This window comes from Mauremys reevesii, linkage group 4 (genome assembly GCF_016161935.1).
Source record: "Mauremys reevesii isolate NIE-2019 linkage group 4, ASM1616193v1, whole genome shotgun sequence".
NCBI classification, from domain to species: domain Eukaryota; kingdom Metazoa; phylum Chordata; order Testudines; family Geoemydidae; genus Mauremys; species Mauremys reevesii.
In genome coordinates this window covers 138,333,824-138,405,018 of record NC_052626.1, presented here as the reverse complement: position 1 = coordinate 138,405,018, position 71,195 = coordinate 138,333,824, and the positions used below count along the sequence as shown (strand labels likewise).

The 71,195-nt window shown below is 50.5% G+C and overlaps 1 protein-coding gene across 1 annotated transcript; it reads left to right on the top strand.

Annotated features, from left to right (window-relative positions):
• The first annotated feature begins 11,804 nt into the window (after window positions 1–11,804).
• Window positions 11,805–21,648, top strand: LOC120404700 (maestro heat-like repeat-containing protein family member 7). Its single transcript, XM_039537618.1, has 8 exons — window positions 11,805–11,886; window positions 13,161–13,301; window positions 15,091–15,312; window positions 17,628–17,783; window positions 18,621–18,722; window positions 18,992–19,094; window positions 19,538–19,597; window positions 20,605–21,648. The coding sequence occupies exons 1-8, from the start codon at window positions 11,824–11,826 to the stop codon at window positions 20,787–20,789; spliced, it is 1,032 nt and encodes a 343-aa protein (XP_039393552.1). The 5' UTR covers window positions 11,805–11,823; the 3' UTR covers window positions 20,790–21,648.
• Window positions 21,649–71,195: the final 49,547 nt, after the last annotated feature.

The following is a 71,195-nucleotide window of genomic DNA, read 5'->3' as shown; positions in this document are numbered from 1 at the left end:
TCTCCCACTCACCTAGCCAGCGCCTCTCGGGGAGGTGGATTAAGAGCTTGTTTGCATAGGAGCATCTTCACTTAAACGCTACAGCGCCAGTGCAGCTACGGCGATACAGTGTTTGAAGTGTACCCTTGTCCCCCATCTTTTTTATCTCTCCTCATATGGAAGCTGTTCCATTCCCCTAATCATTTTTGTTGCCCTTCTCTGCACCTTTTACAATTCTGGTATATCTGTTTTGAGATGGGGCGACCAGAACTGCAGGCAGTATTCAAGGTTTCGGCGCATCATAGATTTATATAGAACCAGTGATGAGCTGCCAAAATCTTAACAACTGGTTCCCTATAAAAAGTTCTGATTTAAGGGAGGGAAGCAGAGGAGAGTCTGGGGGCCCCTGAAGGGCCTGGGGCAAATTGCCCCACTTGCCCTCCCCCCCGCAGCCCTGGAGCTCGTAGTCTCCCCCGTACCTTACCTTGCCGGCATCTCAAAGCAGCAGGACGACTCAGGAGCTCAGCTGAGCTGCCCAGCTGCTGGCCACGCTGAAGCTCTGCAGGGGGAGGAGCCCGGAGGAGACATCCTCATGGGGCCAGGGGGCCGTGGCAAATTGCCCCACTTGCCGCCCCGGAGCTCGCAGCCCCCCGCCCCTTACCTTGCTGGCAGCCCAGAGCTCAGCTGAGCTGCACAGCTGCTGGCCATGCTGCGGCTCTGCAGGGTGGGGGAAGCGGGGGAGAGCCCGGGGGAGACATCCTCGTGGGGCCGGGGGCCCCTGCAGGGCCTGGGCCAATTGCCCCACTTGCCCCTTCCCCTTCCCTCTCCCACCCCACTTGCCGGGCTACTCAAAAAGCGGCAGCAGGACGACTCCCGAGCTCAGCTGAGCTGCCCAGCTGGTGCCGGCGGCTGGCCACGCTGCAGCTGGGGGGAAGTGGGGGAGGGTCCAGGGGAACCTCAGCCTCCCCAGCTGGGAATCCTGGGAGCAACAGGATGGTCCGGCCCACGGACCGGAGTTCTTTGCCCACCTCCTGGCCCTTTAACAACCGGTTCTCCACGGAGGTCTAATTTTAGCAACCGGTTCTTGGGAACCTGTGGGAAACGGCTCCAGCTCACCACTGTATAGAAGCATTATGATATTTTTCTGTTTTATTATCTATCCTTTTCCTAATGGTTCCCAACATTCTGTTTGCTTTTTTAACTGCCACTGCACATTGACTGGATGTTTTCAGAGAACTATTTACGATAACTCCAAAATCTCTTTCTTGGGTGGTCATTTCAACCCCATAATTTTGTATGTATAGTTGGGATTATGATTTCCAATGTGCATTACTTTGCATTTATCAATATTGAATTTCATCTGCCATTTTCTTGCCCAGTCCCTCATTTTTTTTAGATCCCTTTGTAGCTCTTCGCAGGCTGCTTTGGATTTAACTATCTTGAGTCATTTTGTATCATCTGCAAATTTTGCCACCTCACTGGTTACCCCTTTTTCTGGATCATTTATGACTATGTTGAACTACACTGGTCTCAACACAGATCCTTGGGGGACCACGTTATTTACCTCTCTCCACTGTGAAAACTAGCCATTTATTCCTGTCCTTTGCTTCCTATCTTTTAACCACTGACTCATGAGAGAACCTCCCCTCTTATCCCATGACAGCTTCCTTAGGTTAAGAGCCTTTGGTGAGGGACCCTGTCAAAGGCTTTCTGAAAGTCCAAGTACACTATATCCATTGGATCACCCTTCTCCACATCCTTGTTGACCCCTTCAAAGAATTCTAGTAGACTGGTGAGGCATGATTTCCCTTTATAAAAGGCATGTTGGCTCTGCCTCAACAAATTGTGTTCACCGACGCATCTGATAATTCTGTTCTTTCCTATAGTTTCAACAATTTGCCTGGTACTGAAGTCAGGCTTACCAGGGATCACATCTGGAGACTTTTTTAAAATTCACTCACATTAGCTATCTCATACAGAGGCCGATTTAAACGCTAGGTTACATACCACAGCACTGCACATAAGTCTGTCTGGATGTCTCGTGATAGCTGCAACCTTTGCACCAGGCAGGCAATTTACCATGCGGTTCTCCCAGTCATCACAAACCCAACTGTTTATATGTCTATTGATTGAATCCCCCATTACTATTTCCTGGCTTCTCTTTGTAAGTGGGATTCCCACCTCAGGAGGGGTAGCCTCAGTGTGAGAGGACATCATGACTTCATCTGGAAGGTGGGTCCCAACTATGGGATCGTCTCCCTCTGCCCCAGCTCGATGTTCTCCTTCCCCGAAACTTTCACCCTCCTCAGCAGCACAGAGGCTGTCAGACTGGGAGTGGGACTACTCTACTGCATCCCTAAAAGTCTCCTCTATGTACCTCACTGTCTCCCTTGGCTCCACCAGTTCAGCCCCTCTGGTCTCCTGGTCTCCGAGGGCCAGTAGCTACTGGGCCAAATGCCCACATATGCTACCTGCCCACAGGGCTGGTAATCGTACATGCTGCATTCAGTGCAATCAACTGGAGAGCCCCACGCTGCTGCTGCCCTTCTGCCTGGTTTATTTTTACTCTTCCAGGGAGGTTAGTTTGTTTAGTTTGGGGAGGGATGGGGAACAGGTTATTGGCCTGAGTTTACAGTATGTTTGTTAGATGTACTTGTCTCTCACACACCCTCTCTAAACTTCCTTGCAAAACTCCCGCTTGCTAACCAAGGTCTGATTTATATTGCCTGTTGTCTGTTTTCTCCTGGGTCAGCCAAAATGCTGGTGAAGCACGGCACAGAGTATCGGCAGATCCTCAAGGACAGTCAAACTGAGAGAGCCTTCTGGGTCACCAACATCAGCAATATCACATCGGTAACTACAGTCAGTGCTTCCTGGGATTGTTGTGCCCAGAGTTATCAGGAGTCAGAAATTAACACCCTAGGAGTCAGGGGGAAGGGACAGACCCAGGATGTGACTAACCCCATCCAGCTGGGACAGAGACCTGCCTATGGCCCACTCCACCTCAAAGAATAATAGACCTCAGGAAATTATCTAGTCCAACCCCTTACTCAAAGCAGGACCAACCCAACTAAATCATCCCAGCCAGGGCTTTGTCAAGCCTGACCTTAAAAACTTCTAAGGATGGAGATTCCACCACCTTCCTAAGTAACCCATTCCAGTGCTTCACCACACTCCAAGTAAAATAGTTTTTTCCTAATATCCAACCTAGACCTCTGCCACTGCAACTTGAGACTGTTGCTCCTTGTTCTGACATCAGCCACCACTGAGAACAGCCAAGCTCCATCCTCTTTGGAACCCCCCTGCAGGTAGTGAAGGCTGCTATCAAGTCATGTGCCCCAGCCCCCGCATCATTTTCCTTGCCCTCTGCTGGACTCTCTCTGATTTGTCCACATCCTTTCTCTTGTATGGGGCCCAAAACTGGACGCAATACTCCAGATGTGACCTCACCAGTGCCCAATAGAGGGGAATAATCACTTCCCTCCATCTGCAGGCAGTGTTTCTACTAATGCAGCCCAATATACCTGCCTACATGACACACCGCAAGATGCACTGGGGCTCATCCAAACCTGATCCCAGCTCCTTGTCAGGTTTGCTGGGAGCTTCCTCAGAGATTAATGCAATAAAAGGCATCATTGCATCTGCGTACGAGCACCAGCCCCTGCTGAGCACTAGAGAGTGTATCCGTGCTGCGCAGTATTGTGCCCCCGTGCACTGCCACGCTGGCCTCTGCCATGCATGACAGCTTCCAATTGCTGGCTGGGTACTGTGCTGCCCAGGTGCAGTAACCCAGGCCTGTCCCGGTAGAGTGAGGTTTGCCTGCACTCCTGGCCGGGCCAGTCCTGGCTGCTTGGCCGCTGACCAGATCCGCGCTGGGCAGCAAAAGGGGTTTCACTAGCAGTTTGTTTCAGCTGTTTGGGAAGTACTTCAACCCATCCGAGAGCATGGACTTCCTCCTTGTTGCTATCGACGGCGTGAGAGACTCCAGCGTCCATGACGCAGTGACGGCCAGGAACATGCTGCATATGATCCTGGAGGTTCCCGGCCTAGGCTTGGTGAGGGTAAGAGCTGCAGTGAGAACACCGTGCTGGGGGAGCCCATCCGTGGGAGACTCTGTCTCTGGGTGCTAGGCATTATTGGGGGGCAGTTCTCTGGCCTGTGAAATGCAGGGGGTCAGTCTAGGTCAGGGGTCAGCAACCTTTCAGAAGTGGTGTGCCGAGTCTTCCTTTATTCACCTAATTTAAGGTTTCACGTGTCAGTCATACATTTTAATGTTTGTAGAAAATCTCTTTCTATAAGTCTATAATAAATAACTAAATATTGTTGTATATAAAGTAAATAAGTTTTTTTAAATTTTTAAGAAGCTTCATTTAAAATGAAATTAAAATGCAGATCTCCCTGGACCGGTGGCCAGGCCCCGGCAGTGTGAGTGCCACTGAAAATCAGCTCACGTGCCACCTTCAGCACACATGCCATAGGTTGCCTACCCCTGGTCTAGGTGATCACCATGGCCGCTTGTGGCCTTGCAGTCTATGAATCGATAGGCTGGGAACTGGTGCTGTGTTCTAGGCCTGGGGCTGGTGAAGAGGTTCTGGGAGGGCAGATGGCTCTCAGGTGCAGCAGGTCCTTGGCTCCCCAGATCAATAGCCATGCGAGGAAGCCAAGGCCCCCACCTCCCCATTTTCCTTCCAGGTGTCAGAGGCTGTGAGGAGCATTCATGACCACCTGGACTCCATCAGCGAGCCACTTGCCCAGCAGGAGCTGCTCAGGGCCCTTCTCCTGCTGGGTTCCCAGTTCAGCGAGGAGGTGGTCGGAACCCTGCTGGGCTGCTCACTGTCATGTGACAGGTACGGGGCTGCGGCTACCACCACTTGCACTCTGGGTCCCCGGACTGGTCCCGCTGCCAGAGACAGGGAGTGCAGAACCCTCCAGAGATCTCCTGCTCCCTGCAGAGCTGCTGCTTCTCCTGGAGGGTTTTGCAGGCTGGCTTGCCCTGGACACAGGCCAATCTGCAAAACCCTGTACGGCATCCCTCGGCCTCTCCTGTGGCTGACACTCAGACCTGGCTCCATGTAGCCTGCACCAGCCAACGGGGTCCTTGCAGGAGCAGGAGGGCAACAAAGGGCCGGCCGGTGAGGGGAGACCCAGCAGGTGTGCCAGTGCTGAGGGGTGCAGGAGGCTGGCAGGGCTCTGATCGGGTGCCACTGGCTCTCTCCCTTTGCAGTGTTGCTGCGGAGATGTGGAAGATGCTGACATCCCAGCCCAAGAGCACAGAAAAGATCCTTAGGAGCTGGTCAGCAGGCTGCAGGGGCAGGCTCCGCGACGGCATCAGCTCTCTCAGAGACCGGCCGGCGTCGCCTCCTTGGCCGTAAGTAGCAGCCCCTGCAGCAAGGGAAGGAGTGCCGTGTGTCCCCATCATGGCCTGAGGGGGTCTCTCAGTCTCCCACGGGGTATAGTCATTGGGCCAAAGAGAGAGAGAGTGTGACTTTACCCAGTGCTATATTTGAGCCGGAACACGCGAACGCTCTCCTGGTGCTATTCAGCAGCACTCATAGAATCACAGTGTGAGAAGGGATCGCAAAGTCAGCTCATCCAGCACCGTGCAACAATGCAGGACTTCTTGTTTCTAACCCACCCTGTACAGATGGCTCCAGCCTCCTTCTGAAAACCTCCAGCGAAAGAGTTTCCACAAGCTCCCTAGGCATCTTTCCCATCGTCCTACTCTTCTTACAGTTAGGAAGTTTTTCCTGAGGCTTAATCTACATCTGCTGTGCTGTAGTTTGACCCCATCACCTCTTGTCCTGCCCTCCGTAGCAAGAGAGAACAACTTTTCTCTATCTTTTTTTATGGCAGCCTTCCAAGTATCTGAAGACCATTATCTAGTCCCCCCTTAATCTTCTCCTTTCCAAACAAAACATAGCCAGTTCCTTCAGCTTTTTTTCTTATGGCTTGTGTTCCATCCCTCTAATCACCTTTGTCACTCGCCTCTGGATCCTTTCCAGTTTCTCCACATCCTTTCTAGACATTGGTGACCAAAACTGACACCGTACTCCAGCTGAGGCCTAACCAGCACTGAGTAGAGTGGTACTATCGCCTCCCATGACTTGCATGCTATACCCAGGGGCAGCTCTAGTAATTTCGCTGCCCCAAGCAGGGCGGCACGCCGCGGGGGGCGCTCTGGCGGTCGCTGGTCCGCGGCTCCAGTGGACCTGCTGCAGACGTGCCTGCGGAGGGTCCGCTGGTCCCGCTGCCCAGTGGAGCATCCGCAGCCATGCCTGCGGAGGTCCACTGGAGCCGCGGGACCAGCGGACCCTCCGCAGGCACTCCTGTGGGAGGTCCACCGGAGCTGCCTGCTGCCCTCCCGGCGACAGGCAGAGCGCCCCCGCCCCGCGGCTCTCATTGCCGCCTCTGCGCGCGCTTGGCACGCTGGTGTCTGGAGCCGGCCCTGGCTATACCTCTGTTAATGCAACCTAAAATTGCATTTGCTTTTTTTGCAACAGCATCGCATTGCTGACTCATGCTGAGGTTGTGATCTACCACAGCTCCCAGATCCTTCTCAGCTGGTTATCCTCCATTCTGTATCTGTGCATTTGCTTTTTCTTCTCTAAATGTAGCACCTCACATTTGTCTTTGGTGAATTTCATTTTGTTATCTATAGCCCTGTGACGCTGTAGGGAGAGGGATGGATTGATCTGGAAATGGTGTTTAGTTTTACTGGGACTGTCTGCATGGGGGATGGGAGAGCAGGGGATGACTTTAGGTGAGGGTCAGTACCTGAGGCTGTAACCTGAGCCAGAAAAGGGGGTGGGATGAGTCGATACTGCGTACTAAGGTTATTCCCTGTTTACACTGGTGCCCCAGCTCAGCAGCAGCAGCAGCGCAATCCTCTTTATTTCTCTCGAGGAGGTGGAGTACAAGCAGTGCTGTAGCCAGGGAGATACAGCGCTGTATGTGCCTTGCCAGTGTGGACGGGGAGTGAGTTACAGCGCTGTTGGTGGCTTTATTGTGCTGTAACTCTCAAGTGTTGTAGCCAAGGCCTAAATCCACGTTCACACTCAGCCATGCTGCATGAAATCACACGCGTGGAGCTGAGCAGAGGTTTCAGCTCAGCTGGCACTTCTGACCAGTATAATCAAGAAAGTCATGCTAGGCATTGACAATTTCTGTCAGTGACAGACCAGATTGGTTACACAGCTGCCCTACCTCCTTTTCACTTTATCTAAGGCCTTGGCTACACTTGAGAGTTACAGCACAATAAAGCCACCAACAGTGCTGTAACTCACTCCCCGTCCACACTGGCAAGGCACATACAGCGCTGTACCTCCCTGGCTACAGCGCTGCTTGTACTCCACCTCCCCGAGAGGAATAAAGAGTATTGTTCTTCTTCTGCTGCTGCTGCTGCTGCTGCTGTGTTGGGGCACCAGTGTAAATAGGGAATAACCTTAGTACGCAGTGACTGATCTCCGGAAGCTTCCCATAATCCTTTTAAGTGAAGGTTCCGCTCTTTGTTTTGTTGCAAACTCTGGGCTCCGGGAGCTGCTTATTAAAAACAAACACAGCTCCTGTTTGCTGTAAATGAGCAGAGGCAGAGGGCTCCCTTTGGAAGGCCCACAGCTAGTGTTTGCTTGAATAGAGGGGGAGGGAGGAGGGTCCGTTTCGGCGAGCGGCTGCTTATCTGGTCTGTGACAAAGAGGTGCAGTTCACTTTCAGTGAGTCAGAGAGGGCTAGGAGGGGTTGGAACTTGCAAGGCAGCTGCTGACACAGTGTTGGCTCCAAAATCCACTCTCTCTCCCCACGCTCCCTGTCACACTCCACCCCCTTTGAAAAGCACGTTGCAGCCACTTGGAACGCTGGGATAGCTGACCATAATGCACTGCTCCCAATGCCGCTGCAGATGCTGCAAATGTGGCCACGACAGCGCTGGCAACTGTCAGTGTGGACAGACTGCAGTGCTTTCCTACTCAGCTGTACGAAGACAGCTTTAACTCCCAGTGCTGTACAGCTGCAAGTGTAGCCATTGCCGCAGCCACATTACGATGATTTTTAATTGAAATGTAGCAAGGGGCTTAGTCCGCATACGTAGTCACTCAAGTTTAGCAAGCTACATGGACCTTCATTTTACATGTGGCATCCTCTCAGCTGTGCCAGAACTTGGCTCAGACATCCTTGTTCTCCCTCTGATTCACAGACACAGAAAATACAATATGGAGAAAGACGCTTTGTGGAAATACTTGTAAAAATTAGATCAATGCATTACAGCAGGCCTTTGCTACTCCAGCCCGTTATGCCTTGATGTATTTTGTGTTACCTGTGTAGCCTACTAGCTACATTTAAAATAAACTTTTATTATTTCAGCCTGATACAGTAATGTCTGTAGTGCAGCAGCATGATTTATTTTCTATTTTCATTAGCCTATAGGCTAAAGTAAAGAAAACGTGCTACGATTCATTGGGTTTTTACCACCGTACTGTACACTACTGTCTAGAGTTATATCTTTTACATATTCTATTGTAGACACAGTAATGGCATTTCTATTGTATTCTATTGCATACACAGTAATGGCATTTCAGCACAATGATTTCAACATTTAAAAGAAATTGAATAGCTACTATGCGGGGGGGTGTACAATTAAAAAAAAATCCAATACCTTGTTATTTTGGACAGCTGGCCTGTCTCCAGCCATGCCTGGTTTAGCCCAGGATTACTGTACCAGAAATTCAGTAGACAAATAAAATGTGAATTTCTATAATTCATATTGAAGAAAATCAGTATTTTAGTGGCATTCCAGGACCTTCATATTTTCGACTACACCACTGTCTCTAGCCCAGTGGTTAGGGTACCCAACTGGGAGACCTGGGGTCAAAACTCTGCTCCAATGACTATTTAAGTGTTCCCAAGTAGAGATAGATACCAAATTCCCTTTAGGGGTGGGACTTAGGCCACATCCCTCTCCGCCGCATTTCCTATTGGTTGGTTTAGGCAGCTCCTCACTCTTAGCTTCATAGAGTTCAAGGCCAGAAGGGACCTCTGCGATCATCTAGTCAGATCCCCTGCCTGACACAAGCCAGAGAACTGCCCCCAGATCATTCCTAGAGCAGGTCTTTGAAGAAAAACATCCCATCGTGGTTCAAAAACAGTCAGTGATGGAGAATCTATCACCACCCTGGGTAAATTCTTCCAATGATTAATTACTCTCACTGTGACGTTTATGCCTTATTTCCAGTCTGAATGTCCACCTTCAACTTCCAGCCACTGGATCATGTTAGACCTTTCTCTGCAAGACTGAAAAGCCAATTACTAAATATTTGTTTCCCAGGGAGATACCTATAGACTGTAATCAAGTCACCCCTCAACCCTCTCTTTGTTAAGATGAATAGATCGAGCTTCTTGAGTCTCTCACTATATCTCTCACCAGAGGTCCTGATTTTTATAGGGACAGTCCTGATTTTAGGGTCTTTTCCTTATATAGGCTCCTATTACCCCCAACCCCTGTCCTGTCTGGTCACCCTATCACTAGAAGACATGGTTTCTAGTCCTTTAATCATTCTCATGGCTCTTCTCTGAACCTCTGCAATTCATCAACATTCTTTTTGCATTGGGGCACCGGAACTGGACCCAGGATCCCAGCAGTTGTCACACCAGTGCCAAATACTCCCACTCTAGATTCTTCTGTTTATTTATCCCAGGATCACATGAGCTGATTATCCACCAGGACTCCCAAGTCCTTTACAGAGTCTCTGCTTCCCAGGATAGAGTCCCTCGTCCTGTTCCTAGATGTATTCATTTACAATGAGCCATATTAAAACACATACTGTTTGATTGCTCCCCAGTTTACCAAGTGATTCAGATCGCTCTGTATCAGTGACTTATCCTCTTCATTATTTACCACTCACCCAATTCTTGTGTCATCTGCAAACTTTATCAGTGACGATTTGATGTTTTCTTCCAGGTCATTGATGAAAATGTTAAATCGCTTAGGGCCAAGACCCGATCCCTGCAAGGACCATCCTGGAAACACACCTGTGCAATGCTGATTCCCAGTTTACAATTACATTTTGAGACCTATCAGCCACTTTATAATCCAATTCAAGTGTGCCACGTTACTTTTGTATCTTCTAGGTTTCTGATCAAACTGGAGTGCAGCGCCAACTCAAGCGCCTTATAGAAATCTACATACATTATGTCAATACCATTTCCTTTATCTACCAAACTTGTAATCTCATCAAAAAATTGTTGATTTGCATTAAATAAATTATCCTCTTTAATTCTTTATTAAATGAATCTTATACCAGCTGCTCCATTATCTTGCCTGGGATCGATGTCAGGCTGACAGGCCTGAAATTACCCAGGCCATCCCTTTCACCCGCTTTAACAATTGGCCCAACTGACTCTCTCTCTGGAGCATATACGGAGCCTGGGCACTTAACCCAGGGCTGTGAGTCCACTGGGCAGCAGGGCACATGAAGCTGGGCATGGCCACGCTGGGCCGAAGTCCCTTGTGTGGTTCTAGCCAAGGTCTCACAGGCTAGGAATTGAACCCAGCATCCCAGGCCTTAGCCCCAGCCCAGCCCACCCTCTAGGTGCCCTGGGGAGCGTGGGAAGGATGAAATCCCTGCAGCAATGTCTGTCTCCTGTTCTTATCTGCAGGCCACAAGAGCCCTATATGTGATCCTGCAGGAGCAGGCCTGCAGGCAGGAAGTGAAGGAGCTCTTCCTCAGCTCTACGTCGCGCTGCTCTTCCACGTCACCCACACAGTGCAGCACACTGCTTCGCAGGAGAGGGAGCATAACCAGGAGGACACGGCCGCACCCTCAGCCCTGTCAGGTACCGCCAGCCCGACACCCAGCCTGGGTTCTGCAGCGCCCCGCAGGCACGCGGCAGGGCCTGGCCTGGGCTCACTCAGTAACAAGAGGCTCGCCTGCACACAGGTTCGCGGTGAAGGCCATGGAAGCTTTGCTTCTGCGCTGGCTACAAGGAGCAGGCCACCTTCATGATGAAGCATGGCCGCTGGGACCTGCTCATGAGCTCCGACACGCACCACAAAGGTGTCTGCCTGCTTGCCCGGTGAGTGCTGCCCAGAACCGATCACAGCAGCAGCTCCTCCTGGCCCAGGACACGGCCACATTGCCTTCCCTGCTGGGTGAGACGCGGCTCCCAATCGCCTGCATGGAACAGGCCGCAGCCTCTGTGCTGTTGGCCAAGGGGTCAGTCGGCTACTTCTCCACCCTGCGCTGCCTGGCGAAACCGCTTCCTGCATGGCTCTGGCAGGCATGGCTGGGCAAAGACAGCCTCCGCCATGTCTTTCCGCAGCGTTGGTGTAGCCCTGTCAGGCCCAGCACATGAGAGAGACAAGGTGGGGGAGGGAATGTCTTTGGTTGGCCCAGTGACTGTGGGTGAGAGAGAAGCTAACACAGAAAGCTCCAGCGCTTGTCTTGGGTGAATCTAAGATATTCTCTCACCCACCCTTCTGTCTCTCATCACCCAATATCTGGGCACATGAGGAAGACCACCGACCCCACCAACACCCTTCTTTGTCTGCAGTTCTCTTGAAGCCCCAGCACTACGTGCTCAGAGCTGGCCTCATGGAAGGGCTCCCTGTCGAGTGATTAAGGGTTTGGGTCTCTAGCACATAAGCCGCTGGGCATTTTAAGCCAGCAGGAACTAGTCTGTGCCAGCTGCGCGTGACTAGTCGCCCGGGATCCCCTGTCCTGTGGCACTGGTCTGGTTAGATTCATAAATGGAGGACCAGTCCTTGCCCACCTTGATGATGTGGTGTTTGTGTTTCCTATGCCAGGCCATGGTTTCGCCAATGTCGAGGAGCGAAACTGGATTTTCTACCATCTGATGGCCATCCTCAACGATCGGGACGATAGGCGGTACGTCCCGGCCGTGGCGCTCTTCATTCAGGTGAGCCTCACCAGCGGGTGAGGGTCGTGAGAAGCGCCCCGGCCCAGCGGTGACTGGGGCATGGGGCTGATCTATGGCCAGGGACGGCAGATTTGTAGAAATTTTGGTGGTGCTCAGCAGAACCTGCCCCTCCAAACTCTGCCCCCCTAAACTCTGCCCCCCACCTGCCTAAGTCTCTGGGAGGGAGTTTGGGTGGGGGAGGGGGCCTGGGGTGCAGGATCTGGGATGGGTCAGAGGGTGGTAGTGCAGGACAGGGTGGGGATGCAGGCTCTGGGCGGGAGTTTGGGGACAGGAGGGGGTGTGGAGGAGGGGGTGCAGGCTCTGGGAAGGAGTTTGGGGCCAGAGTGGGGTGCGGGAAAGGGGTGGGGGCAGGCTCTGGGAGGAGTTGGGAGGGTGCAGCGCTATCTGGGGCTCCTAGGCAGGGCGGGCCGGGGCCCTCCATGTGCTGCTCCCGAGGCACTGCCCCACAGCTTCCTACTGGCTGCAGGGGCATGCCCACCCCACCCAGGGGCCACAGGAGGGGCTGGCAGCCATGGGAGCAAGCAGACAGGAGGCCGCTCTGCCGCGCTGCCAGTGGTGGTGGGGCCCCAGGCTGTTTTAAATGGCCTGGGAGACGTGGGGGGAAAGGTGGGGCTGAGGCCCATGGTGCCCAGGCACCATGGGCCAATGGAACTTGCCGCTCATGCCTCTGGTCAGGAGAGGGGTGGCCCTGAAGGCCCTGGGGGTGGGTGGGTGAGCAGGGGCAGGGAAAGCTCCTACAACCCTAGGGGTGGAGTCACTCAGTCTGGGCATTGTTACCTGTCCCAGCTGGTGTCACGGGGCTGGAGCAAGGCCCAGGGTCAGGTGTCTCTTGTTCCCCAAGGCTCAGTTCCATAGAATGGTCCCTTGTGTGACCTCGGCCCTCGAGCCCCCTCTGACATCCGTGTGCCATGTGCAGGCCGGGCAGCCACCTGCCCATTCATGGCCAGTTCACCTGCCCCCCGCAGACCGGGCGACCCTTTGGAGCACAAGGCTGCAGACCCCCCACACACACACCACTGCTCCGTGTGCAGCTGAGCCTTAGTGAGGGAGCAGGGCAGGCCTTGATCTCAGCTGGAGCCTCGAGGGGCCGTCGCGCTAGCAGCGTTTCAGTGGGGCCCACACGGTGACCAATCGCGATGCCCTGCATGCAGCCCATGCCGGGCCTTGGCCAGTGGAGCTAAGGGCCCCGTGGCAGAGATGAGTCGCGAGAGGCCAGCCCTGTTCTCTAGCTTGATTTGCTGTTGGTGTGTTAGCTCCTCAAGTGCCCTGACCTTGGCAGCGAGCTGGAAGACGCCATCGTGGAGGAGATGAGCGGGCTGCTGAGCGACCCCAAGACCGTGGTGCGCTGGTTGGGGCTCAAAGGCCTCCTCAATCTGGCCCTTCACCCAGAGAAGGTGAGAGGGGAGGAGGGCTGGGGGATAAACCCAGAACCGCAGGGAGCTGCTGCAGGGCTGGGGTCATTGAAACCTTCCCAGGGGGTATGGCCCTGGCCTGGAGTCAGGAGCCCTGGCTTCTATTCCTGGCTCTGCCACTGACCTGCAGGGTGCCCTTGGGCAAGCCCCTGCCTGGCCTTTGTCTGTTGTTCTGCAGGGCAGGGCCTGGCTCCTGCAGGGTGCGTCTCTAGGTGTGTGGAGCATCTGGCACAGCTGGGCCTGATTGTGTCTGGGGTCTCTGTGATCCAAAGAACCCTAGCACTAGAGTAGCAGCAGAGCTGCAGACTCTAGACCCCCAGGGAATGCTGGCGACCCCAGTGATCAGGGACGCTTGGATAGAGCCATTTCACTACAATTAGGAACCATTTTTTCCTACAAATCCCCTTTTAAAGCCTCATAGGTTTTAACTGTTGACGTCACGGCTCTGTCCTGCAGCACTCGCTCCTCTGAAGAGCTCTGGAAGGGCCTTTTGCTGCTAAGATCTCATAACAAGTTTGATACCCACAATATAGTGAAGGCAGAGAAAGCCCTTGGGACTTAAATACACAGATCTGACAGCCTGGTAAAGAGGAGACAATCTGAAGGCAACTCTCGTTAATGATAATTTACTTCGCCTGAGAATAGGGGGTCAGTCCGGTTTATTAAACCCGGACTATGACTAGATCAGACATGGAGAGGGCGTGACTGTAATTCTCTTTGTTATACACCATTCCCATCGGTCCATGCACTTCAGCCTGGTTTTCACTTGCTTGTGGTTCATTTTCCTTTCCGGAACCGGTTAGCCTGTATATGACCTATTTTTTCCCTGATGCCGGTTGAGATTTTGTGGGGCTGTCTTTGAAAGGTTGAAAAACCAAACACAGAAATTACAGAATCTGGCTTTTAGTAACAGCCTAACCCTAGAACTAGTGTGCAAAATCGACTCCCTCCCCTAGGCTGGGCTGTAAGGACCAGGATTCAGGAGAATCCAGGTTCGGTTCCTGGCTCTGCCAGACTCCCTAAGTGACTGTGGGCGAGTCACGTAACCTCTCTGTGCCCGAGTTCAATGTCTGTACAATGGGGATAGAAATCCTGCCTTCGTGTGTCTAGCCTGTAAGCTCCAGGGCAGGGACCGTCTCTTACTGTGCCTGGAAAGCCCCCAGCACAAGCCCTCATTGCAGACAGGCCCTCGAGGTGCTATTCGAACAATAATACACTTGATTTATTTGGGGTCAACGTGTTGTGTAGAGAACTTTCCACGGATGATATCTGCTAATAAAAACCATCCCTTGAGATCTGGAGTACAAGGAAGCAGCTGCTTATGTTGCAGGTTGCCGGACCCACTGCCCGTGATTTTAGCTGGCTGTGCAAAGGCTTTGAGGCTGTAATATGTCTCTGGAGGCAGGGGCGCTGGAAGACTTTTTATAGTGGAGGTGCTGCACACACACCCCTTACTCCCTGTCCACACACCCCTCCACCACTAGAGCTTTGGTCAGGAGCAGGGCCATGGCTCCAGGAGGCGGGGGCGGGGGGTGGATGGGGCAAGGGGACCAAGGCTGGGGCCATAGCTGGGGGTTGGCACAGGGCCGGCAGCTGGGACCCTGTGTGTGGGGCCAGGAGCAGAGCCCTGCGTAAAACCTGGGAGTGCTGCAGCACCCCCAGCACCCCTAGCTCCCGTGCCTCTGTCTGCAGGGGAGGCAGACATTGTTTTGGAAATGGCTTGTTGGGTCACTGGAGGGTGTTTCGTAAAGCAGCTCCTTGTTTCACACAGGTGGGGAAACTCCAGCATCTGCTGCCAGATGTCCTGGAGCGACTTCAGGAGGTAGACAGAGACCTCATCTGCAAGGCCATCGCCGTGCTGAAACACCTCCTCACCGGCATGGACAGGCAGAGCGCCAGCCGCGTGGCTGTGCAAGTGGCTGCACAACTCCTGCCGTTGTTTCATGATGTAAGGCCTGGCAGCTCACAGGAGATCCCATCAAACTGCGGACATGTGAGTGGGGGCTAGGGAGTGGGCTAGCAGGGCCTGTGCTATGGTCCTAGCCAGAAAACGGATTGTCATAAATCATGAGCCCATTCCCGCCTTCCTCTCACTCTCCATGAGAGCACATGGCAGAAAGGATGGGAACCCTGGTGTCCCGCAGGCCTACTGACAAGGATGAGGGCAGCCTGGGGACGAGGCTTCCCTTAGGGAAGGACGTGCATTCCTGAGCCTGCATGCAGCGAGGGGGCCTCTGCAGCACAGGGTGCTGCAATGCTCTTGCTGGCTTCCAGGGTGACAAGTGATGGTACCTTGGTGAAAATCTGCCCCTCCTTTCCCTGGCCAGGAATCCTACAGCTGGCCTGTCAGCTCCATAAGGAAATGGCTCTGTCTGTAGGTTCTGCAGCTACCGCCCTTTCCTCTCCCCTTCGGTCTCATGGCAGGGCAGCGTCAAAGGAGGGAAAGTTCTCCTCAGATCTTTTGTACCCACAACTAGCCTCCGGCGCATTCACCAGACTGATGTTCAGTCCCACACTGGGTGGCGAGATCCAGCAAGCGGGCAGGAGAAAGGGGCCCATCCATTACTGCCTTCCAGGGTAATGCCCCAGTGGGGGCTCCTGGAGGGACTCCCAGCCTCATAACGGTAAATCCTACTCTCAGCCCTCCCGAATTCTGCTGGGACCCTGCCGCTCTTTATTTAGTAGTGGCACAGGCCTGGCTAAAGCTGTTCCCAGGGTCTCCTGGATCCCCAGCTGGCCAAAGGGACAGGGCAGCCTGGACCAAGGATGCAGGATCTCGCCCTGGGGTGAGCCCTTTAAACCAAACCCCTCTCAGGCCCGGGGGGAACAGAACAGGTTCTTTATGGGGCAGGGGTTATATCCAAATAGTGTTAATGAACACAACGCCCATTGTTGTCAGAAGTGTGTTGTCAGAGTGCTACCGGTGTGGTGCTCTGCTTTCTCCTTGTTGATATCACTCGGCTGCGTGCGTGTGTTCCCTCTGTGTGCTACCCCAGCTCTGCAGATAGCTGACACAGCAGACCCGATGAGAACCCCCAATAACCAAAGAGTCCAGTAAGATGCAAAGCCACGTCGGCTAGGTTTATTGCGACCTCGGACACAATGGCAGTTCCCTGTAGGTTTCTTAGCCTAATTCAGGGCATACTAAGAGAAAGTGCCTCTTGGCAATGGACCTTTCTACGTATTTAGGTGCCGCCTTCTACCTTGTACATGTTGGTTCGATCAAAACAACTCTATCCATCATTTTACCCTTTTGCCCCTGTCATTGGGATGGGCCAGCCTGTTCTCTGTTATCTGTGTGGAATGTGCAAGTATGTGAATGTTCAGTACCTTTTAGGTACGTATCAGCCCTTTCCTTGCCAGCTTCTGTGAGCAGGGCCTGCCTCTGGCTCACAGCTTAACTTTGCTTTATGTTAGCAAAGTCTTGTTCACTACTTTAGTTCAGGTCTCAGGCCTCATACTGGGCCTTTATCATGGCCTGCACTTACTACACCCATCACCAGGGAAAGGCAAACAGGCCTCAACAACTGGAGGGAAGACCAGAGAGGTGCCAGTTCAACATCTGCCTGTGCCCACTGCAGTGCAGCCCTGATGCCCCCATACCCCTCCCACATGTTTTGTACAGAGCCTGCCCAGCTGTTTTGAGCTGGCCCCTCACCCCACCCCAAACCCCTGGAGGCTGGGTGGCTTCCAGTCATGGCTTCCAAGGCCCCCTATCTGGGAGCTCCTGCACATTTACCACCCCTTGGCCCTGGTTAAATTCACCCCAGTCCCTGAGCATGGCCCAAACAAACACCAATGTAGGAATTTGCCCCCTATGCCTGGCCCCCTTGGCCCGGCTAGAGGGCCGCTGTGGGTCAACACCAGTGTGAGCTGGGCCTGCAAAGCGGGTGGACAAACTACACCCCCCCTTTGCTCTTTGAATCTTTCCTCATCGCTCCCTCTCTGCCGCCCCTGTCCTGGCACTGCTCCACCCTGAATGTTTCCCCTTGGCTGACACAGGCAGGAGCTGATGTCAGTGCACCCAGAGCTGGCTGTGAGAGCCCAGGGGCAGTCTCACCCCAGCTTACTGCTCTCCCTGGCCAAGAAGTTACCAGGCCAGCCCCTCAGCGGGTGGAAATCTGCATCTCTATTGCCTTCAATGGCGCTATGCCCATGAGACTCTGGCCCCAGCTGTGGCTGTATGGCTGGGGGTGAGTTACCAATACCCCCTGCAGGGCAGACATCTCTGGCACAGTGTGCGCTTGCCCCGCTGGATGAGAATGACTGTCACAGTGTCTCCTCCCCTCCCTATATCATCTCTTGCAGGTGACCAGCAAGCTCCGGGTGCTCTCCATCACCCTTTTTAAAGACCTGCTGGAGCTTGTAAGGGGGCCCAACCGGAGCGAGATGAAGGAGTATGTGCTCCAGAGCCTGGTCCCACTGCTCCTCCTTGTGCATGATGAGCGTCCCAACGTGTCCCAGGTGAGGCCACAAATTGGAGTCTGCAGCTGAGATAGTTACAGAGCGACCATTTGTTTTGGGGGGGGCAACATGTGACACCCCCCTTTAAAGGGTCTGGCCGGTAGAGGGCAGGTGCTCAGAGCTGTGACAATCAGGCACTCAAAATCACTTGAATGTTGAGTCCAGTAGTGCCATGACCATGGCACCCCACCCAACTGCTGAGTCTTCTCTGCATCCTCTGAGCTCAACACCCACTGCAGCCAGGCTGAGAGATTGGGTGGGGCGAGTGGTCGCCTCACCACTCCTACAGCCACTGGCCTCCGCACACTCCCCTGGCTGTGCTGGTGGGAAGAGCACAACCCTGGCCATATCCCTACCAGGAGCAGGGCTACTCAGCCTCCAGATGGTACACAGGACCCAATGTGCCCTTAGCCAAGCGGCCCGGACAGCCCGTACTAGCCATGACATGCCCAAGCCCCTCCCCCCCGATGCCTCTGCACATGCTAGTGCTCATGGCCCCCATCACTTGGGACACAAATGCCACCAGCACTAATGAATTCACCCCATGAGGTGGGGAACTGAGGCGCAGCCTCAAAAATATTGAACCCCTATGGGCATTAGGCACCTAAATCCCTTTGCAGCCCTGGGCCTAAGCAACTTGCCTGAGTTCCTGCAGGGAGAGCTGGGAATTGAGTCAGGTCTCCAGCCATTGCCTTAGCCACACCGCCACCCTTCCGTGAGCAGCCAGGGCAGGGAAGCGTTCAGCATGCACGGCCTCCCTGGCCTCCGGTAACTAGGCTAGTGGCTTCCAGCTCCCGTAACTGTGTCCGGCTCGCCCCGGCCCCTCTTGTTTTGCAGGTGTGTTGGGACACCCTCAGCAGTGCCGCCCAATTCCTGAGGTGGCACCAGCTCAGTGGCCTCATCCAGCACAAGGAAACCTGGCGAAGCTGTGACTGCCTGGTGAGGAAGCCCTCTGGCCATTCACTGCACAGCCCTCGCTGGCAGAAGTGGAGGAATCAGTGGATAGGGCACCCCCAATTGCCTGGCTCTGTGCCCACACTGAGCCCCAGCCCCGGGACCACACCTGGCCCTGGGTGTGGTCCCTCTGTGTGATCCTCCCAGCACAGGAAGGGGGGCAAAAACAGGACGTGCGCTCCACACACCTGGAAGCTAGCCTGTGGGACGGAAAGGCCTTTAATAATCTTGTGCTCCCTTGTTCTGGCTCCTAGGTGATCCACTACAAGGAGAGAGCTGATGACTTCCTGGGCCAGACCATGGCCTTCCTGCAGAACCCACAGACGCCAGTTAGGGAAGCAGCCATCAGGTTCCTAGGTAACCACAGAGCAGAGGGGTCCCTTTAGCAGAGGGGTTGGATCTGGTCCCAGGCTCTCCTCAGTCCCTGCCAGCAGCAAGAAGTGATCCCTGGGCTCCTGATTCCCTAATGAAGGCGAAGGGGTGTCAGAAACCCACAGGAGCAAGCTCACCCCAAACTGCCCTGATCGGCTGATGGGACCCCTCTAAGCCCACTGCTCCTCATGCAGTCCCCATTCTCCGCCCCCACCCCACCATGGGCTCTTGGTAGTGGACCTTCAAGGCGCTGTGCTCTCCTTTGGCAACCAGCCCTGTAGCCATCTCTGGGGACTCGCCTTTCCCTGGGGATTCAGGAGCGTGTCCTGGCCAGTGAGGGGCGGGAAAGCCGCGTGCTTGGAGGGTGACAGGCTCTTTAACACCCTCGCTGGGGACGCGGGGATGTGATGAGCTGTTTGTGTGTGTAGGGCTCACTGCCCGGCAGCTGGACCAGGGGAGCCAGGACAAGCTGGACACCATCTGCGATAGTGAGTGGTCCCGCTTTGAGTACTGAGCACTAGGGGGATGAATGGCCCAGGGCTGCAGGGTGGGTTCAATCTCCGACGCCAGCAACGTGGTCACAGGCGAGAGCCACAAGGGGATGCAAAATGTCAATCCCCAACCCCCTGATCAGCTGCCCCCTCACCCTGTCGTGTCTGCTGGTTGGCATGTGCCCAGGCACTTAGCCCTGACCTCAGAGCTGCGGCCTGGTAGATCCCCAAACTGGGCCTGAGCTGGCTGGCCTTTGCAGATGACTGCCCCCCCCCAAACACAGCCAAAGTGGGGTGCTGCCTCCCCCCTTGCACTCACTAGCCCAGTGTTTGTTGCAGTCAGCTCCACATGGGACACCTGGGGTCAAGCCACTGCTCCAAATGAGGCTGAAGTGACGTCCGGTCACCTACCTCCCTGCTGCGTGTTCAGACCCCTGGGCAGCACAGGGCAGAGCAGCATCTCCACCACATTTGTTCGGGAAAAGGGAAGGGTGGGTGACATAGCTCAGACTCCTCACTCCCAGAGCAGATTCACAGCTGGGCCTCCCAACCGGAGCTAGAGAATGGCTGAGCTCCCTCCTCGGCATTTCCTGGAGGGCAGCAGGGCACCTGAAGTTAGGCGGCGCCTAACAATGCCCAAGCCCCCTTTGTGACTCTCCCCCTCTCTAGGCCTAAGTGCCCATCTGTGCATTGTGGGGGGAAGGGGAGGGTAAATACAGGCAGGGATGAGGCTCTCAGATACTGCAGGGATGAGGCAGTCCTAGAAATAGTGAGTGAATGGGGTTCATTGGGACTTCTTGCCTGTGTCTGGAGGCTCCCCCAGCTGTGGAGGGCGGCGGGGATGTTTAGTGAGGGTTGCTGGTTGTTCCCGCTAGTCCCCTGCCTCCTGCCACCTGGCCTGCTGCCTCCTTGTCGTGGGCCGAGAGGTACAGAGCTGGCTTGGCCTGCCAGGGCTCTCCAGAGTGCCATGGCTCTGACCTCCATTTCCTTCCTTTCAATCTTAGACCTCAAAGGCTTGCAGCAGGACAGCAAGTCCTCAGTCCGATGCCTGGCTTCTCAGACCATCTTCATCCTGGAGGCCTTCAAGAACCAGCCTCCAGCCTGCTGCAGCCTATGGACATTGGTCCATAGGATAAGAACAATGTGCACTGCAGAGAGCCAGCTCATTGAAGCTGCCCAGCTGCCCTAGCTCTGGGAAAAGCCAGCCTCCCTTCTCTGGGGGCTTGGTGCTTCAGAGCCCACCTGGAGCAAGGTGAAACACACGGCTTCTTCCCAATTGGCCGTCTGCCCTGCCCAGCCATGTGAGTAGTTAACTGCTCGATAGCTTTCATCATCATGTACTTTTGGACAGGTTTCCATGCACCGTGTTGCATTTACGTCCTGCCCTCCGTCCCCATTTCCAGTCGTGTACGTTTTTGATGCCGTCGGCCATTTTGAAAATTTATTTTGTATTATTTTTCTGTGTTTGGCCGGGGGAAGGTTGTGTGCTTGTGTTTTGACATATTTAGAGAAAAAGTACGAATGAGTAGAAAGAGAGGCTGTAAAGGGTTTGCAGTCCCCCCCCAGGCCCCACCATCCGTCCATCTGGGTGGGAGACCACACCCCTTGCTATGATACTTCCGGGTACGGTGGTTCAGGGGAAAATTAGCTCAGTGTTAATGGCTCTAGCCTGCAGTCAGGCCAAGTAACGGTAGAGAGTCTGTTTGCCCGGGGCCCTCAATCAGGCAGGGCGTCAGTCGAGAAGGGGATCTGGCCTACAGTCAGGCAGGCAGAGCAGCAGGAGGTCCATTTGCCTGGCCCTTGATCAGGGTAGGGCAGCAGTCAAGTAGGGGGGCTCTGGCCTACAGTCCGGCAAAGCTGTCACAGTCTAGGGGAGGTTAGCTCTCTGGTGGGAATGTCAGGACAACCATCTGGCATCTGGATTCAGGCGGGTGCCAGACCAATTCAGGCCTCCTGACAACCAGGGGGGAGGCTGCCACTCCTGACGTTGAGGTGGTAGGGGCAGAGGAACTCAGGTCCTCCCATTCCACTGCGTCCCAGCCCAGGACCCTAACAGCGGTGGAGTTGTCCGCCACTGGGTCAGCGGGGAAAGTCCAGCCGCAACACGCTGGCTGGCTTGTAGTCAATAACACAGCCAAACCTAATTCTGCTTCCCTTGGCTCCATCCGACACACCCATTCCGTGTGTACATGGGTTCCAGGGTTGTTGTTCGCTTCGCTGGGATAGACAGCTAGTGGCAGCCCCCCCAGCTCCTCGGAGATCCTGGCGTCTGGCAGCTTTGTCAGCACCTCTGGGTCTCTGTCAGGAGAGCGGTCTCCGTTAGGTCTGGGCTCACGCAACGGGGAAGAGACGTCCTGCTCCTCAGGCAGCCCTCCCCCGACTGAGCTGGAGGACCAGCCTTTTATAGTTCCGCTTCCTGTCCCACCCCTCTGCTTCCAGCGGGGAGGCCATGCAAGTCCCCGTTCTACCCACCAGGGGGGCGTTCACGGATCCCTCCCTGTCTGTCAGGGCAGGAGACTATGCCCTCTCGCTACAGAGGCCTTAAAGAAAAGGAGTTTTAAAAAAAGAAAGATTGCTTAGGCTTAGAGGAAAAAAGGAAAGAAAGGTTATCTTAAATAGAAGAAAAAGGAAACTAGAGAAAGCAACAAGAGAGAGGAGTTTGTAAGAACATGGTAAAAGGTTATTTTTGTTGGGACTAAAAAATTATAAGAGTAAAAAAAATTGAACTCAATTTAAAAAACCAAAGGCTAATTAAATAGAATAGGAAATATAAAGGAAGGTTGAGAAGGTCGGGTGAAAGAACTCACATGGCAGAATAATTAGCGAGAGATTCTGTGTCAGTGACATAGGGCTGTGTAAAGTACAGAAAACAGCAAGAGAGAGAAAGATCCCTTTTTGTTAATAAGCAGAAAACAGAGCTGTGCAAAGAGAGAAAGATCCTTACCATTTCCGCCGTTGTTCAGCCATCGTCAACCGAGCAGCACAGCTTCCGCTGCAGACTCTGCTCTCCCATTCTTGCATCAGTAGCAAATTTCTCCATGTTGTCGGTGCTGGGCTCCAGTGAAAGCTACAGAAGGAAACCATTTCCCGCCTTTTATCAGCCATCTTGAACCGACCAGCTCTCCTCGTTTCATGCCATTTTTCCAGGATTACCCATGCAGGCACCATAGCGGCAAGTATGTAGCCCACTCAGATCTCTGCTGCAGTCTTGACCATTGTAAATACCTCACGCATTATCCAGCAGTATGTGAAGTTTCTGCAAAATGGGCGAGGAAGCGGCGACAAGCGCGATTACTGTACTGATGAGGACATGGACACCTCTGTTCCTAGAAGCACAGCATGCAGCGATTGGGAGATCATGGTGGTGTTGGGCCAGGTTCATGCCGTGGAAGGCCAATTTTGGGCCCAGGAAACAAGCACAGACTGGTGGGACCACATAGTTTTGCAGATCTGGGATGATTCCCAGTGGCTGTGAAACTTTCGTATGCGTAGGACCACTTTCAGGAACTTTGTGACTTGCTGTTCCCTGCCCTGAAGCACAAAGACAGCAAAATGAGAGCAGCCCTCACAGTTGAGAAGTGCGTGGCCATAGCACTGTGGAAGCTTGCAATGCCCAACAGCTACCAGTCAGTCAGGAATCAGTTTGGAGTGGGCAAATCTACCGTAGGGGCTGCTGTGCTACAAGTAGCCAATGCAATCATTGACCAGCTGCTATCAAGGGTAGTGACTTTGGAAAATGTGCAGACCATTGTGGATGGCTTTAATGCGCTGGGGTTCCCTAACTGCAGTGGGGCGATAGACAGAACGCATATCCCTATCTTGGCCCCGCACACGGGCGGCCAATATGTAAACTGTAAGGTACGTTTCCATGGTGCTGCAAGCACTGGTGGATCACAAAGGACATTTCACTGACATCAAGGTGGGATGGCCGGGAAAGTGCATGACCTCGCATCTTCAGGAACTCTGGTCTGTTGGAACAGCTGCAGGAAGGACTTACTTCCCAGACAAGAAAATTACTGTTGGGGATGTGGAAATGCCTATAGTTATCCTGGGGGACCCAGCCTACCTCTTAATGCCATGGCTCATGAAGTCGTACACAGGCACCCTGGACAGTAGTAAGGAGCAGTTCAACTATAGGCTAAGCAAATGCAGGATGGTGGTCGAATGTGCTTTTGGACGTTTGAAAGAGCGCTGGCGCAGTTTACTGACTTGGTTAGATCTCAGCACAACCAATACTCCAATTGTAATTGCTGCTTGTTGTGTGCTCCACAATATCTGTGAGAGTAAGGGGGAGACGTTTATGGCGGAATGGGAGGTTGAGGCAACTCGCCTGGTGGCCAATTTCGCACAGCCAGAGAACAAGGCGATTAGAAGAGCACAGCAGGGTGCGCTGTGCATCAGAGAAGCTTTGAAAGACAGTTTCATGATTGGCCAGGGTACAGTGTGACACTTGTGTTTGTTTATCTTGAAGTTACCCGCCCCCTATATATATGAAAGGAAATAAAGTCACAATTGTTTAAAAACCATTCTTTAGTATTCATTGCACAACACATGGAGAGAAATCAGAAGGTAAATGGGGGGAGGAGGGGTTGGGTTATGGGGTGGAGAAGAAGGGAAGGAGAAGTCCAGAAACCAAATCAAAAGTTCACATATGCCAACTTTCTGCTGCTTGGGTGAGCCTCTGGGGTTGAGTGTGGAGTCCCTTAGCCTCCCCCGTCGTGTTCTTGGGCGTCTGGGTGAGGAGGCTATGGAACTTGGGGAGGAGGGAGGGCAGTTATACAGGGGCAGCAGCGGCAATCTGTGATCTTTCTGCCTTTCCTGCATTAGATCCACCATACAGGGCAGCATGTCAGTTTGCTCCCCCATGAGCTCGACCATAGTGTCCTGCCTGCTCTCATCGCGCGTCCCTCCTCTCTTCGTGTTCCTGTAATGCATTACGTGACTGCGCAATTGTTTACCACCACGCATTCAGCGGGGCCCTATCAGCGCTGGAGGACTGCATGAGCTCGGCGAATATGTCGTCCCAAGTTCCTTTTTTCTGCCTTCTAATCTGGACCAGCCTCTTGGATGGAGTAGATTGGGGCTGCGTTGAAACATTTGCACCTGCAGGAGGAAAAAGGAAGAGTAGTATTTTAAAAGATACATTTCAGAGAACAAAGGACACACTGTTTCTCAGTGAAACAGGCAATTCATAGTACACAGCACATCACACACAGCCGGGCAACAGAATTCAGCTTGCAGCCAGCCATGGTAAGCCCTAGGGGCACGCGGGGTTCTGTTTCTTCCGCATTCATTTCAATACTTTCAAACTGCTGGGCCCCCTTTCTCATAGCAAGCAATGCCTGGTAGGTTTGCAGTATAAAAGGAGGTCCTGCAGGCTCTCTGGGATGATTGCTTCACACAACACACACACACACACACACAGACTCGCACCCACTGCGTGGCTCCGATGAGGCTCTGAGCAGGGATGAGCCCTTTAAACTAAACGCAAACAGCCCAACGTGGCTGTGTTTTCCCCACCCCCCACCCCGCCACCGCATGGCTCCGATCAGGCTCACTCGCCAGAAGTACCTTCTCCAGGATCATGGGAGTGGGGGTGGGGGCTATTGGCTCCTGCATTAAGAATAGTTCCTGGCTAGGGATGAAAATGGATTCCCCACTTGCCGCCTGTGCACTGTCCTCCTCCTCCTCCTCTTCGTCCTCCAATAACTCATCCTCCTCGCTCCGTTCAACTTCCTCCTTGGAGATATCCACGGACAGTGGTGGGGTAGTGGTGTCGTCACCCCCATAACTGCATGCAGCTCACGGTAGAAGCGGCATGTATGCGGCTGTGACCCACAGCGCCCATTTGCCTCCCTGGCATTTTGGTACGCTTGCCTGAGCTCCCTGATTTTTGTACAACACTGCTCTGTGTCCCTGGAGTAGCCTCTTTCCGTCATGGCCCTGGAGACTTTAGCGTACATATTTGCGTTCTTTTCTTTTTAACGTAGTTCTGCCATAACAGATTTTTCTCCCCAACATTCGATGAAATCCAGTACCTCCCATTCGGACCATTCTGGAGCTCATCTGCGAATCCGGGACTGCGTGGTCTCTTGTGATGGTGCTCTCTGCATGATTGCCTATGATAGTGGACTGTGCTGCTGGTCACCTGTGCTGCTGGTGACCAAACAGGAAATGAAATTCAAAAGTTCCTGGGGCTTTTCCTGCCCACCTGGCTAGTGCATCAGAGTTGAGAGTGTTGTCCACAGCAGTCACAAGGAAACATTCTGGGATACTTCCCGGAAGCCAATAACTTCGAATTGCATCCACACTACTTTTAATCCGGGATTGCGATCTCGATTTAAGCGCTACTCTACTTGCCAAGGTGAAGTACAGAAATTGGATTAAAGAGCCCTTTAAATCGAAGAAACCAGTTTGGTCATGTGGAAGGAATGATTTTTTCTCCAAATTAACTCGGCTAATTCGAAATAAATGACTAGTGTAGACCAGGCTTGAGAGAGGGAGAGTATAGAAAACAGCAAGAGATCGTTTTTGGTTAGTGAGAGAAGGACAGTATAGAAAGCTGCAGGGAGGGGACACGGGGGAGAGAGAACTTACCCTTGTGGCTGCCTCTGGGAAAAGAGGCTCACAGCCGCCAGCATGGTTATCTCCGCCTCTCGGGATAGCTAGCTAGATAGATGTGGTGTATGGAGATAGATAGATAGATAGATAACCCTATTGGCTTTACGCCCTTTTACATTTGATGTGATTTTCTCTAATCTCAGCTCCTTGAACTTTTCATGGTCCAGCGAACAACAACCCTGGAACCCATGCACACATGGAATTGGCATGTAGGAAGGAGCCCAGGGAAGCTGAACTGGGTTCAGATGTATTATTGACTACAAGCCAGCCAGCGTGTTATGGTTGGACTTTCCCTGCTGACCCAGTGGCGGACCACTCCACCGCTGTTAGGGCCCTGAGCTGGGACACAGTGGAACGAGAGGGCCTGGGTTCCTCTACCCCTACCACCCCAACGTCAGGAGTGGCAGCCTCCCACCTGGTTGTCAGGAGGCCTGAATTGGTCTGGCACCCGCCTGAATCCGGATGCCAGACGGTTGTGCTGACTCTCCCACCAGAGAGCTAACCTCCCCTAGACTGTGACAGCTCTGCCGGACTGTAGGCCAGAGCCCCCCTACTTGACTGCTGCCCTACCCTGATCAAGGGCCAGGCAAATGAACCTCCTGCTGCTCTGCCTGCCTGACTGTAGGCCAGAGCCCTTTCTTGATTGATGCCCTGCCTGATTGAGGGCCCGGGCAAACAGACTCTCTACCGTTACTTGGCCTGACTGCAGGCTAGGGCCATTAACACTGAGCTAATTGTCCCCTGAACCAAGGTACCCCCGGAAGTATCGTAGCAAGGGGCATGGTCAAAGGGGCTGACGGCGCCAGAAATGGGGATGGGGTGTGGAAACCTGCCAAAAACTGTTAGGTGATGAAAGCTATCAAATGGTTAACTACTCTGTAACGGGCCGGTGTGGCTCCCCTCCTCCCCTGGGAGGTTGAGCCCCGGACACCGGAAGGGCGGGGCTACAGAACAGTGAGCCCGCCCCTCAGAGGGTCAGGCGGTGACCCAGAAGTATAAAGCCGGCCATCCGAGCTCAGTCAGAGCCCAGCCACCGCCGAGAGCAAACCTGCCCGAGGAGCTCGTGACTGGGAAGACACTGGGGCCCAGAGCAGTTGCCCGGACTGGCGGAGCTTCCCCTCACTCGCTACGGGAGGACCCGCCGGAGCTTCCCGTGCCACCTACGACGAGAGCCACCAGAGACTTCCCCTCTCCGCTGTTGTTACCCGAGGAACCCGGGCAGCACTGGCTGGACTTCCCGAGGAACTGCGGATCTACCCCCACCTGGGCTGCGAGGAGCCCATGCTGTGGGACTTCCCGGGAGTGGACGCCGCGGACCAGGTAGGCCCAGAGGGAGAAATTGGAAGTGGCCCGGGGGCAGCTGACCCTAGTCAGGCTGCAGATCAACCCATACCCATGTCAGTGTGTTGCGGTGAGGATCCCCACTGACCGTCAGCCGTGGTAGCCGCTGCCTAGGACCCCGGGCCGGGACGCAGTGGAGTGAATGGGCCTGCGTCCCCCCTGCCACCCCACTGATGGGTGGCAGTTTTCCCCCTCACCCCAGTGCTCAGCCCCTGCCCCAAAGGGCCTGAGCCTCCTAGACTGTTTGCTGCCCAGTCCCTGCCCCAAAGGGCCTGAGCCTCCTAGACTGTTTGCTGCTCAGCCCCTGCCCCAAAGGGCCTGAGCCTCCTAGACTGTTTGCTGCCCAGTCCCTGCACCAAAGGGCCTGGGCCTGCTGAACTATTTGTACTGTTGCTCAGCCCCTGCAGCAAAGGGCCTGGGCCTTCTTGAACTCTTTGTGTCGCTGCCCCGCCCCTGCACCAGAGGGCCTGGGCTTGCTTGAACTCTTTGTGTTGTGGCCCAGCCCCTGCAACAGAGGGTCTGGGCCTCCCCAAACTGTTGCATATTGTTGCTCAGCCTTGCAACAGAAGGCCTGAGCCCTAATTGACTCGTGTATTGTTGCTCAGTGTAACGGGCCGGTGTGGCTCCCCTCCTCCCCTGGGAGGGTTGAGTCCCGGACACCCACGTTTACAGTTGGTACCAGAAGTGGGGAGTCGAACCCTTGCCTCTGTGAGAAGGGGCCGGTAGGTGGGTGGTGAATCACCCCCTTCCTAGCCAGGAACATCGATATGCAACGGCTGTTCCAGCTGCTGGTGGAGAGCCAGGAGCGGCAGCAGGCAGCCCAGCAGCAGCAGCAGCATGCCGCCCAGCTGGAGCAACAGCAGCAAGGAGATGCCGCCCAGCTCCAGCAACAGCAGCAGCAGCACGCAGCTCAGCTGGAGCAGCAGCAGCAGCTAGTACAGCAGCTGGGGAACCAGCTGCAGAACCTCATGGGCCCCGCACCCCGCCCCGCCGACTGGCCAGCGGGGGAGGGCACTGGGGGGCATGTTCGGCTGCCCCCCTGTGCCTGACCAAGATGGGCCCGGACGACGACCCCGAGGCCTTCTTGGTCATGTTTGAGCATGTGGCCCTTGTCGTGGGGTGGGCCCGAGACCAATGGGCCACTCTTTTGGCCCCGTATTTGACTGGGACGGCCCAAGCGGCCTACTGCGGACTGGCGACAGAAGAGGCCAGAGACTATGACCGAGTAAAAGCTGCGATCCTGGACACTTTGGATGTCAGCCCAGAGACCTTTAGACAGCGGTTCTGGCGCCAGACCTACCATGCGGGCGCCCGTCCCGGATGGTGGTCCAGACCTTGAAGTAGGCCTGCCGCGGTGGCTGCAACCAGAGGTCAGGGCGGCGGAGGAGGTCACTGAGCAGGTTGTCTTGGAATAATTTGTCCATACCCTGCCGGCCGGGAAGGGCCTGGGTACTCCGACACCGGCGGCGACCCTGGCTGATGCCGTCTCGCTGATGGAAGGCTTCCTGGCTGCGGAAGCCTCCATAGGACCCACCTTCCGGCCACCTACCTCCGGGCCCGAATGCCCCATAATGAGAAGAAGGCGACCAACCTGCCCAGCCAGCGAGGTCCAGGCCACGGATCAGAATCCCGGCTGGGGTCCCAGACCCAGCGCTCAGACGCGGCTTCCCGGCTGGCAACACCGGCCTTCAATCAGGGGGCCCCGAGGGCCCGTCGGAGCCCCCCCAAAGTACCCGAGTGGCCCTCCCTCGGAGGCGGGTGCCCCGAGCTCGGTCCCTGCTTTGGATGCGGGAAGGCGGGGCACCTACAACGGGACTGCCCCGAAATGGACTGTAGCTTTGGGTAGGTGTACGCAGGAGCCGGCCGGACCCGATTACCACAGGTCCCCAAACGCACGGTCCCGGTGATGGTTGGGGTCCAAGCCACGCAGGCTGTGATTGACTCTGGAGTGCGGCCAGGCGTTGGTGCGCCAGGCTCTGGGACCCCGGTCGACCCCGTTTGAAGCGATCTGTCTGCAGTGCATTCATGAAGACGTCCGGCCCTACCCGAGCGCTCGAGCCCGACTAACAGTGGGTGGTATCACCCGACAATTAGTAGTCAGGCTGCAGATCAACCCATACCCATGTCAGTGTGTTGCGGTGAGGATCCCCACTGACCGTCAGCCGTGGTAGCCGCTGCCTAGGACCCCGGGCCGGGACGCAGTGGAGTGAATGGGCCTGCGTCCCCCCTGCCACCCCACTGATGGGTGGCAGTTTTCCCCCTCACCCCAGTGCTCAGCCCCTGCCCCAAAGGGCCTGAGCCTCCTAGACTGTTTGCTGCCCAGTCCCTGCACCAAAGGGCCTGGGCCTGCTGAACTATTTGTACTGTTGCTCAGCCCCTGCAGCAAAGGGCCTGGGCCTTCTTGAACTCTTTGTGTCGCTGCCCCGCCCCTGCACCAGAGGGCCTGGGCTTGCTTGAACTCTTTGTGTTGTGGCCCAGCCCCTGCAACAGAGGGCCTGGGCTTCCCCAAACTGTTGCATATTGTTGCTCAGCCTTGCAACAGAAGGCCTGAGCCCTAATTGACTCGTGTATTGTTGCTCAGTGTAACGGGCCGGTGTGGCTCCCCTCCTCCCCTGGGAGGGTTGAGCCCCGGACACCCACGTTTACATACTCACATGCAGCCTCCTCCGCCCCCTTGTACATAACAATCCTCTGTTTCATTTTGATGTATTTTGATGTATTTTAATGCTTTTATTCATTTTATTTATTAAATAACTGTGTTTACAGTAATATAGCAAGATATAAAATATATACACATCTTGTCCTGTACACAGAACACAGACCGCTCCACTGGATCCCACAACCCATACAGGGAGAAAGCCGTAGAAAATGCTGACATCTCCAAAATCATATCAGGGCAAGAAAAGGCACTTGCTGTTTGCAACACTTGTACAGGACAGACACAGGGTGAGGGCTAGACTAAGTGGCCATGGTTAGTCCTGCTCCATCTCTACCGTCTCAGTTTCCATCTACAGCTGTTCACACTCAAAATGCAGGACAGGGGTAAGGTTAGCCCATCACCAAAAGAACCTTAATGTAAAGCAGTGTTCCTTCCTGCGCCTGGTGGGGATCACGCAGACAGACAACACCCCAGGCTGGGCATTGTCCCAGGGTAAAGCAGGGCTGTAGCGTAAGGTGGAGTCGTCCCTGGAGGAACAGGGTGAGGCATGGGACAATGCAGCTGAGAGTTGCAGGGCTGGGCACTCACAGACCCAGCTGGGAGGGGAAGGGCACTCCTTGTCGGCCTCTCTCTCTCTTGCTGCCTCCTTTTTTCCGAGTGCCTCATGATGCATAGAGTCAGCGTGGCTAGGTGCTGCATTGGAGAGCCTCCCAGTGCAGCCCCCAACCCCCTCTGCCCCATGTGAACCCCCAACAGACCCTGCCCACCTCTGTCCGATTGTCTCTCTTATGTGGGGACTGTGCCCCCGTTCCTGTGTGCTGCCTGCTTCCAGGGGCCACAGATTGCAGAACATCCCCTCAGGAAAGATGAGAGGGATGTCCCACCAGGTGCGTGCACAGCCCTCCGAGCACTGCTTTGTCCGTTATATCCGAATTCCTGTTATATCGGGTCGTGTTATATCGAGGTAGAGGTGTAATTTAATATGTCGTGTGGCACCTTTTTTTATGTGTTGGCTCCCCCTGATTTTAGAACCTGGCTATGCCACTGCCTTAGTCAGCCCTGCCGCTGCAGCACACATGGTAGCAGATGAGACAGAATGAGGCCCAGCTCCAGGAGGGTACCACAGCCAGTGCTGCGAAGGGAGCTGCATGGCCTGTACGGCTGGGAGAGGACAAGGGTGGTCATGGGGAGAAGAGAGCCTGGCAGAGACAAAATACTGCAAATTATGTAGAAACAGGGCTGAGCAAAATTGTCTCCAGTGTCCGTTAGGGTGGATTTCCCTGCACCCAGCCACCCAGAAGCAGGTAAGGGAACAGGCCCCCTGGGTGCCACGCTAGGGGTACATGCAGTGCCCACAGCCATTCCAGGGAGGCAGCTCAGATATGTAACTTACATCCCCACTGGTCAATTTCACCATCATTCTGCAGGAGGCGCCATTGCTGCAGAAGCCCTGAAGGCTACCTGCATTGAACCGTCCCTCCCAATGAAGGCCAGGGCCTGGAGCCACTCCCTGAATTAAACCCCCTTCTTGTGCAGTGGGTAGGTGAAGGCAGCCAATGGCCTTTCAAGTCTTGGATGGTTTCAGGGCCAGAAAGGGGGGTGGAGAGAGAGGAGGTCGGGGAGAGGTTACATCCACTCTGGACTCCTCTCTGCATTTCACCCCAAGTTACTAAGCTACAGCCTCCCCCCGCCTCTGGTGCCAATGCTGAGGAGACTCTTGGGGGGTGAATTGGTCTCCTGCACCCCTCACTCTCCTTCTCTGTTACCTGCTTCCCACAATAGACAGACACAGTTAAACTCTCCCAGTGTCACAGTTACTGTCACTCACTGCCCCTGCACAGAGGCATTTGTTCCCTGTCTTCCCAACTTACATGGTACCATGGGGATGACTGCACCCAAAAGAACCTCTCGATTTGTGCTGTCCTTTCGCCTGTGTTGCCCCCTGAAAGCACAATCACATGCAACCACTAGGAGGCAGATTTTGAAGACAAGAAACCAATATAACTCCATAGTTCTAAGAGGTGAACGCCCCCAGCTACAGACAATAGCAGGGGTACGCCAGGGGGTGTGATATGAGTTACTGCCCTGCAGAAGGGGTGCGGCATATATAGTTTATGGGAATGTGCTTCCCCTTTGATTGTACATTACAAGGCTGCTCCTTATTCCTGTGATTAAGTGGCATTGTGCTTTCAGCCAGGGCTGTTCCAGGATTTGCACCTTCGCATGAGGCACATCGGTGGGGGGTGCGGTCTGGACCGGGCACCTGGAATTCCAGTCTCCACGGCTGGCGAGCTGCCCAGCAGTACGGCTGCAGGCTATGAGTCCTGGGGGGGCTCGTGGCATTTCTCACACTGGGTGGCATATGCAGATGTGCTCAGCACTGGCCTCCTTCTGCTCCCACTGAGGTCAACAGAACGGCGCCTTCCCTCCCGCTTGCCATGGGAGCAGAGTTAGGCTGACGCTGAGTGCTCTGGACTACCCCATCCAGAGCGTCCCCTCCTCGCCAGGCTTTTGGCAGGCAGCAAGCCCCTGGAGCTGGCACGTACAGGAGAGCGGAAGTACAAAAGGTGGCTGGAGAACTCAGCTGGGAGGCAGCCGCCAGAGGAGCCAGATGCCTCCTGTGAGCTCCCAAGCCGGAAGGCTGCTGCTGACCCCGAGGGAGCCGAGGACTGGCCAGGGCCATTTACAGACCCAAGCAGGGAGGAGCTGCAAGCTGTGAAAGTAGAATGAATTATATTGTAAAAATAAGAATGGATTAAAGAAATGTTGTATGTACCTTTAAGCAGAAATAAGAAATGTTGAAATACAGGTGCCAGGAAAAGAAACATTAGGCATAAACAATGGTGCTAATGGCGAAACATTAACAGAAGATCGGTAATAGTTAATAAGAAAATAAGATATGCATGCCTAGCCCAGGTAAACTTATCTGCTTCTGCTTCCTTTGTTATCTTGTTAAGTTCTCACCCTTTTATCTGTATAAATAAGATAGTTGGTGTCTTGCATGGGGCTCACATTATCTGGGTGTTATTAGCAGAGCGCTGTGCTAATAAAACAGAGTGGTCTGACAAACTGAGTCTTGAGTCTAACTTTGACAATTTGGAGGTTCTACCGACATGGCAACCGTCTTCACTGGGGCTGTGAGATTCCTGACTGTTTTTGTAGGACGACCGTGGCAGCCGGCACCTGGGCATTTGGCCCGAGCGGTCCTCCACCAGAACGGAAAGGCGCACAACCACAGTGAAGTCTACGCCATTGAACCTCTTGGCTCCCTCTCTGGTTGGTTCCCTCTCTGTTCTGGTAGGGATCCTGGGATCTGACATCAGGAATCTGGTCAGGTAATTATTTCTGTGTTTTGTGCGGACTGAGGACTGTCCTGTCTCCGTGTCTATCCATCCTCCTGTGGAGCATTTGAGTCTGGGTGCCATCTCTGTCCAAGGATCGGCCAACCAAGGGGTTCCTGTCCCTGCGGTCTGAGTGAGTGGAATCTGCACAATCGCAGTTGCACCGCACTTTGGGTAAAACCCTGGTGTGAAAGCAAGGCGATTGAGGCAGTAGCCTGTGGGCTCCTTTTGTATGTTGCACCGGGCATCACTCTGAAGAACCCAAATTTCCTTCTTGTGCGATTGGTGTGTGAAGTCCTCCTGTAAGGGTAACCAGACGTCTAAGTCGGGACAGTTCCCTAAACGAACGCTGGCTCATTTTATATATTTAGGATGGGTCCGGACTCCTGTAAATTTCTGGAAAAATGGTCTAGGCTAACTCAGGGGGATCCCAAAACTCAGTGGCCACAGTTAAAATCTTGGAACAAAGACCGAGTGGACGTCTTAAAGAACAAACTCGGCCAACCGAAAACTAAATTGGCTAAAGAAGAGGTTAATTGTTTCGTTCAGTGGTGGGAAGAGGCAAATCGTAGCTGGACAAAATCAAAACTCACCTCTCTCAAATATTCAAATAATAAGTTAAAATCCTTATTAAAAGCCTCCTCTCCCACCACCAGACTGAGTGCTCCCCTTTACCCCATTCTCAAAAACCTCCACCCGGATCGATCCAACCCCTTTAATACTCCCGTCTCATTGTAAAAAGGACAAAAAGCTCCTTGTTCTGTTCCCCTTTGTTGTCTGCTTCAAAAACTGATTGTTTAGTGTTCCACTACCAATTCAGCAAAGAGGGTGAGCTCCTCAACTAGCCCCCACCCTTCCTGGTCCCTTTCCTTAAACATTTCTTTCAAAATTGTGAAGTGACCACAGTATCACTCACAAATGGTTCATTGGAAAAAAAAGCAGGATCGGGCCCAGAAAAGCAGGCAAGCAACAGATAAAGAAACTGAAAAACAGGTTGGAAGCCCTAAGGGCATAGTGTTGGCAGTAAGAAAAGCAGTAAGTGCAGGCATGAACCCCTGGAACAATACTTAAAATGGTGAAATCTGAGGTGAAAAAGGTGTCATTTTGGGAGATCCAGTGATTTAAGGAAAGAGAGTGAAAAGTTAACTCTACAGAGGCTGGAGAATTAAGCAATTAAACTTTGTGAAAATGTTTAAAAGGACCATGTTAAAGAGAGAGAATGCTTGGTTTCTTTGCAGCCATTCTGAAGGGAAAATGGGCCCTTTTCCAGAAGAATGCCTGTAAATAATCCAAATATATATACAGCTATGTAAAAACAAAGCAGTGTAAAGGAATGTTAAGGACAAGAAAATGTGTATGTCTCTATTTGTCTGTGGAAAATACATAAAGTTCTAAGAATCTAAACCAGCACATCTGGTTTGTAAAACTCTTGTTTTGTAGGTGTAAGATACATTGGTTTTGTTTTTGTTTTTAATGACACTAAAAATTCATTTGACTCTTTAAATTAAAAGTTTCAAAACAGATAAACCTTTTTGCAAGACACAGGTAATTAGTGGTGTTTGGCTTTGGGATTTAGCATTTAACCCTTAAGGGGTAACTTGATTCTTTATAAAATTTAAAATGTTTTTAAATAAAGACCAAGTCATGGCTGCAATAGGGCAGTCAAAATCAAGAGAATAGGGAGAGATTCTGGGGTCTTTTTGTTTGTTTGGATAGGGTTTTTTTTGTAACGATAACAGATAAGAGCTGTAGTGAAAGAATAAGAAATTAACAGTGACCCTCTGAAGCAACAGCAGAGGTGAGGTGCACACAGGGCCGGCTCCAGACCCCAGCGCGCCAAGCAGGTGCGTGGGGCGGCATTGTCGGGGCAGGGCGGCATTTGGCTCCGGCGGACCTTCCGCAGTCATGCCTGCGGGAGGTCCACCGGAGCCCCGGGACGAGCGGACCTGCCGCAGGCATGACTGCGGAGGGTCCACTCTTCCCGCGGCTCCGCTTGAGCTCCCGCAGGCATGACTGCGGAGGCTGCGCTGGTCCCGCGGCTCGGACGGAGCTCCCGCAGGCATGCCTGCGGATGCTCCACCGGAGCCGCGGGAGCAGCGCACCCGCCGCAGACACTTCTGTCCCGGCCACGGGACCGGGGAAGGGCGGCGAGCGCGCCGCCCTGCTTGGGGCGGTGTAATTTTTAGAGCCGCCCCTGGGTGCACAAAACAAAAAGAAGCAACGTTAAAAACACTGAGCCTTAAAATGGCTCTGTGTAATCAGACTGTCACTTTGATAAGGGTACATGAAAACTCTTTAAAATCAAAAACAGTTACACCTTATGTAAAAATTGATATGGCTAATGTTTAAAAAAAAAAGTTGTAGTATAGAAGGAATGCGCTTTTTTCCTAGGACATATGCAGTGTATATTGTAGAAAGGGGTAAAAGAAATGCAAATGAAACGTGCTGCTGAATTCAAATCCTATTAGGGCTCCAAAAAGAGCCGCAATAGACTGTGTTTTCTTTTTCAGATCTCTGTGTGTTTTGCAAGCAGGAGCTGAAAGTGGAAAGAAATCAAAATTCTGGTGGAAGTTGATTGTGTCCCTTTTAAGACAGAGTCTCTGAGCCCTGCTGATGGCTTTGAATCCAAAAGCCAAGCCTGTGTTGATGCAAATGACCTAACTGATAAAGTAAGGTGAAAACTGCCAGCACAAAAGAAATTGCCTAAATAAAAGACATGGTATAACAAGATATCTTTAATAGATATGACGCTAACGTTATTGTTAATATTAAACATTGAAATAAATGTAATGTTAGTAAGCACCCCTGTAACAATGTATAGTGTGTATGATTTTTGGGAAAATCCTTTAAGGTAATATGGTAATGATGCTTCTCAGCTATTACCTGTGAATAAACTTAAAGCTTAACACAGCAGGAAAAAACATTACAAACTTGGTCTGCTATATAAGAAGAAAAACTTGAGGTACACCACCTCATGGATTTAATAACTAAACAATGGAATAATTTCCCCATAACCCTTAAAAAGTAGAAGCCATTAAAACCTGGCCTGCCTGTAGAACAAAAACGCACAGGAAAATATGGGGGTAATTCCTCTGTTTTGTCTGCAATCAGCAAGGGTATTTGTAAAAGAAAGGAATCTTTTAAGCGATAATCAATGCCAGCCTGAAAGGGGTAGAAAAATGTTATTTTTGTCTTTCAGAAAATCAGAAAAAGCTAATACCAGCTACAGAACAACCTATTACAAAAACAAATAAAAGTTAAAAAACATACTGCAATAGCTATGGAATGTACTGAAATGCAGATATTTAGAACATAAGATGTTTTGGGTAATATCAGAGAATATTAAGGTTTTGATACATCTGTTAAAGCAAAGAAAAAGATAATTGTTTAATACCTATCAATATAATTGGATGCAGTATGTCTCCAGTATGGTAAAACAAAACTTGTTAAGTGAAGAAATTGTTGTTAAAAATCGCACACCAACAGGTTCTGGAAGCAAAGATATGGAAAGTTAGCCCACTCCACCGATTGCACCTGGGATCCTTCTGGCTACCCCAGATCTCAAGCCAGTGGGCTGGGGAGGAAGGGAAACTATTGGACACTAGAGGTTGTACCAAGTGGACTCCTCAAAAGTGAGTATGCTTATCCATGCCTTTTGCTCCAAAGCCCTGTAGTAAAGACATCTCACTAGGATCCTGTATGTGGGATAAAATTAATAATTAGACCAAAGTATTGTATAACGGGCAATGTGTGTGTTAATTCTTGGAAAGAAGTGTTTTAAAAGGATAAAAGTGTTAGCAACCCACCAGTAGACAAATGTACATGTAATGTAAGTACTGTGTTTACCAATAATCACATTTACTATTTGCCACAACCAAAAAGTCTCAGCTTACTGTGCGCACTGATTTTGCTGAGTTCTCTATCAATCTTGGCATTGAATGGCAAACAGTTACCAATCATCTGTTTAAAAAAGGTAAAAAGGGAACATAGTTCCTAAAAACAAAAACAAACAAACAAAACAATGTGGACCATTCATATTATACACGCAAATGGGGACATGTTAAGAATTGCCACTGCAGAAAAACATAACAGCTTACCATTGGTATCACATATTTTCTGGATGGTCTCCCACAACTACTGGCATACTAATGTTACTACCCCTAATTGTTTTTGGTTTTAAATTGTATGTGTTTAATTAAAATGTTTAAAATGTGCTGGTGGATAAAACAAAGCTAAAGCCACAGGCCCAAATCACCTCCCACTATTTTCTATTACGTGGACTAAATAAGAAGTGACACTGGCGATTAATAATCTTAGTGTCAAAAGGGGGATATGTAGGAGCAGGATTTTATAATGTCCCATAAGAATTAAAGTATAATTTGATTTCATCCTGCTAGCCATCCTTTTTAAATAGCAGAAAGAAATGACCCTCTGGGATTATAAGATTCTGTTTTCCCATATGCATTACAAATTGGGCCCTCTCTAACTCTTTGTTTTAAGATTTAGGTAGTAAGAGACAGGATTCTCTATTGTGTCTATGGGTAGGTCCATACTTACCACGCGGGTCGACGCGGTGAGTTCGACTTCTTGGAGTTTGAACTATCGCGTCTAATCAAGACACGATAGTTCGAACTCCCCACGCGCTCCGGTCAACTCCGGAACTCGACCTTGGAGCCACGGAGTTCGACCCCGCCGTGTCTGGACGGGTAAGTCAGTCGAACTAAGGTAGTTCGACTTCAGCTACGCTATTCGCGTAGCTGAAGTCGCGTACCTTAGTTCGACACCCCCTCACCCCCCGTAGTGTAGACCAGACCTATGTTTAAGTAAATTAGAGAAACATTGAAGGCCTTGGGCTCAATGTAAATTGTCTTGGTTATTAACTGTAAAACTTAGCAAGGTTTAATGTGCAATGCCTTTTTGTTGGATATAAAATACTACTGTTTGTATTCTCAGTCTTTTTGTGTGAATGAGGAATGTCTGCATCAGGGAAAGATAAGGTGTGAAGGCCATGGTTATAGCCAGAGTCAAGGAAGAAGTAGTAAAGAGACTTAAAGAACATCAGAGAATCATCAGGCACTGCTTACTAGCCAGATAGCTGTTAAACTGTCTGGCATTGCAGAGTGGATACATGCTTCGCAGTGTAAGAATGCACCACCCCCAGTGAACCAATCATCACCTCGGGACCACGCAGAGTCAATTTTGACTCCAGAAGAAGATGTAGAGGAACAGCCTGCAATACCTTACATTCTACGCTCTCGTAAGGGTTGCCAGAAGCAGACGACGACCTAAAGCAAGGCCCAAGAAGAAGCAGTAGTGAGCCTAGCGCCTGCTGCCTGGTGGATGTAAAACCGTGACTGATGTTCCCTCAGTTGAGTTTATCAGAACCAGAAGGGCCCTGCCTCCAACATGCGCCTTTGGTGGCACCTGTTCCTCAGCTGCTGGTGTCTTAAGGTCTGGGGAATCCACAGTGACAATTCTTTTATCCAGCAGCAAGTGTGGATAGCTCAGACCCTTAATATTTCTAAATGCTGGGTCTGCAGCCACATCCCAGTCCACTCTCAGACTGGTGTTCCTGCCCTGGCTGAGATGTGCCCTCCCAGATATTCAAACAGAGAGAAATACTGACCTCTGCCCCGCCAAAAAAATTCCAAACTGACCAATACAAGAAACCATTCACAGGTGGTCAAGCTACGGATGAGATGAGCCCAGAGTAAGATCCCAGTTCCAACGTCACACACTTTGGGAGCATTTGAAGTTGTGTCTCTGGCTCCCAGCTCACTAACCAGCTGGACCAAAACCCCACTCCAGAAGCAGAGCTGGGATGCAGTCAAGGATTTCCCAGCTACGAGCCCTGTATTTTTCCACTAGACCATTACCAGCATCCCACCTCTCCTCCCAAGTAGAGGAAAGGTTCATAGATACTTTCCATGCTGATAAACCAATCCGTATCTCAAAGTTGTGAGGAGAGAGAAGAATGGTTAGAACTGTGGCGGGGGAGTCTTTAGCACAATCCTGCTCTCTCGGTGGGTGAGGAAATGTATCTAGTCGCGCACAAAATTCTCTGCTACAGCTGTGCCTGGTTGCTCACACACCTTTGCCCAAAGGAAACCTGTACTACTTATTAAAAGCTGACAAGTTTCCTGCCTTACTCTTTACTAGTTTTTCTCCTGATCTGAAATGAGAAGTGCTGACACTTGGATACACAGAGTAGAAGGTAGCATCCCATTCCACTGAATCCACAGCACTTTGCAAGTCTTTATAGCAACGCTCCTTTGGGCGTCGCAGCTGATGTCTCTCCAACTCTTATTGCACCTCTTGTGCTGCGGGTTTAAGAGACCGATTTTCTAGCAGTGTAAGAACAAGTCTATTGCAAGTCTCTGCTAAACTGAGGCAAGAACCCTTCCTTCTGATATCAGTAAGTTGTACGTAAAGTGTTGGTTTGATATTTAAGGCCTAAAATAGGCACCATTATTGACTAGTTACTGGAAGGTAGGACTTCTGAGTTCTATTTCTAGCTCCGACATTGACTCATTGTGTGACACGGGGCAAGCTGATGCAGTTGAGAAAAAGGGTAACAACGTTCTGGGGTGTATTAACAGGAGTGTCATATGTAAGAGCAGGAGATAACTTCCGCTCTACTCAGCACTGGTGAGGACTCAGCTGGAGTATGGCACCCAGTTTTAGGCACTGCGTTTTAAGAAAGATGTGGATGAACTGGGGAGAGTCCAAAGGAGAGCAATAAAAATGACGAAAGGTTTAGAAAATGTGACCTACAAGGAAAAATTAAAAAATCTGGGCATGTTTAGTCCTGAGAGAGGATGACAAAGGGGGACCTGACAGTCTTCAAATATATGATGGGCCATTAAAGAGGAGATGGTGATGCACTCCTCTCCACGTCCCCTGAAGGGAGGGCAAGAAGCAAATCTGAAGGAAGGGGAGATGTATGTTATACATTAGGAAAAACGTTCTAACTATAAGGATAGTTAAGCTCTGGAACGTGTTGTAGAATCCCTCTCATTGGTTGTTTTTAAGAACAGGTTGGACAAACACCTGTCAGGGATAAGAATATATGAATGGCCAGACTGGGTCAGACCAAAGGGCCATCCAGCCCAGTATCCTGTCTTCTGATAGTGGCCAATGCCAGGTGCCCCAGAGGGAATGAACAGAGCAGGTAATCAAGTGAGCCATTCCCAGGTTCTGTATGGTCTAGGTTTACATGGTCCTGCCTCAGCACAAGGGCTGGCTAGCTCGGGGTTCCTTCCAGCCCAGCATTTCCATGGTAAGCCCATTTCACATCTCTGCGCATCAGTTTCCCCCATCAGCAAAATGGGATAACACTGAAGGACAGGCCAAGGCTTTGGGCACTAGCCTGGGACTCAGCAGACCTGGGTTCATTTCCCTACTTCTCTACAGACCATGAGTAAGTCATAAATGCCTTGTATTCACTGCTGGAAAGGGGGTCCCCCGCTCTTCTTTATGACAAGGTGACACCGGTGAGTTATTTTGGTGTCAGATCCTAAGAGGTGGTGAGGCACTTGGAGTGTTAACTGTGAGGTCGCCAAGTGAGGTCAGCACCGTACCACCTATCTGTGGTTGGCCTTGCAGTAAATCTGAAGTGCCTTGGCTTCACTACATTTTTACAGCCAGCCAGAGAGCTAACACCCATAGTGAAAGAAAGAGTCTGTCAGTGAAGACACCCTTAGTCTCTCTGGGCAGCAGATCCCCAGCTGTGTAATGGGGATAGTAGCACTGCCATATCTTACAGGGGTGTTGGGAGGATAAATACATGCAATATTGGGAGTCCCTCAGATACTGGGGTGATGGGGGCCAGATAAGTACCTAAGATGAACACTGATCTGCTTTTTATAAGCCATTTTGAGATCCTTGGGTTAAATAGGATTATGCAGGTGTTAGTATGATTACATAGCAATTTATAAGAGCAAGTTTAGGAAGAAAAGAGGTCTCTCTGTATCAGCACTTTCATTTCCAGTTACTGTAACTGAAGTATGTACCTAAATCATAAATCTATTGTCAGATTCTGCCTGAAAACGCCCTTGGACAGGATATTGGAAATTTCGCATGGTCTCAAATGTACAGATGACATGTTACCTAGCTCCCTCCTCATACACACACTGCCTAGGCACAAACAAAGAACTGACGCAGCTTTTCTTGGAAGATGATCTGTGTTACTGTAAGATGTTCAACTGCTCAATCAAGTAGAAGCTCCATAAAGAACTTTAGGAAGCGAGCATTTCGCTTTGGCCTCTTTTGTTATAAAGAACGATTTTCAATGGCAATCGCAGCACAGCGAAGTTTGCATCCTGCACCACATGTGGCTTGACCATTTCTCTTTACTAAAAGCTACGTGTTGGCCTAAATTTGTTGCCGTTCTCCCATCCTCCTCTCTCAAAGATTTGACTTGACTGTAGTTTACTAACTGCAGCTAAAACATCCTGTTGGTATTTACATGACCCATGGGAGCCTTTTCAATTTTAACTATACTATAACCAAACTTGCTTTCCCTTTTACATTAGCCAAAATTCCAGAGAGGTTACTGGGGGGGAAAAAGTAATTCAATCAACAGCATGAGATTGGCTATCAGATATTTTCCATAAAGCAAAATGTATATTGCACTTGGCATCTGCTGCTGCAGCAAATTAAAATATCACAGTGGAGCTTTCAAAAAGATAGTAATTATCCAACCATTCTATCTGGCTGTGCTTAGAGATGCATATTAGCTCTTGCATTGCAAAGTGCTGGTTAATTTGCAGCTGCAAAGCCATGGAACAGAACCAGGGTTTTGTTTTATAGACATAGTCCTCGTTCATACTCAAGGCACCCATAGCACGCATCAGATAAAAGATTGTGCAGGTGGCTCCCAAACTCCTGAGTGGCAAACGCTTTCCTATCATCTTTGTCCCATCACCACTAGGAGGCCACCGAGAGAGAGAGAGAGAGAGAGAGAGAGCAAGTGCAAGTCTGCTTGTGTTCTGAAAGGTAACAGATGGGCAGGAGGGGTCACCTGCTCAGCATCTCATCTGAACGATGGTGCCTCAACAAGATAGCAACACTCCCCTGGTGTCGCATTGTGTAGTCAGCACTGGACGGTGCAAGCCCACAATCCTCTGGCTGAGGGCTTGGCTACACTTGCAGATGTGCAGCACTAGGAGTTACAGCTGTCTTCATACAGCTGTGTAGGGAAAGCACTGGAGTGTGGCCACACTGACAGCTACCAGTGCTGCAGTGTGGCTGCATTTGCAGCGGTGTTGGGAGTGGTGAATTATGGGCAGCTATCCCAGCGTTCAAGTGGCTGAAACATGCTTTTCAAAAGAGGGGGGTGGGGTGGAGTGTGACAGGGAGCGTGGGGGGGGGAGAGAGAGAGAGAGAGAGAGAGGATTTTTGGAGCCGACACTGTCAGCTCCCTGCCTTGCAAATTCTGACCACTTCCCCGACCCCTCATTCACTCTTAAATGCAAATAGCCTGCAGACCAGATAAGCAGCTGCTCCGACGGACTCCCTTCCCCCACCCCACCCCCGGCACCGTGCTGTTTCTTTCCTCAAGCAAACACTAGGCTGTGGACATTCATCCCCCTGCCTGCCTCATTCACAGCAAACAAGAGCTCTGTTTGTTTTTTAGATAAGCAGCTCCGGGAGCCCCGAGTTCACAACAAAACAAAGAGAGGCATCATAACAAAACAAAGAGAGTTCTTTAGTTAAAAGCATTATGGGAAAATTCTGGAGGTCAGTTACAGCGTAGTAAGATTACTCACTGTTTACACTGGCACCCCAGCGCTGCAGCACCAGCGCTGCAGTCGTTATTCCCCAGGCAGACGTGGAGTACAGCCAGCGCTGTAGCCAGGGAGATACAGCGCTGTATGTGCCTTGCCAGTGTGGACGGTGAGTGAGTTGCAGCGCTGTAAAGCCACCACCAGCGCTGCAACTCTCCAGTGTAGCCAAGCCCTGAGAGAGAGAGGGTATTAACAGGGCAGCAGCAATTCTTCGTTCACAGTTTCCCCTAAAGTCAATGGGAGTTCTCCGTTGCACCCCGAGGCCTCTAAATTACTGTGGTTCCAACTGCACTGAGCACTTTCAGAGCTCGAAGCTCCAAATAATAACTGGAGATGGGAGATCAAGCTGCAGTTCAGTTCCAGGTTTCAAACACCACCAAATGGACGGTGGCAGGGTTGGGGCTTTTAGTACACGCCCATCTCAAATAACAATCCTTTTCCCACATGCAGCATCTTCCATCTTAGGCTGTGGCTACACTTAGCGCTTCAAAGTGCTGCCGCGGCAGCGCTTTGAAGCGCTAAGTGTAGTCAAAGCGCCAGCGCTGGGAGAAAGCTCTCCCAGCGCTGTCCGTACTCCACCTCCCTGTGGGGAATAATGGACGGCGCGCTCCCAGCGCTGGGGCTTTGACCACACTGGCGCTTTGCAGCGCCGCAATTTGCAGCGCTGGAGAGGGTGTGTTTTCACACCCTGCTGCAGCGCTGCAAATTTGTAAGTGTAGCCAAGCCCTAAGGGTCTTGCAGTGCTTTAGAAACATCAGCCCTCCCCTCACCTCAGGGAGCAGCGCTTCATTTGTAATGGAAGAGGGGCCGGGGCTCAGGCAATTTTTTTTACATTCATAACTGCTGCAGCAAGCCCAGAAGTGCTGGGGTTGTGAACTGCCAAGGAGCTGTGTGTTGTACCTGTTTGAAGGATGAAAAATACTGAGGCATAAAGGGACTGAAGTAGCCACTGGCTTTGGAAGCTCAGCTGGAGACACTGAAGGTCTGATGGGCAAAGAAGTGGAGCACCTAGAAATCAGGCCCAAGATTCCTCCAGCTGGACACCCAAAAAATCAGGGATCACGTTTAAAGATTTGGCAGTGGCTTGTCCCAGCTCACACAGCAAGTCAATGGAAGTCGTGGGAACAGAACCCAGGAGTCCTGTTGCCTCAGTCCCAGGCTCATACCACCAGACATGTGTCCGTCCCTGCTTTCTTAAACCTGCTTGCTTAGGCTGGTTTTTTTCAGTACAGGATTCAGTCACTGGTGTAATCGCACACAGAGCAGCTATTAGAGAGTCTTGGTCATATCAATGTTAGGTAAAGAATCCCTCATTAAAGGGCTTTCATCCCCATTCTGGATCAAATTAATATTCATAGGCATACTCTGCACAGCCTTTAATCTGCCATTCTTTTATTTAAAACATATGGCACATTTAGTTGACATTTCAGACAACACAGTAACATTAAGTCTAAACCAACAACTGAGATGTTTTGGAAGTTTTTGTTGTTTGAGTTAAGTTTTATTTTCCCAAATGGCCAACAGTCTCTCAATTAAAAGACATTCTTTAGAATAAAAAGGGTCTCTGCTTTGAAAAGACAGCTAAAGGCCCATCTCTTAGGAGTCAAACAAACAGCAGCTTTACAAATATTATGGCTTTGTTAGTGCACTTCTATGGCCCCTTTTGTCTGAATAACCCAAAGTGTTTTTAGAAACATTAGGTATCTTTCCCAGTGAGGTAGGGAAATAATGGATACATTATTGTATCCATCCTACAGATGGGTAAGATAAGGCACAGAGAGGTTAAGTGACTTGCCCAAGGTAACACACCTAGTCAGTGACAGAGCCAGGACCTCAATCCCCTAGTCAAGCCCCTCCCCTTGCCCATCCTCCCAAGCTGGTAAGAGACCCCACAAGTTCTAAGCTCAGGTCTCCCGCTCTAACTCTCTGACTGCAATTCCACCACAGGTGACAGAGCACGGACAAACTGCTATGCAGCGTGGGTTACTATAGAGCCCAGGACAGGAGCAGGATCTTTTAAATTTCCCTAAGTAACTATTCCCTGTTCTCAAAGCAACTCATTAACATCAGCACTGGATTTCCTGTCACTGGAATCCAAGGATAATACAACCGAGGGGGCACGAAGAGTTCACTGCCAGGTAACCTCCTGCCTTGCCGGGCTGAGACGCTGCCTCCACAGTGCTCGATGAAGGGTTTACTGTTAGACTTTTCTTCTTGCTGTTTCACAGTTTGTTGGAAGGGTTTTTAAACTTTGCAGAACTGGACGACACACCTGGCTCCTTCCAGAATGAGGTGAGATTTGCTTCTTCCAGAGTTCCAGCAGCACCAGAAAGCTCATCAAACACATCAGCTCTGAAGGCTAAGATGGCGGAAGAGCCTTAGGAAAGGAAGGGTGATCTTGTGGTTGGAGTATGGGATTGGGAGTATAGAGACTGAGCTTTTACTCCCAGTTCTGCCACAACTTCATGTGACGCCCCGGCAAAACCCCTCACCTATGCAAAGAAGGATAACACTGATCTACCTCACAAGAGCATTGTGAAGCTTAATTCATTATGTTCTGTAATGCACTCTGCATGAGCCTCAGATAAAAGGCTCTGCAGAACTGCCCAGACTTACAGCAAAGGACCTTCGTGCAGTAGAGACACAGGAATTGGAGAAGAGTCTCAGATCCCATTCATACTGCCAGGGAGACATTGCAGTCACCCAAACTAGCACCTGAAAAGAATAGGATTTATCACTCCAACCCTTGTGAAAAGCAATATGGGACCTTTCTTTATCACAAATAGCCAGAGAGCCTTCATTTTACATCCTATCTGAAAAAGCCAAGGTCTGTAATACGTTCAATACAGAGAGATCATTTTAGTCTGCTGACATCCTCGAACATAACATAACAAAATGGTTCACAGGTTTTGCACAGCTCAGGTACCGCAAATAGTACATTTTAGGACCGATGTTCGGCCCCTATTAGCACCTCCTTAGCTTACATGTAAAATAAAGACTTATAGAGCCAAATTTTTAAAGTGCTCACAATGGGTGCTGGGCTCTTTTGGAAATCTGGCACGAAAGGTAGGTTTAGATGAGCGTTTTAACGAGTTAGCCAAATCAGCGTCACAGGCAATAAATTAACAACTTCTGTGGACACCCCACAAAGGTTGCAGTTTACCATTAACATTTATGGAGTGTCCAGCCCCGCATGAACAAACACATTTGCCAATTAATCTGAGTCAACTATCCATTCACTCGAGCTATAAAACTCAAATGCAGAGATAACCTTAGTTGGGGGGGGGGCGGGGGAGCTCAGCCTGTCCTGATTGTGGGAGCTGATCCCTTGGAAAAATAAGCCTACACAGAGCAGGGTTTTTTTTAACCTCTTGCTTGAGGAGAACTAAAAAGAGAAAAAAAAAGAGTGCAACCTGGCATGAGAAGAGGCAGGGAGCAAACGCCACCAAACCACCCTGTGGGTTTTTTCCAATCACAAAACCTCAATTGAGCTTTCATTTCTCGAAGTTTTTACAGATTTCCTGCCAAACCCCAGGTTTCGCTACTCACTCTTATCTTCACTCTGGCAGCTGCTGACACACTGCTTGCCAGGGGAAATGTGAAATTGATCCCAGACAATTCCACAATCGCAGGACAAAAAAATCAATGCATTCATTCGTATTCTACATATATCAATGATGCTTAAAAGCTCCTTACATAAATGGGGATGGGGGGTGTGAAATGGAAACTCTGTAGCTGAAAACAACCAGCTCTTCAAAATCATAACTAAAAAAAAAAAGAACTCCTAAAACCTACCCAGGACGTAGATAGGACACACACAGTTTTTAGACTCTACTGCTAGAGTAAGCTCTACTATAATTCCAAGTCATAGATCATTCCCCTCCTCCTCCTCCCAGGGCGCTCTGAAAAATAGGCTAAGAAAAAAATAGATTTTGTTGATTTGATGCAAAATGAAAGGTAAAAATAAGGCAAGGAGAGATTGAACACACACCCACACCCCTAGAAGAATTCTGATCTTTAACATTACACTGTAGCATTTACAGAGTACTTTTAAAACAGTATCTGCTTCACCAGATTTTTGTATTCATGATTACAAGAAAAATAAGGTGACTGTATAAACAAAAAGCAACCTTTTCCACTGCATTCAAGCAAGTGGAAAATACCAAGAAGAATCTTGTGTATTACCTATTTTCTTTAACACACACAAATGATCTGCGGCAGTGAATTCACAAGTTCCCTACACGTTATGCATGCTTCTCACTGCTTGGTATATTCAGCCGCTGTATAAAAGAATTCCTGAAAACAGAAACCTTTCAAAAATCTTTATTTTTAAAACAGCACGTTCCAAAAAGAAGGTTGTGGAGTTGTATAACTCCTTCCCCCTCAGCAACACCTTATCCCTCATGTCTAAAGAGAAAAATGTGCAGATGAGAAATTGTTTTCATATTATATGATGTCCCCCCAAATTTGTCATTGTTGGTTGCTTCCTCTGAGTATCAATAAAACAGCAATACTTGATTTGATTCCAAACAAGGTGAAGTCCAAAGCTTTCCCCCTTGGTATTAGCAGGTTTCTAACACACACCACACAATCCCAGTGAATATTTTAACTTCTTGAAAGTGTGGGACATAAGTTTTTGGTGTATTTTGGAGGAAGTTTTACAGAGAAAAACAATGTTTTATAATATCTTGCTCTTGTTCCTGTTAAAATTTCCAAGTAGTAAGGGTTCCACCACTTCCCCGGTAGAGAATACCACAGCTTAATGCATGTTGCCATCAAAATAGCTTCCTAATAGCCTAAATTTAATCTTAGTTCATTTATAAGCTCTCCTTTTAGAAACTATTAATTTTTTTCTTTTATTTTTGCAAACATATTTTATTCAATTAGTGTTCTCTCCTTTTTCTGCTGTTCCGTTCTTACATTAGAAATCCAGATCCCTGAAGCTCCAATTTCCAAGAACATATCAACTACCAATGGATGAAACAAAATCTAAACTGGGTCTTGAAAGGCATATTTTGTAATAGAATAATATCTTCTTCCACCTAAAAATATGTAGATGGTGTCTTCTGATTCAGTTATTTGAGAGAACAGGGTAGAATTATACCATGTTACATTCAAATTGAGAATATAATCTACAGGTTCTTATTTCTTCTAACCTTTTCTTTCTTGACGTGAACTGAAATGTTGCATGTGACATCATTGTTGGGTTAACCACTAATATACTAGATTTCTTCTATATAATGTTTTTCTGCAAACACAACAGACTTGAACATTGTGTTCTTTCAGTCTTTTAAATGAAGTTGATTGAAAAATGATATCTAACTTGTAAATCTAATCTCTATTTCATTACTTCCATATGTCTCTATTTTAATATTGAAGGAACAAATCATATTGTATTCTTTGGGTGAAAAAAAATGCATAACACAAAGATTATAAGCAAATATAAGATTTTGTCCCGTATGGGGACATGTACTAGTTGTTCATCAAACTAGTCAAATTCCTCCCCTGAAGAGCTTTGCTCTCTTTAGTATATATCACAAAGAGGTTCAGAATTTGATTTCATAAGGACTTTAGTACTTTACAAGGTATTTGCAGTAGCCATTATTAACCAAGATTGATATTCAATATGACTAGAAACTGAAACTAATATTCCTCTTTAAAAATGTAGTTTACATACATTTATGTAGATGTTGACTCCTGATACAGGGGGAAACTTCCAAAGGAATTCCTCAGCTCAGCTTTATTTTATAGTGAGGAGTGGGGCATGGGGGACCCAGGAATAGTTTGGTTCTTTTATGTAAATAACATTTTTTCATTGTTTGTCCTTGCAGTTACTAACTCTGCTTACTAATTAGCCCTAGCCCGTTATAGCCATAATGCATGTTTTCTCCTACTTTTTCTATTGTTAGGGAAACATTATGAACACTGCTTTAACATGAAATCGATTGAAAATATATTTCTATTGTATGCTATTGTTAGACATCAGGTAATTTTTTATATGAAAAAAAAAATTAACATCTACCAACTTTTTAATACAAAACTAATATTTGTTCTTGAAGGTACTGTAAAGTACAACATCTGAAAAGTTTAAAGTATCATATAGACTAAAGTCTAAAGCTGTAGAAGACTAAAATATATAACTATTTTGATATTAACTGTTTTTGTTTTTTTCAGGATGAAGGTTGGTGCTAGTTAATGGCTTACAAATTAACAGACAATATTGGAAGACGAGAAAAGCTTCACACATTTGCACTGAATTTCAGTAGTGAAAATAGACCCCTCTCAGGCACTTTCACTACAACTTTTCTCCTTTGAACTGGACTTGTAATTGGAATCCACTGCATTTGAAAAAAGTAAAGGAAGTGGATCATCCCTTTTGTCTTTAAAAACTGGTTTCTGAAGCAAGCAAAGGCAGTTGGCAGCATCAAAATTACTTGCTGTTCTGTACACGCAGCTGGCTCCTTATTCTGCCTCTCCATAATGCTAAATGTTTCACCTGTTAAAGAACGTGTTGGCCATCTGAGCGTGGCATAGTTTGGATTGTGGGTTTTAGCTGAAGGTGGCAAGAGAGCCTGTTGAGATGCCTGCTTACAGGCTTCCATCATGATGTGCGTAATATTAGTCTTTAAACCTAAATGTCAAGGTGCCAGACTCTAAAATGGAATGTTGTGGATTCTCGATGTGACGTTTCTTCAGATTTAGTCTTCAGCTGCAGATGTTTATTGAAGTGAGAATCTCTTCAGATAAATCCACCTTTCGTTCCCAGCTCTATAACTTCGGTTTCTTTTTACAAATTTGAGATATAGTGTCTCCCCTAAGAGAAAAGAGTGAAGTGTGTGAATTTACGTGGGGTTCCAGAGATGTTCAGAATACTCGTCACTGAGTTTTTAATAAAATGTACTGAAAATAAGGCATCCAGTTTCTTTCCCACAATCAACTAGCACTTTATAAGAAGTAAGCAATGAGATCAAAAGTGTACTCCATAGCAAGTTCTCCAGTGGTTTAGTGACTAAATTAATGTTTGTTTAATTGAATGTTTTAGTAATAAAATGTCTTTGGAGGTCTGAAAACAAGCTTTTTAAATTCAGGAAATGGCACTCTCTGCTGGTAAGATGGAGGTGATTGTAACCTCCATTATTATAATTTATTTTATAATTTAAAACATGTTTATATTTTTATAATCCCAGCTATGTTGAGTTTTGCATAAATCTTTCCACAGGTGGTGAAACTGTAACTGAAGGAATTTGTGGGATTTATAATGCCATCTTTAATAAAAGGAATACTGAATGAAGACTCTAGTATCCTCTTTTTTCCATAGTTGTTACTATAAACTGATTATTTACAAGTGATGTTGAAATCTAACCTCTGTCGTGATCCAGTCACTAGCTGCTAGCAGAACAGAAGAAAATGTGTCCTTTCCTCTTGCAAATAATCACCTTTCTTTTCTAGGGTACAGGGATTTTCCCTGACAAATGTAAAAGGGCTGTCATTTTGTTGAATAATTCCTCTTTGTCCGGCCCGGGGTCCCACAGGATCTCTGTCAGGAGGAGATCCCACTGTAGCTGAGCTGCGGGCAATGCTCTGGCAACAACCTGCAGCCACAACTGCCCCCTGGACCCTGCCTCCTGTTACAGTGTGAACAAGCACTGGGAGGAGCAGCCGGAAGTGGTGCTGTGGTGCATTCCTTCTGCCTTAAATCCCTGATGTTCATCATAGGGTCACAGTCTAACAGGGACAAGAGCCTCTTGCTGGGGATGCATCTCCTGCTCTGGAGCAATATGGGAGGGAAGGGAGGGACTATGCATGCTTCCCATCCCAGTTCCCTGAGTCCACACTATTTCCCGTTCTCCTCCCCCCACATAATGGGGAAGATCAGGGACCCATCCATATACTAATTTTAAACTACACTTTGGTCCTATGCATTAGACCTCAGCTAGGGGTCCTGCTGATTTTTTTTTTTTTTGGTAATGAAGCAGCAAAAAGGTTAATGTTGGACCTGTAAAAACAATCTCTTATTTCTAGTTAGGGAAAATGAGCCTTGCAGTCTGTCCCTAGGGGCACACTGAGGCTATTACGATCCAATTGTCTCTCTCTAATCTGCTGGCTTTGGAATTAGGTTTCTCTGAAAGGCCAAGAAGGAATATTTAAGGAGAGGGATGGGCAGTGACTAAGAGATTTTTAGAGTCACATTTCCCATCAAAGGTGTCTCTCCTTTGATGAGGTGTTTTGAAATGTGTAACTATTTAAGTATCTCCCTCATTCGGTCACAGATGAGACCTTCAAATGCAGGTTCCACAGAGAAGGAAATGACAAAAGGAAGGGAACATAAGACTGAGGAAGGATGCTTGTGTGGTACTTAAACTACAGGAAGAGTAGAGAGACGTGGGTTTTTCCAACTCTGCTTTTGGCTCTACCGCACATTGCGTGATTGATTTGTACTGCAGTAGCACCAAAGAGCTCCATTTGTGTACCAGGACTCCATTGTGCGAGGTGCAGCACAAACACCGAACAACAACCAGTCTGTTGTAGCTACGTCAATACCCACTGTCCAGTCAGTCTAGGTCAAAAGTTTTCAGCCTGTGGGTCCACAGATTGTCTAGGATTTCCAAAGGGGGCCGCATCTCCATTCCAAATTATTTAGGTGTCTGCAAATGGAAAAAGGTTTCACTGGTTTAGGTGACTGTATTACTGTATTTTCTGTTAGTGTTGTCGAAGAAAAACTCAGTTCTCGCTTTTTGTTTGGGTGCAGCAAAATCAAATACTTTATTATTTCTCCAGTAATTACAATGGAGGGAGAGAGTGCCATAGGACACAGGGTCGCCCCAGTCCTGGACAGGTCTCTCAACTGGTAAACAATTACATCAAGCCTTTATACCTTTGTTACAGACAATTTCTAGCAATCATGGAGACAGTAAAAAGCAACAAATACATTTTGTTTATACATAGCAGAAAGGAGTGAGACAATAAGATAAGCCTAAGAAAAGCAAGCCTGCATTTTGGTTAGTGATTGCAAGGTCGTAATAACTTTGTACACAGTTCTTGTCCTGTCGCCTCGCACTATCTTTGCTCCTACAAGTCTCACGTCATTAGGGTTACAGTATGCCCTGACTCTTGCTAACTGACTGACACGCATTAAAATCCGCTTCAAATCCTTATTGAAGCTTTCCCTGCTTCCACACTGGCTAATAGCCATTGATGGACCTGTCCTCCAAGAACTTATCAAGTTTGAACGATAAGAAAGCGGTTAGTGTTCTGAGTCTTTCGGATGCTTGTGCGTTGCTGCCTGCATTAATCTGACTTGTGAGATCTGCGTTCCACACTGCAGTGTAACATTTGAGCAGGTGTCGTGTGAGCCTCTGCGAGTGTCTGAATCGCTAAACACAGGGCCGGCTCCAGACCCCAGCGTGCCAAGCACATGCTTGGGGTGGCGTGCTGCAGGAGGGCGGCAGACGGCTCCGATGGACCTCCCGCAGGCATGACTGCGGAGGCTCCGCTGGTCCCGCGGCTCTCGTGGAGCATCCGCAGGCATGCCTGTGGGAGGTCCACCAGAGCCGCGGGACCAGCGGACCCTCTGCAGGCATGTCTGCAGGAGGTCCACTGGAGCCGCGGGACCGGCAACCGCCAGAGCGTCCCCCTGCAGTGCGCCGCCCTGCTTGGGGCGGCGCAATTCCTAGAGCCGCCTCTGGCTAGACAGGAGAGGGACACTAAGTAGACTGGAGAACTGCTCTTCTACAGAAATTGTTACATGTCTCCCAAAAGAAGAGACCCATCTGCCCCACAACACCCCACAGCATCAGTCTATCATGTTTCAAACTTGTAAGTAATAGCCAGGCAAGGCGTGTTAGTCTTATTTTTGTTTTCTCAGCTTGTAAATGTTCCTTTTGGCTGAGAGGATTTGACCTCTGTTTGCTGTAACTGTGAACCTAAGGCTAGAGGGGGTTCTCTGGGCTATATGAATCTGCTTACCCTGTGTTGGGATTCTGTGCTTCCCAGTGAGTCTGATGCTGGGTAGAATCAAGGGACTTCGATTCCATGCGATTCAATTCAACAAGGCTTTATTCAATATGTGCACAAGGAGAGCCCCTGGGACAAAGAATCGGGCAGAGTCCCTCCAGCCAGGAGCCCCTCCCCTGGCTAGTGTATAGCACATGGCACTTATAGAACAAGTTATAGAACAACTTACAGAACAGGAAGCTCTAACCAATCACAGTTAAACAAACCCATAAATGGGTTTATCACATGCTCATAGCGCTCCATGCCACCTGCTGAGCTCACCCCCTCCCGCTGGCTTTCTCTAGAATGTTCCGAGGCTGGTGAGCCACAGTGGGCTTCCCTAGGCACAAGTACCCTGCAAAGCACATTTTATCCAAAATGAACACAAGCATCCCCTTCAGCTCCCCCATTTGGTTTTGGGGTAAGAACAATTCTTAGACCCCACTAACACCACTTCCTTGTATTTATTAGGAGCAATAATTAACTTTATCAATAATTAACTATGATTTTGACAACAGAATGAAATAATACATAATAATATTTACAATCAAAATAATAAGTCCACATACCACTGTGAGAACACAACCCAAATCCATTCCCCATGGAATTTTTGGTTCCACAATAGCAAACCCTTCTATCCACTGAATCACTGTAATTGCCCTACCACGTTTTTCATAATATTTTTTAAAAGCTTAACACAATAGGAAGAACGAGATATTTAAGCAAGGCTTGCCTGCCACAGTTAACCACCCACAGCCACACCAGATAATGGCGTCCTTCCTCACTGCTGTATCAAACATTAAATTACATTACATGCACCATTAAGTCAGGTCCCAACATTTGAGATAAGGCTTGTCCTGACTTCAGGTTTTCCATACACAAAACCCATCCTCCAGGATGGAACATTGGTCCCGTGGAAAAGCCATATAGTTATCTCCGGCCCTTTTTCTATACAGGTGTCTGTGACATGCGAATGGGAGTGGGTGCACTGGCTGAGCCTCCAGTTCAGGAATTAACACCCCTCCAAGGATGCAATGACCATCTCAACATACCCCTATTATCGATAGGGACCACTCCCCTGCCACCATCCAAGGTGAAGACATTCAGTCTCTGAGAACTGCAGTTCTCACTCAACATGGCACCTGTGGCACGAGTGAGTCTCCTATCAGGGCTGCAACTTTCATGTTGAACACCAGGAAGATACCATGCCAGGAAGATAACACAATTTTTCCACATGCCTAGACCAATGCTCGCTTATACATTTGAGTAGTTGTTAAGAGATGGCTGAGTACAACAGTGAGGACCTAACCAACTGTTGCTGAGTTAAGGGAATAGCTAACTTGATGAGACGTGAGCCCCACTCTCACCACAATGAACTGTCATTCCTGCTACAGACAAATTTAACCCAGTCCCTATGATTAGATTTCAGTAATGGCATTTACAACTGATCCAGTGGCTCCTCCCCAGGTGATTACATCAGTAAAACACTGAAAGCCACTGCAGCATTATTAAGATGAAACTTTCAAAACCACTCAACACAATTAGTAGACTACAAAAATTCCTACATCAATTTTAAACTGGGAATATCAGCTGCAAACACTTAACAATATGACGAGTGGCTTTCCAGGAGTCCATAGAGTAAACAGGGATTATTGTGCCCCATGTTGGGTCTCACCCTTGAATACTTTTACACGTGACAGGTGCACCCGAACTGGAATTCCAGTGACCCGGGCTGCTGAAGGAGTTACTAAGAGAAGCGGGTGAGGCCCAGTCCAGGCTGGTTCAAAGGTTCGTTTTCTATAGGCTTTCACCATCACCTGGTCACCAGGCTGCACCTCACATATGTCCTCTTTGCAGCCTTTGAGTCTGGTTCAGTCGGGGGTCCTGTGAGACACACTGCGATAACAATTTGCAATATTCAACAGGCTGGTCACCCATGACATACAATTCCCCCCCTGCAATGCACAGATTTCCTGGCGTCCTCATCACCCGCCCTGCCAGCATTTCAAAAGGAGATAAGGAATGTGGATTAGTAGGAAGCATGGAAGTCCCCGTCGGGGAATTATTTCAGTCATCAATAGTTTAACTACATCAGATGCAGGGGCCTTGGCCACTGGGGAAGCTTCTACCCACTTAGTAAAGTGATCCATGATCACCAGAACATATTCTTTCCCTCTGCACCTTGGCAGGGGACCAATTCCATCTATTTGTAACTGCGTGAAGGGCTGTGTTGGTCTTGGCTGATGCTGCATTTTCATTTTCACTGTGGGAGCAGAATTATATTGAGCACACGTTACACGCCTTCTCACATAATCATGCACGTCTGCATTAAGCTTAGGATGCCACCAGGTGTTTGACATACGGTGGATCACCCTCCGTGCTCCATCATGTCCCAACATGTGATACACTTGTATAATAGTTCCCATTAGCACATTTGGTAACACTAATGTGTTCCCTGGCCCTCTCCAAGTGTTATCGTCACACAGATTGCCCCCATTATCCATCCATAACCACTTCTCTGCCCTTGGGGCAGTGTGCTGAATGTCCTGTAATTCAAAAAATTTTGGGGGTTTTATGAGAGGCTGTGTTGCTGCAACCAATTGGGTCTCTTTACCTTCCACTGCTGCTTGTTTAGCTAGTTCATCTGCCCTTCGGTTCCCCTCCCTTCTGTGTGGCCTTCACTTTTATCACTGCTATGTCGGTAGGTTTCTGCATGGCTGCATGACGTTTCTGCACTATCCCCCCATTTTGTATTGGGATCCTGTACTTGTCAGGAATCCCCGATTTACCCACGAGTTAATGTAATTATCTACAACCCCAAACACACATCTAGAATTAGTATCTATGTTTATAGCATGACCTTCCGCGGCTTCACATGCGCAACTAACACCTGCAGTTCTGTTACTTGTGCTGATGCCCCAAGTAAACTGCCAGGTGTCACCAGCTGCCCATCTTGCGTACAAACGGCCCATCCGGTGTGTCGCTTGCCATCCATGTAGGAGGAAGAACCATCCACGTATAGGCAAGGGGCACCAGGTATTGCAGTTTCTTTTACCAATGGAAGGTCCATGGGCTCTTCCTTAAGGCAACACCGATGCGGGTGTCCCTCATCTGGGCTAAGCGTGAGGGTGGCAGGGTTTAGCGATGACGCTCGTTGCAGATGTACTGAAGGCATTAGCAAGCTCGTTTCCCATCGAGTCCATCTTGCCTCCTGGACTGCCGGAGATTTCTTTCCTGATAAAATAGCAAGGACAGCGTGAGGCACGACAATAATTACATCCTGCACACCAATTAGTGGTGAGGCTTGACTGAGGGCCATAGAAGCTCCTTCCACCGCCTGGAGGCACGGTGGCATTGCTTGAGTGACAGCATCTAGTTTAGAAGAGTAGTGTGCTACTGGGCACTGTTTGTCCCCATGTTTTTGCATGAACAGTGCTGTCATATGTCCCGCTCTGACATGCGTGTACAATGTAAAAGGCATTAATGGATTAGGAAGTCCCAACCCTAGGGCAGTACTTAGCCTCTGTTTCAATGTGGTAAATGCCTGTTCACATTCAAATGTCCATTCAATTTCATCATGTGGTCCACCAGCACCCGTCAGGAGATTATTAAGGGGCTGGACAATCCTTGAATAATTTGGGATTTGAGTTCAGCAGAAATTAAATAGCCCCAACTCTTTCCTAACTCCCCTGACCGTAATTGGTTGTGGGCATGCATTAATAGCCTCAATGCGGTCAACAGTTAAACACTTGTACCCCTTGGATATGAGATACCCCAGATAGGATACTTCCTCCTTTGCGATCTGAGCCTTTCTAGCATTACATTTACCCCACTGTCTGCCAAGTGCTGCAGGATCACTTCTAAGCCTTTCATGTGCGTTTGGCCATCTGGTGAGGAGACAAGAAGATCATCAACATACTGTACAACACAAGAAGCCACGTCTGGCAGCTTTGCCAGCACATCAGCTAACACTCTATGAAACAAAGCAGGTGAGTTATAGAAACCCTGGCTGAGGCGAGTGAAGGTATATTGCTTCCCTTTAACAGTGAATGCAAACCAAAACTGACTGTCAGGGTGCCCAGGAATAGACCAAAAGCCATTGCTAATGTCCAAGGCTGAAAACACTATGTGATCATCAAAAGCATGTAAGCCTCCCTCTACCATCCACTCCTGTACCTTTTCCCAGAAGGGTAGGTTTGGGTTATTAAGCTCCAAAGATGACAATTCTTTTAACATGCTCCGCAAGTCAGAGGGACTTATAGGAGTGTGCTCTAGGTGACTAACAGTAGCAGGGCCCCCTTCCCCTGGGTTAGGATTAGGGACAGTGGGCACTCTCACCGGAGCCATGAAACTAGACTGATATCCCCATGTTACACATGTAGGGTCCAAAGGTGCTGAGGGACAAGATTTCTTTCCCTGCAAGTCTGCTTCTTTATACTTTTTTGCTTCTGCTTGCAGTTTTCCCACCTCTGCTTCTAACTCTCCCACCCTTCCTTTTAGCACATCACTCTTTCTAACCAGATGTTTATAATCAACAATTGAACACATACCAGCCATTTTGTCCTTCTTTATTTCAATCATACAGCCAAAATATTTTCACCAGAAAACTAATAAACTTACTGCTACAAGTTATAAAAACACTAATCATACACTCTTCATATTGTGGATTATTATATCCCTTCATCTTTCCCTTTTTTTAACCTAAATATCCTCCAATCTCTAAATTTTTAAACACAATTCTGTTTACAGACTAATAACAATGTATTCAAATCAAACACCCCAGACTAAAATGACCAATCAGCAGATTAATCTTTTTTCCGATTTATTTGATCTGCACAATTACAATGTCCAGTTGGGAGATTGGGGCCAGCCAACACATTAGCTAGAGGTACTTAGGGATATACCTGCCCCTACACTAACTGTTGCTCCTTACAGCCTCTGTCATAGGTTTATTCCCCACTTGGAACTTTAGCGTCCACAAGATGGGGACCTGCATGGGCTCCTCTAAACTTAAATCCTAGTTTAGATCTGGTAATGCTGCCACCAGCTAGAAATTCCAGTGTCTAGCACATTACCTGTTCCCCCAAAACTTTCCCAGGGAAACACCGATCCAAACTCCTTGGATCTAACACAAAGGGAAATAAACCATTCCCCCCACCTTCTTCCCCCTCCCTTCGCCGTCGGGAGAGATCACCTTGATTCAAACTCCTTGAATCAAAACAAAGAGGGATTCACCTTCCCCCCACCTGTCCCCGGTGAGTCAAACTAATCCCCTGAGGTTTCAAACAAGGGAAAAATCAAACAGGTTCTTCAAAAGAAAAGCTTTAATTAAAGAAAGAAAAGTAAAAACTATCGCTGTAACACCAGGATGAAAAAATATACAGGGTTTAGCTTATAACCCTAGAGGGGCTCCCCCCCCTTCTCAGAATAATCAAAAGTAACAGCAAACAGAAATAAAGATATTTCTCCAGCAAACACACATTTGCAAATACAGAAATTAATTACAAAACTAATCCGCCTTGCTAATACTCACTATACTGAATAGAAGGAAATATTTCAGGAAGCTTGGAGAGCCTGGATGTACGTCTGGCCCCTCTTAGATCCAAAGAGAGAACAGCCCCCAAAACAAAGAACACAAATAAAGACTTCCCTCCACAGAGATTTGAAATTATCTTGTCAGTTGATTGGTCCTCTGGTCAGGTGTCTGTCAGGTTTACTGAGCTTGTTAACCCTTTACAGGTAAAAGAGACCTGAACCCTTAACTATCTGTTTATGACAGCCTCTTTGATTTCCCACTTCAACAGCACTTAGTCAGAGGAACTTACAGCTTAGCCAGCCCCCACACTAGGTACAATGTCTTAAGACTGCAACAAACTCCCTGAATTCCCCAGCACCAAGACTTGCTTACCACAAAAGGTATGAGAGTCACCAGTCAGGTCAGAGACACACAACCAAATAAAAAATGAACAAACTCACCCTCTAATTAGATTGTAGGTTGTGATCCAGAAAGATATTTCTCACCCTGCTCGCTGCGTCAAGAGACTGGTGGGATTTTGTGGTTCCCAGTGAGTCCGATGCTGGGTAGAATCAAGGGACTTCGATTGGATGTGATTCAATTCAACAAGGCTTTATTCAATATGTGCACAAGGAGAGCCCCTGGGACAAAGAATCAGGCAGAGTCCCTCCAGCCAGGAGCCCCTCCCCTGGCTAGTGTATAGCACATGGCACATATAGAACAAGTTATAGAACAACTTACAGAACAGGAAGCTCTAACCAATCACAGTTAAACAAACCCATATAGGGGTTTGTTTATCACATGCTCATAGTGCGCCATGCCACATGCTGAGCTCACCCCCTCCCCCTGGCTTTCTCTAGAATGTTCCGAGGCTGGTGAGCCACAGTGGGCTTCCCTAGGCACAAGTACCCTGCAAAGCACATTGTATCCAGAATGAACACAAGCATCCCCTTCAGCTCCCCCATTTGGTTTTGGGGTAAGAACAATTCTTAGACCCCACTAACACCACTTCCTTGTATTTATTAGGAGCTATAATTAATTTTATTAACAATTAACTATGATTTTGAGAACAGAATGAAATAATACATAATAATATTTGCAATCAAAATAATAAGTCCACATACCACTGTGAGAACACAACCCAAATCCATTCCCCATGGAATTTTTGTTTCCACAATAGCAAACCCTTCTATCCACTGAATCACTGTAATTGCCCTACCACGTTTTTCATAATATTTATTAAAAGGCTTAACACAATAGGAAGAACGAGATATTTAAGCAAGGCTTGCCTGCCACCGTTAACCACCCACATCCACACCAGATAATGGCGTCCTTCCTCACTGCTGTATCAAACATTGAATTACATTACATGCACCATTAAGTCAGGTCCCAACATTTGAGATAAGGCTTGTCCTGACTTCAGGTTTTCCGTACACAAAACCCATCCTCCAGGATGGAACATTGGTCCCGTGGGAAAGCCATATAGTTATCTCTGGCCCTTATTCTACACAGGTGTCTGTGACATGCAAATGGAAGTGGGTGCACTCACTGAGCCTCCAGTTCAGGAATTAACACCCCTCCAATGACCATCACTACATACCCCTATTATCGACAGGGACCACTTCCCTGCCATCATCATTGGTGAAGACATTCAGTCTTTGAGAACTGCAGCTCTCACCCAACATGGCACCTGTGGCACGAGTGAGTCTCCTATCAGGGCTGCAACTTTCATGCTGAACACCAGGAAGATACCATGCCAGGAAGATAACACAATTTTTCCACATGCCTAGACCAATGCTCGCTTATAGATTTGAGTAGTTGTTAATAGATGGCTGAGTACAACAGTGAGGACCTAACCAACTGTTGCTGAGTTAAGGGACTAGCTAACTTGATGAGACGTGAGCCCCACTCTCACCACAATGAACTGTCATTCCTGCTACAGACAAATTTTAACCCAGTCCCTATGATTAGATTTCAGTAATGGCATTTACAACTGATCCAGTGGCTCATCCCCAGGGGTCTCTGCCGGAAACCCTGGTTCTGAGGACACAGTTATGAGGAGGGGGTCTCTGCCCCTGCTGGCCCCAGGGACCCAAGCCAGCACCCCTCCGTGGCCACATCCGTCACCAACCACTGCTCAACCCGCGGCGTGGAACCTGTGGCCTTCAACCGCCTGTGTACGCAGCCGCCATGTGAGCCCCCCGGCGCGGGCGTGAAGAGAAAGCGCTCGGCACGTGGCAGAGAGGCCGAGGAGGAGGCAGAAGAAAAGTGCCTTTACTATATGAAGGTCCAGGCCGTGAACGGCGTCTCGGTGGGTTGGGAGACCAGGGCCGGCTTTGGAGCCATTAGGAAGCGGCCTCGCATCTTTAAGGCCAAGTACATCGGTGGAGAAAGCTTTGCCGGCTCGGACCTGAGCAGCTCCCACACCAAGTCGGAGCTGGGGGACGTGGACTCGGAGGCAGAGTGCGGCGTTGAGGGGCCGGCGGAGGAGGTGCCGCAGCAGCAGACGGGAGCGCCCCCGGAGTGGCTCCTCACCATTGAGCAGGGCGCGCGGTGCCTGGCCTGCTGCCGAGTCTTTCCCAGCCTGGAGGCCCTGACTCAGCATGTGAAGCAGGGGCTGCGCCAAGGCTTCAGCTGCCGCGTGTACTACCGGGTGCTGGGGCAGCTGAGGGCGAGAGGGAGGTCCCAGAGGCAGGGCTGGCTCCAGCTTTTTTGCCACCTCAAGCAAAAAAAAAAAAAAACCTGCATGGGGGGCGGAGCGGCGAAGGGGCGGGGGAGAACAAACCTGCCAGCCAGCCTGAACAGCAAGGGGAGGGGCAGGAATCCAACCTGCTGGCCGGCCGGAGCCGCAAAGGGCGAGTGGGGAAGGAAACCTGCCAGCCAGTTGGAGAGATGACGGGGAGGGGGGCGTGAAACAATCCTGCCAGCCAGAGCAGTGAGGGCTGGGGGCCATGAAACAAACCTGCCGGCCAGAGCAGCGAGGAGTGGGGCGGGGGCCATGAAACAAACCTGCCGGCCAGAGCAGCAAAGAGGGGGTGCGAGGGCTGTGAAACAAACCTGCCGGCCGCAGCAGCAAAGGGAAGAAAAAACAAAACAAAAAAAGTACCTGTGAGGCGGCGGGAGCGTGGGTGGAGGGGGACTCCCAGCCCTGCAGACCCCGGCAGCGGAGTGCACACCCCAGCTGGCGGGGGAGAGAGAGAGAGAAGGGGGGTGGCCAGGGCTTCCTTAAGTGGGACGCTCACCATGCGGCCCCTCCTGCCGCGCCGCCTGCCGGGAGGGCTCCGGGGGGCAGGCAGGGAGGGACGCGGGCTGCTGTGCCGGGCTTGCTGCAGACCTGGCGCTGCTCCGAGCAGCTCCCCTCCTCTGTGCCGCCGCCCCCTACAGGGCAGCAGGAGCAGCAAACCAAAAAGAAAAAAACCTGCAAGGGCGGCGCAAAAAAAAAAAAGGATTCAGCGGGATGCCGCCCCTTGGAATCTGCCGCCCAAGCACCAGCTTGTTCGACTGGTGCCTGGAGCCAGCCCTGCCCAGAGGAGAAGAGTCCTGTGCCCTTGGGGTAAGGAGCCTAAGCCAGGGGCCTTGGAGATGGGCACAGCCCGGTCGCAGGCTGCCAGGGTGACAGATGTCAGGGCTGAGGCAGCCCAGTGGGGCAGAGTGTCCATCCCCCCAGGCCAGGGCAGCACGGGCACCGACAGGACGTTCTCTAGGGCTCTGTCCAGCCTAGTTTCCAGTGTGCCCAGCGAGGGGGCTCTGGCCCTTCCCTGGGGGCAGCGTGTCGGACCCCTGACCGGGCGCTCCCCTGATAGTCGCACTCCATGAGTCCCCTTCCCCACCCCCTCCCCCTGCCCGCGGGGGGGCCCTTTGGGCCTGGGACACAGGGCTGGGAGCGGGTGGGGGACTCACCGCAGGGGGCGATGGCCGCAGGACCTGGGTTTTCATTCTGCTTTCAGAGTCGCAGTGATTAAGGGAGTCGCCCCCTCATCAGGGTGTCTCTGCCGGGAGCCCTGGTCCTCAGGACACAGCGGAGGAGGGGGTCTCTGCTGGGAGCCAGGTTCCTCAGGACACAGCGGAGGACGGGGTCTCTGCTGGGAGTCAGGTTCCTCAGGACACAGCGGAGGAGGGGGTCTCTGCCGGGAGGGAGGTTCCTCAGGACACAGCGGAGGAGGGGGTCTCTGCCCTTGCTGGCCCCAGGGACCCAAGCCAGCACCCCTCTGTGGCCATATCCGTCACTAGCCACTCCTCCACCCGCGGCATGGAACTTGTGGCCTCCAAGCACTTGTGTGCGCAGACGCCATGTGAGCCCCCCGGCGCGGGTGTGAAGAGAAAGCGCTCGGCACCTTGTTGGTGTCACTAGGCATAACTGGGTAGCTCAGGGGGGTGGAAGACCACGAGTTTCAATGGAGCCCCCCTGCTCTAGGCCAAAGTGAACCAAAGCTGCTCCATGCTGAACTTTAACCGACCTAAACTGCCAGCAACTGCAGAACAGAATGTGTAACAGTCAGCTATCAACTGCAGCACAGCTCAAACCGGGCTAAAGCAGTAGTGATAAGGGGGGGCCTACGTACCGCTAGCTCAGGGACAAAATAACTTGTAGAAGGAAAATTTACTAACAAGCTACAAATTGCAGCAGCCAAGGTTGCTAGGGGAAGGAAGGGGGAAGGGGAGGAAGGGGGAAACTAAGCTGAAGTAAACAACTTGGGTATAAAAAGGGAAAGCTGCTTGTATCAGCGCGCTTGATCTGAGACATGCTGGTCTCCTAGTGCCTTTTCTGAGATCTCGAATAAACTTTTGTCTCTCACCGGCCTTTGCTTCCCGTTTGCCATGTTCCTGTGCAGAACTAATCCTTGGCTGTGAAGCAGCTGTTGGGTGTCGCTGTGTTTATCAGCTGCTGGCGGCTTCCCAGGGGGAGTCTATAGGTGGGGCCAAACCTGCTGGACCTGCTGAGGGGAACAACGGTGCTGTGGGCTGGAGAGCCAGGGTCACAGTGGGGTGGAAGGCGAGATTCCCTCGCACAGAAGTGCCGGCGCCGGCTCATCGCTGGGAAGGGAGACCCCGGAGCAGGGGCGGCTCTAGGCACCGGCAAAGCAAGCACCTGCTTGGGGCAGCCCATTTGCAGGGGCGGTATGGGAGCTGAGAACCAACAGGGGCACTGGGAGCTGTAGTTCCCTGGTGAGCTCCCTGCCTATAGAGCCAGCCCTGGAGCAGGGAAAGAACTACAATTCCCAGCATTCCCTTGGCCACTACCAACTGGAAAGGAAGGAGGGGACCTCAGGAGGCAGCGTGCTGCGAGTGCTGTGGATGGCAGGGAGACCAGATTTGAACATTCACAAAACAGGACACTCCAGGGGGAGGGACGCCCCACTGTTGGTGTCACTAGGCATAAATCTAGGTAACTCGGGGGGGGGGGTGGAAGACCACGAGTGTCAATTAAGCGCCCCTGCTCTGGGTCTACGTGAGCCAAAGCAACTCCATCTTGTGAACTTCAACCAACCTAAATGTTAATAGCCTAAAAGCAAAATGTGTAACAGTCAGCTTTTCTAGCAAACAGCTAACAGCTGTAGCTTCACTCAAACTAGCAAAAGCGCTAGTGATAGAAAGGGGGAAAGTCTACATGCGCCTGGGCCGACAAGGCCAAAGATAAGCATGCGAATGGGAACTTTTCTAACACGCTTAAATGTAATGTTTAAAGTAACTGCTGTTGGGAAAGGAGGGGTGAGGGGGAAAACAAAACAAAAGGCTTACACAAACAGCTTAAGATATAAATATTGTAAATACCTTGCAATGCTGGCAACAAAAGTGGCATGCGAACATCTGTTCTCACTTTCAGGTGACACTGTAAACAAGAAGCGGGCAGCAGCATCTCCCATAAACGTAAATAACTTGTTTGTCTGTGCGACTGGCTGAACAAGAAGTAGGACTGAGTGGACTTTCTAGGCTCTAAAGTTTTACATTGTTTTATGTTTGTGTCCAGTTACGTAGCAAAAAAAAAGCTACATTTGTAAGTTGCACTTTCACAGTACAGAGATTGCATTATGGTACTTGAATGAGGTGAACTGAAAAATATTATTTCTTTTATCATTTTTACGGTGCAAAGATTTGTAATAACAATAATATCAAGTGAGTACTTTACACTTTGTATCCTGTGTTGTAATTGAAATCAATATATTGAAAATGTAGAAAAACATCAAAAATATTGAATACATTTCAATTGGTTTCTACTGTTTAACAATCTGATTAAAACTGATTAAGCGTGATTATTTTTTTTAATCACAATTAATTTTTTTTAGTTAATCGTGTGAGTTCACTGCAATTACTTGACATCCCCAGTGATTAGTTTTCAAATGATACCTCCTGAGGCGTGTTTTGTATGAAGATGATGACAGTAGCGGGGCAGGTCTGAATACAAGGCTGCATTCAGGCACAAAGAGCCTCCCATGGGAAGTCCCATATCCAATGCAGAGGGCAAAATGTAACCGCTGCCAATCGCGCCAGCAGCAACTAGGGCTGGGTCCTTATTTTAGGGGACTCTCTACAATTTCTTCATTTTTTGGCTCAAGACCCCACCCCATAATGCGGGAACCTATAAGCCGGGTGCCTTTGCTAGGCAAATCCGTCCCCTCTTGCAAGCACAGAGGTTTAAACAAACAAACTTTATGGAGGGAGAGTGGAGAAAAGGGACAGGCCAGGCTGACCTGAGACAAATAGTTACACTTTAACGCCTCGCACCCCCGGTTACCTCACGGTGCACAAGTCACAGAACCAAACAATTGGACCCTGAGTGGCTGGTGCCGTTTTTGGCCTCCCCCTCTCAGTTCAGGGCCCCCCCGATTTCCTCACTCACAGTCTCTGCTTCCAGGAGTCCAGGACAACCAGGGGCCGGTTTGGTAGCCAGCTGGGGCTCCACCCCGTGCCCTGCTATAATGATGTCGGCGGCTAGGCCAGGGAGGCCTCACCAGAGACACTAGGCTGATGTAGCCGGTCACTGTGAATTCCTCTGCTCCCGCTGGCGGCACCCACCTGCCCTCACTCTGACGCGCCGTCTGCCGGAGGCTGTGGCCTGAGGCTGAATCCAACTGCGCTTTGTGCTGCCTTCTGGGGGCTGTGGTTGGGCCTATGGCTGCCTGGCTCTGCCTGCTGCTCAGGGGAGCAGAACTGCCAGACACCTGGCCCCTCTGGTGAGCTCTGCCCGCATGCAGCAGGGACAGCTCATGGCTCAGATCTCTCAGATAACGGGATCAGTGGCCTGGGGAACCCATCAGGGTCCCTGTCCCCCCAGAGAGGTGTTCCCAGCAACAAGCCTCTCTCCCCCTCCCTATACTTCTCGCCCTGTTATTTTATCCCTTCCTTTCCCTTTCCCTCTTCTCCCCTCTCTTCCACTCCACTCTCCTTGTCTGAGTACCTGTGTGCGACAGTTATGGGTGCTCCCGAGATCCCTGAGATCCCCTCCCTTTAGCCAGGGCGGAGGCCTTGTGGCCAAGGTGCTCAGCTGGACTCGAGGAATCTCTTTAGCTCACCAAAGAGAGGGGTTAAGTCGCCACTTGACCTCGGTCTATAAGTACTTACACAGGGAGGAGGTACTTGACCCTACGGGGGGCTTTTTAGTGTAGCAGACCAAGGCAGAATGAGATCTGATGGCTGAAGGAAGCTAACGTGGGGCCAATATTTTAAAAGAGTTAACAGGCTGACCCGGGTAATTATAGGCCTGTCAGTCTGACATCGATCCCAGGCAAGATAACGGAGCTTTTTCACCACGATGCTCGTGGCTGACCTGCACTGGCCAGGCAGACTAAACTGCAACACCTTGCCAGCGGGACCTGCCCTGAAAGCCAGCTCAGGTCACGTGGTTTAATTTCTGGTGCGATGGGCCCCGGCATGCCTGGCCTGCTGGGCCTGGGGCCGGCAGAGAGAAGAAGCACAAAGATCTCAGTGGTTCTGCATGGCGCAGAAATGGGGTGGGAGAAGGGGGAGCCGGGGGGTGGGGAAGAGCCCCCAGATCAAGACATGACAGCCCTGGGCTCCTGTGTGCATCTCCGGGGGCTTGGGGCAGGAGGGCGACACAGGCAGGATGTGGTTTGTTTCTGATCGCTCAAAGGAACCGCAAGAGAGGAGCCGAGAGCAGAATCGCTCCTTTGATCTTGGAAACCCACAAACAGAAAGGACACCAGAGTGAGACTCCCCCGCCCCAACCCCTCAGGGTGCGAGAAGGGGGTGGTTGATTCACTCGTTCTACCACAGGTGACCTTCGGCAAGTCACACAGAATATGACGACTCTGCACACAAACACTCACAGCTGGCCCCTGCCAGCTGACTTGGGCTCGTTGGGCTTGGGTTTAATTGTGGGGTCCTAGACCCCCATGTCTACAGTGAAGTTAAACAGCCCCTTAGCCCAAGCCCAAGTCAGCTGGCAGGGGGCGGCCGCAGGTGTCTACCTGCAGAGTAGAGATACCCTCAGCCGCTCCGTGCCTCAGTTTCCCATCTGTAAAGTGGAGATAATGGCACAGCCATGCTTCAGGAAGGGGGAAATTCATTAATGACAGAGAATCGCTATGGCGATGGGGCCCACAGATGGAGCTAGGAGGTTGCACGGCTAGTCTATAAGGATATAGGAACGGGGGCTGCTGCTCCGTCCGGAGCTCAGTATCCCAGCACATACGGCCGGTCCCTGCTCCTGCTCAGCGACCCGGCAGTACGGCCAGCTAAGGACAGGGAGTATTGTTACACGTGTGTACGCAGTGCTGTAAATGCGCACAGCCCTCTGCCAGACACAGTCCTGCCCCAGCGAGCTCAGATTATAAAGCCCCAGGCCAGTTCCCAGGGACGTCAGTGGGCGTCTTGCCATTGACTTGACTGGGGTTATGGGCTCTTCCAGACTATCCAGCCTCGCAGTGTCGGGTTCCCTAATTCCTAGGAGGGCAGGTTTGCCGGATCAGCACAGATCTGCTCTGTGGCTGGTCTGGCATCCCAGCTCCTGCTGTACACAACACTCCACTGGCCATCACCGCCTTCTCCGACAGCACCACAGGCTCCTGGTCTCACCAGCCCACTATCATCCCTCCTCAGAGCCCAGGGACAGCTGCAGGCCCCAGGAGAGATCAGGGCCCCGTGTGCCTGGTGCTGCACGTACACGAGGAGAGGCAGCCCCTGCGCTGAAGAGCTTCACTCTAAGCGATCAGGCAAGGAGTGAGGGAAAAGGACGTGTCATTAATGCCATTTCACAGCGGGGACCTGAGGCCAGAGAGACTAAGGGACTGGGCCAAGGTCATGGAGGGAGTCGCTGGCAGAGCCGTGTCAAAGTTAGACTCAGGACTCACAGTTTGTCAGACCACTCTGTTTTATTAGCACAGCGCTTCTGCTAATAACACCCAGATAATGTGAGCCCCATGCAAGACACAAACTATCTTATTTATACAGATAAAAGGATGAGAACTTAACAAGATAACAAAGGGAGCAGAATCAGATAAGTTTACCTGGGCTAGGCATGCATATCTTATTTTCTTACTAACTACTACCTATCTTCTGTTAATGTTTTGCCATTAGCACCATTGTTTATGCCTAATGTTTCTTTTCCTGGCACCTGTATTTCAACATTTCTTATTTCTGCTTAAAGGTACATACAACATTTCTTTAATCCATTCTTATTTGTACAATATAATTCATTCTACTTTCACAGCAGGGAATTCACCCACAGCGCAGGGCTCCCCCTCCAGAACTTCCATCTCCAGCTCCTGCTGTACCCAGATAGGCCCATATCCCCCTGCTACCGACCCAGCTGATACTAGCCCAGGCGCAGAAGAGATTGATCCTGCTCATCCGGCATCCACTGATCCAGAACCGCACAGGGGCCGACAGCCCCAGGAGTGTTCCTTGGGCTGGTGTGTCTGCGATGCTGTTCTCAGCTCGACACACAGGGGGCTGGGCAAAGAGATGCAGCACAGAGCTCACAGCCCAGGGGATGGGGAGGAGGGGGCTTTATGCCACCTTTGCACCCTCCCCAGCCTCAGCTGCTCCACAGGCTGGGGCAGCCCTTGCTTTACCAGCCAGCCCTGGGAGCCTGGCTAAGTGACAGCAGCCTCCTGGGGTGCCCTAAGGGTCACAGAACTGCTCAGAATCTGCCCCATGACAGGCCCGTCCCACCCCAACCTTCCCCCAGCACACCCCCTACAAGCGTGCAGCGAGCGTCGGCTGCCCCATGGCTGTGTAGGAGGAATCGGCTCTGGCTGGATGTGGGTCTTCACACCGCTCCAGCCCTCTCTTGCAACGGGAAGGGGCCTGGGGGGGGGCAGGGAGAATCTCCCCTTGATCCAGTCTCAGGCCTTTGTTCTGGGTTGTGTACCAAGGTGCTTCCTCTTGCCTGCTTTAAATAAGTTGCCTTTTAATGTCCTTGGGGCATCTCTTGTTCTCGAACTGTGGGAAAGGAGAAATTGGCCACCACTGCACCTACCCTTCAGAAATTGTACCCAGCCATCACCTGACACTTCTCCTTTCCAGAGGAAACAGTCCCAGATCTTAACTCTCTTCTCTCAGGGGAGTTCCCCACCCTGACTGCCTGGGGCCATGATTCATTTCCCTCCCTCTTCTCTGACCCACTGACATCCTGGCAGCAGATGCACTTCTCTCCCTTCCGGCCGCTGCCGTGACTCAGAACTCCTTCGCTTGTGGCGGTGGTCAGAGCGGGCGGAGAGATCAGGACGGCCAGCCCCCAGCGGTCCAAACTCAGGAGCCAGCCCCAACATCATGAGATTGCCCTATAAACACGGAGATCTTTTTAATGTATAAACGTTGATGTGAGGGGGTGTAGAGACGCCACTCTGAGCAGGAAGGGGTTAATGGAAGCCTGTGCCCCTATCAGCCTCCCCCCCCCATTACACCTGTATAAGGTGTCAACTGTGTAGGGAAGGTTTAGAAGAGGGGAAACCCAGTTCTGCTTCCTACAGAGCCTCTGGGCAGTGTCCCCTTACGAGCCCACCTACGATGGAGGCCTGAGAACCCCAGAGCCAAGGACTGGAAGCAGGGGCGGCTCTAGCACCAGCAAAGCAAGCACCTGCTTGGGGCAGCCCATTTGCAGGGGCGGCATGGGAGCTGAGAACCAACAGGGGGCCCTGGGAGCTGTAGTTCCTTGGTGAGCTCCCTGCCTATAGAGCCAGCCCTGGAGCAGGGAAAGAACTACATTTCCCAGCATTCCCTTGGCCACTACCAACTGGAAAGGAAGGAGGGGACCTCATGCGGCAGCGTGCTGCGAGTGCTGTGGATGGCAGGGAGACCAGATCTGAACATTCACAGAACAGGACACTCCAGGGGGAGGGAAGCCCCACCCTGCACCATCCACTTCCTCGGACTGCCCCCCCCGAAACCTCAACCCATCCAACTCCCCCCTGCTCCCTGATCACCCCCTCCCAGGACCCCTGCCCCTAACTGCCCCCCAGGACCGTACCCCCTACCTGTCCCCTGACGCACCCCTGGGACTCCCATGCCTATCCAACCGCTCCCTGTTCCTTGACTGCCCCCCGAACCTCTGCCCCATCCAACCCCCCCTGCTCCCTGTCCCTTGACTGCCCCCCCGGAACTCCCTACCCCTTCTCCAACCCCACAGCCCCCTTACCGTGCCACTCAGACCAGCGTGTCTGGCTCCACGCAGCTCCAGACACGCTGCTGCACACATCCTGCCGTGCTCCCCCATGGAGCCCACAGCCCCACCCCCACCCCAGCACCTGCCCTCCAGATTTGAACACCTCAAAATTCAGGAGTGCTCCCGCTCAGTTTGGGCAGCTCTTACTTCATTTCTCGAAAATCAAATATACTGAACCACTGTCACTTGCTGTAGAAAAAGTAGGATAAAATGGAGCAAGAAATGCTTCCCAGTGGTTATCAGGACTGGAATTGCTATTTTCAACAGCCATTGACTTTTGTTTGTTTGTTTAAAAGGAAGACAGTGATATTGCATTGGCAAATTCCCCATAGAAAGAAAGAGTGGAACAAAAGAATAATAAAGGCACCTCAACTTTTCCTCATTTATGGAGGAGAGTCTTATAATATGCATCCAGATATCCTCCAATCACACCAGCTGAAAATTGTTCCACTTTACTGCAGCTCTGTCACCATATGGGAACCAATCCTGTCTGTGTTTTGTGCACATCCAAAATTCCTGCTGAATGACCCGCCCTGGGAGCGAGTTACCAGTGACCCAGGGCTGCAAGTGAAGGAGGGTGGGGGGAGAGCCCAGGGCTGGGAGGGCAGTGGGGTGGGGGGAAGGCACTGGTTGGGGGGAAAGGAGGAAGCCCAGTCCTGGGGCTGCAGGGGGTGTGGGTGGCAGAGCCCAGGGCTGTGGAACAGGAGGGTGCAG

What these genes read in the sequence shown, in the direction of transcription:
- LOC120404700 (XM_039537618.1), top strand. Translation starts at nt 11,824, where the DNA reads ATGGCCATCCTCAACGATCGGGACGATAGGCGGTACGTCCCGGCCGTG. An exon ending in TGGCCCTTCACCCAGAGAAG is followed by an intron (nt 13,302 to 15,090) that starts GTGAGAGGGGAG and finishes TGTTTCACACAG; the next exon opens with GTGGGGAAACTCCAGCATCT. An exon ending in AGCAGCCATCAGGTTCCTAG is followed by an intron (nt 19,095 to 19,537) that starts GTAACCACAGAG and finishes TTGTGTGTGTAG; the next exon opens with GGCTCACTGCCCGGCAGCTG.